This window comes from Medicago sativa, chromosome 7 (genome assembly GCF_051527215.1).
Source record: "Medicago sativa cultivar Bolivia chromosome 7, Bolivia_mono, whole genome shotgun sequence".
NCBI classification, from domain to species: domain Eukaryota; kingdom Viridiplantae; phylum Streptophyta; class Magnoliopsida; order Fabales; family Fabaceae; genus Medicago; species Medicago sativa.
The window spans coordinates 68041982-68101839 of record NC_140755.1 but is presented as its reverse complement, the minus strand read 5'-3'; the positions used below and the strand labels follow the sequence as shown (position 1 = coordinate 68101839).

The window sequence follows — 59858 nt, the reverse complement described above, 5'->3', positions numbered from 1 at the left end:
ATAAGTCTTGTCAGATAATAATGGGTGCCTTTTGACATCCTCATTACCCACATGAAAAATTTAAGAATTACCACATATTTATCATCACAAGTTGTAAATTAAAAGACCAAAAAACAAGATACCAAAGCACTATTAAAACACAATCTTTTGACTGCTAAGAATTAACTGCCAACGGTAATCTCAATGCAATGATCAAATATGGTAATAAGTCCTGTCAGATAATGGGTGCCTTTTGACATCCTCATTATCCACATGGATAAAACTTAAGAAGTCCGGTCAGATAATGGGTGTCTTTTGACATCCTCATTATCCACATGGAAAAAACTTAATAATTACCGCATATTTACCATCGCAGGTATGTAATTATCCGGCCAAGCTGTGCCTTCCTTTTGGCCGACTAAAACAGCTCGCATGAACAATTCCATACTACATCTTTTGTAATTCCAATTGAATCAAATCTACGCAACAGAGGTTACTTTTGCAACTTGTTGTTTCAACCAACTCAACCAAAATTACTAGACAATTCAATAAATGAATTTAAGTGGGAATGGTCTTAATTTTACAAGCCAAATGGGAAATGTCTTAAATTTACAAGGCACTACTGACACAATGTAGGCCGAATTAGTTCATTATGTTGTTAAGTAACCATAAGGTCACTCGACAACCCTTAAGTGTGAAGACAAATTCACGAATTTGAAAGAAGATAAAAGTCACAAATCACACCAATGTGTGTATGTTTGACAATACTTAAGTGTGAAGACAAACTTACAAATTTGAAAGAAGATGCTAGTCACAAATCACACCAATGTGTATGACAATACATTTACGTATATCGCTTAAAAACAACAACAAACATTGCATGAAATATATTCAAAATGCATGATAAGACAAAATATTATTGTAGAAAACTTAATAACAATAAACTCTTCATAATCATGCTATAAGAAAAATATTCAATTTCAAACCAAACGAAGACAAAATATTATTGCAGAAAACTTAATAACAATAAACTCTTCATAATCATGCTATAAGAAAAATATTCAATTTCAAACCAAACGAAAATTGAATCTTATATATACCAAAATATTCATGCCACAATTGATTCACATATACCAATTGATTCTTTAAATAAAATAATGAATAACTCTAGACTCAATTATTTCCTTTTTCCTAAATAAGAAAATATACTTTATGTTTATAAATAAACAAAACTAAAAGTATTATTTCTCAAACTTTAAAGAACCAAATTCTTACCTATGTACAAAAAAAAAAAATGTTCATAATATTTTGAGATTCATTATTAAAAGGCAACAAATATATCACAAATATATTTTAATCTTTATGTGCCTACTTTTCAAAATAAAATGTACAAAAACTTTGTGAATCAAACCTAATTTCAAATAGAAATTAGGCTGCAAGATATGATGTCAAAATTTATGAATTTTGTCAAACCAAACCAAAAAAAAGTTGCTTACGAACCTTTTTCAATGAAAAAAAAAATCAAATCACTATAATTTAGATTTATATCTAAATTAAATCTCTTTCACAAATCAATTTGGTCAAACTAAGCAATCACTGTATATCAATTTTCTCAAAACAAAGATGGCCGATGCTTAAGGAGCCACAAGCGTAAAACCTGCTTACTTTCCTAATATGTTTACTTTGTTTAAACAATCCACATATTGAAATAGCAAAAATTGATAAAAATAAATTAAAATCAATACGTATCAAGACCGGAAAAATTTACATATAGACAATAATCTAAGAGATTGTCATATTCATATGCAGTTATACGCATTAAATCAATATCATGGATCTTGAAAACCAAACAAATTATCACGCCGAAACAATTTTAAAGGAACAAGAAGCGAATCATACATTAAAATTGACGGATAAGCAAACCTAATGATAATCGACGAATCACACAAGTGAGTAAATATTTTGGTTTCTATATGCCTTTTTATCGGATGCACAAATCCAGGTATATAATTAATGAAATCGATGAACCATAAAAAACAAACAGGCATCGATAAAAGTTTTACATGAAAAGAATTTTGACATCGATTTTCATATATGCCTGGATAATTGCAAAATATATATATAACAAAAAACACATATAGTCATGGACAATCAATTCACATGAGACCACCGAAACATGGATTATGCAATTCACAATTAGGCATCGTTGATTAAAAAAAAATGGACGAAGCATATATTTAGTTATCGACAAACCAAATAATCTTCAATTAACAAAAAATTAGGGTTCACACGATAGAACATAAATAAAAAAAAAACCGGTGAACTCAACAAATCTTAATAAACCAAACATGTAGACCTGCTCTGATACCACTTGTTGGAAATTTAGGTCTAGATAAAAACAGATTTAATAAAACATGTTCAACAATTATGAATCAATAGCGGAAACATTGAACATGATTATGATCGGATCTACGACATGTTTGATTTATTAAGGATATCAAGAATTAGGGTATTAGGAATACCTGGATAGAGCTTTCATGACATCCCTCTCTATAACAACGATCTAAAACATGGAGAGGAGGTGATCTGAAACGAACAGCAAGGGTTAGCGGCGGCTGATTTGGTTCTTCCTCAACCGGTACCTTTATGCCTCTATTTCTCTTCAGATGGGGAGAAGAGAGAGTTCGCCATGTACGGTGTATTGGGGACCATAGCCTCTTTTATATTGGATGGCCATTAGGGTTTCCCATTATTCCGTTAATGGGCCATCCGGACATCCACTCATGTTGAATCCATATCAACTAATTAAATAATTAATTATCCAAAATAGAAATCTAATTAGCCTTATTACATAATTTGATCACTAATCAATTAAGGCTCTAAATTGATAAATAACTAATATAATTATTATTACAATATTTGCCCACATAATGATATTGGAATATTATTAAATAATAAAATATTCCAACAAATCAACCTTTATGTGTCCCACATATTACATTACATTACATAGATTAAACACGGTTGAACACAGTGAAAATTGTGAACATGGTAAAGCCAACATTGTTGACTATTGAATGTCATGGCAATTTGTCAAGTGGTAAAGCTAAAGCCACTTTTGTTGACTTTAGGCATGCAAGCAAAGTGCAAATTTGGTTTGTCTTTGAAAATTCAAAAATGGTGCCTATCATGCAAAAAATCTTGAAACAAATTGTCAAGAAAGACAATTGCAAATTGGCTTTGCAAACTTTCAAGTGCTCCAATTTTCTACACAAGTTGGTAGTTGTTGAAAATTCACATGGTGCAAGTTGTTGAAGCAATGAATTTTGCTTCTATAAATAGCCAGGCCATTAAACCATTCTATGCATCCCAAAATCAGTAACAACACAACAACAAGTAAAGCTTGTTTAGAGTAGTGAGAGAAAAAATATAGAGAGAGAAAAAAAAAATAGTTTCTTCTGTGAGGTTTCTCCTAGGTTGTGTTAGTTTGTATTCTCCTATTTATAAGAGAGAGTGGTAATTGTACTCTCCTTGTACTTAGAGAGAGGTCCTGTAATTTCTTCCACATAGTGAAAGTTCTCTATTCTTGCCCCGTGGTTTTTTTCCCCTTATTTGTTGAGGGGTTTCCACGTAAATATTGTGTGTTCAGTTCCTCTTTTCTCGTCTCTTATTTTAGCTGCGTGATTATATTTTTCTTACTATGGTACCTAACAGTGGTATCAGAGCAGCTGGTTCGTAGTTGTTATTCCGCTGTGATAAACTAGTGGTGTGGTAAGAAAAATCCTAGTATGCTCTGTGGTTGCAGTTTAAACTGATTTTCCACATCAGAAAAGAATTCTTATTATTCCGGTCTAGTTTAAAGAAAAGATATGTTCGGTGTAAAAACCATGGCAACAAAATTTGAGATAGAGAAGTTCAACGGAAAAAAATTTTCCCTGTGGAAATTGAAGATAAGGGCAATTTTAAGAAAAGATAATTGCCTAGACGCAATAGATGGCAGACCTGCAGATATCACTGACGAAAAGTGGAAAGAGATGGATGATAATGCCGTTGCCAATTTGCACCTAGCAATGGCAGACTCGGTATTGTCAAGTATTGCTGAAAAGAAGACAGCAAAGGAGATTTGGGATACTCTAATAAAATTATACGAGGTCAAATCACTCCACAACAGAATATTCTTAAAGAGAAGGCTCTACACTCTTCGAATGGGTGAATCCACATCCGTAACGGATCACATCAACACACTGAATACGCTATTTTCTCAACTCATGGCTTCTGATTTCAGAATAGCAGAAAATGAGCGTGCTGAACTTCTACTTCAGAGTTTACCAGATTCGTATGATCAACTCATCATCAACATTACAAATAATAACATAGCTGACACTCTTCACTTTGATGATGTCGCCGGTGCAATCCTTGAAGAAGAATCCAGGCGCAAGAATAAGGAAGAAAGGTCAGAGAGTTCAAAGCAAGCAGAGGCTTTGACGATGACGAGAGGCAGATCAACGGAACGTGGCCCCAGTGGGAGTCAAAATCATGGTAGGTCAAAATCTCGGAGAATGAAGAATATCAAATGCTACGGTTGTGGCATGAAAGGGCACGTAAAGAAGGAGTGTTGGAATATTAAGAAGAATGGAGAGAAGAATTCTGAAGCTTCAACATCTCAAGGATGTGTTGCAAGTACCTCAGATGACGGGGAAATTATGTATAGCGAAGCAGCAGCCAATTCTAAAGGCGGAAGACGACTCAACGATGTCTGGATAATGGATTCAGGTGCAACATGGCACATGACTCCACACCGAGATTGGTTTTACTCTTATGAGCCTATCTCGGAAGGGTCAGTGTACATGGGAAATGACCATGCCTTAGAAATTGCTGGAATCGGTACTATCAGATTAAAGATGCATGATGGTACTGTTCAAAAAATACAAGGAGTGCGTCATGTAAAGGGGTTGAAGAAGAATTTATTGTCTGTTGGGCAATTGGATGATCTCGGGTGTAAGATCCACACTGAAAGTGGAATCTTGAAAGTAATGAAGGGCAATCTTGTGGTGATGAAAGCAGAAAAAATCACAAGTAATCTATACATGCTTCTAGGAGATACATTGCAAGAGGCAGATGCATCAGTTGCAGCGGCAAGCCAAGAAGAAACAACGATGATGTGGCATAAAAGACTAGGCCATATGTCAGAACGTGGCTTGAAAGTCCTTGTGGAACGAAATCTCCTTCACGGGCTCAAGACGGTAAATTTACCATTCTGTGAGCACTGTGTGATAAGCAAGCAGCATAGATTGAAGTTTGCTAGAGTAACTACTAGAAGCAAACACATACTAGACTTGATACATTCTGATGTGTGGGAGTCACCAGAAATATCTCTGGGAGGAGCAAGATATTTCGTGTCATTCATTGATGACTATTCCAGAAGATTATGGGTGTACCCGATCAAGAAGAAGTCAGATGTGTTTCCGGTATTCAAGGCATTCAAAGCACAAATAGAGCTTGAAACTAGGAAGAAGATTAAGTGCTTGAGGACAGATAATGGAGGAGAATATGTAGATGGCGAGTTTCTAACATTTTGTAAACAAGAGGGTATTGTAAGGCAATTCACTGTTGCACATACACCTCAGCAGAATGGTGTGGCAGAGCGGATGAATAGAACTCTCCTAGAAAGAACAAGACCTATGCTGAAAACAGCGGGAATGGCCAAGTCGTTCTGGGCAGAAGCAGTGAAAACCGCCTGTTATGTAATAAATCGATCACCATCAACGGCGATTGATTTGAAGACACCGATGGAGATGTGGAAAGGAAAGCCGGTAGATTATTCTTCTCTACATGTGTTTGGTTGTCCTGTGTACGTAATGTACAACTCCCAAGAAAGAATGAAGTTGGACCCAAAGTCCAGGAAATGTATATTCTTGGGTTATGCTGACAATGTTAAGGGGTACCGCCTGTGGGATCCCACTGCCCGCAAGGTTGTTGTTAGCAGGGATGTAGTCTTTGCAGAAAATGAACTGCAAAGTGAGCAGAAAAATGACAGCACTTCTAAAGAGACTGCTATAGTGCAGTTGGAAGAAAAATCCAAAGAAAATGATTCTTCTGAAGCTGAACCGGTGCACGAAGAACAAGAACCAGATGAGGTCAATGATGGTGTTCGTCGTTCAACGCGTCAGACGCAGAAACCAGTTTGGCAATCAGACTATGTTATGACGAGCCACGATGCATATTGTCTTCTAACTGAAGAAGGTGAACCTTCTACTTTTCAAGAGGCGTTGAAGGGTTCAGATGCTTCTCAATGGATGACAGCAATGCATGAAGAAATGGAGGCCTTACATAGGAACAAGACATGGGAACTTGTTGAACTTCCAAAGGATCGGAAAGCCATTGGAAACAAATGGGTATACAAGATCAAACGTGATGGCAATGATCAAGTGGAACGGTATCGTGCAAGACTGGTGGTAAAAGGATATGCTCAGAAAGAAGGTATTGACTTCAATGAGATATTTTCTCCGGTTGTCAGACTTACTACTATCAGAGTAGTGTTGGCAATGTGTGCTGCATTGGATTTACATCTTGAACAACTGGATGTAAAGACTGCTTTTCTTCATGGAGAACTTGAAGAAGAAATTTATATGCTCCAACCGGAAGGATTTAAGGAACAAGGAAAAGAAAACTTGGTTTGCAGGTTGACCAAATCTCTGTACGGTCTAAAGCAGGCGCCCAGATGTTGGTACAAGAGATTTGATTCTTTCATAATTAGCCTCAATTACAATAGGCTGAGTTCAGACCATTGTACATACTACAAAAGGTTTGATGATAATGATTATATCATTTTGCTGTTGTATGTGGATGACATGTTGGTGGTAGGCCCCAACAAAGATCGAGTCCAGGAATTGAAGGCACAGTTGGCTAGGGAGTTCGATATGAAAGACTTGGGACCAGCAAACAAGATTTTAGGGATGCAAATTCACCGAGACAGAAAAGACAGGAAGATTTGGCTTTCTCAAAAGAATTATCTAAGGAAAGTCTTGCGCCGCTTCAACATGCAAGACTGTAAGCAAATCTCTACCCCGCTTCCTGTGAATTTTAAATTATCCTCAAGTATGAGTCCTAGCAATGAAGCGGAGAGGATGGAAATGTCTCGAGTACCGTATGCATCGGCGGTGGGAAGCCTTATGTATGCCATGATATGTACAAGACCAGACATTGCACAAGCAGTGGGAGTGGTTAGTAGGTTTATGGCGGATCCGGGTAAAGAGCATTGGAATGCTGTTAAAAGAATCATGAGGTACATTAAAGGAACCTCAGGTGTTGCAATATGTTTCGGAGGATCAGAGTTAACTGTCAGGGGTTATGTTCATTCAGATTTTGCAGGTGATCTTGATAAAAGAAAATCTACTACTGGTTATGTGTTCACGCTTGCTGGAGGAGCAGTAAGTTGGTTGTCCAAGTTACAAACAGTTGTAGCTCTGTCAACGACAGAAGCTGAGTACATGGCAGCTACCCAAGCGTGTAAGGAAGCTATTTGGATGCAAAGGTTAATGGAGGAACTCGGGAACAAGCAGGAACAAATTACTGTGTATTGTGACAGTCAGAGTGCCTTGCACATTGCAAGGAATCCAGCTTTTCATTCAAGGACGAAGCACATTGGCGTTCAATATCATTTTGTTCGAGAAGTAGTGGAGGAGGGGAGTGTGGATATGCAAAAGATTCACACCAATGATAACCTAGCTGATGTAATGACAAAGCCGATCCACGCTGACAAGTTTATATGGTGTCGATCCTCGTATGGCCTATTGGAAACGTAGCAACTGAAGTCGGCAAGGTAGAGAGTTTTTTGAGAGCTTACAAAAGTGACTTTAAGTGGGAGATTGTGAACATGGTAAAGCCAACATTGTTGACTATTGAATGTCATGGCAATTTGTCAAGTGGTAAAGCTAAAGCCACTTTTGTTGACTTTAGGCATGCAAGCAAAGTGCAAATTTGGTTTGTCTTTGAAAATTCAAAAATGGTGCCTATCATGCAAAAAATCTTGAAACAAATTGTCAAGAAAGACAATTGCAAATTGGCTTTGCAAACTTTCAAGTGCTCCAATTTTCTACACAAGTTGGTAGTTGTTGAAAATTCACATGGTGCAAGTTGTTGAAGCAATGAATTTTGCTTCTATAAATAGCCAGGCCATTAAACCATTCTATGCATCCCAAAATCAGTAACAACACAACAACAAGTAAAGCTTGTTTAGAGTAGTGAGAGAAAAAATATAGAGAGAGAAAAAAAAATAGTTTCTTCTGTGAGGTTTCTCCTAGGTTGTGTTAGTTTGTATTCTCCTATTTATAAGAGAGAGTGGTAATTGTACTCTCCTTGTACTTAGAGAGAGGTCCTGTAATTTCTTCCACATAGTGAAAGTTCTCTATTCTTGCCCCGTGGTTTTTTTCCCCTTATTTGTTGAGGGGTTTCCACGTAAATATTGTGTGTTCAGTTCCTCTTTTCTCGTCTCTTATTTTAGCTGCGTGATTATATTTTTCTTACTATGGTACCTAACAAAAATATCGTATCAATAATATGGTAAACAAAAATATCAACTTTACAAAATTATTGTACAAATCAATTACTTGAAGAAGATACTCATTCTACGCTTTTCAGTTGAAACTAAAACTAAGGGATAGATTAATTAATCAACTTGTGTGAAAAAAGAATATACAAATTAAAGTCTCCTTCAAAAAACAGAAAAAAAAAAACAGAAAATTACTAAAATTGGGTTAAAATAAAAATACCATAGAAAATACCATGAAAACTCTCCTACATCATTTGTTCTTATTCTGATAAGTTTCCATGCATGTTTACTCTTCCAATGATCAGGAGAACACCCACCCGGATCCCATTTAGTGGAATACAAAGAAGGTTTGGTTTGAAAAATACAACAGTTGCCTTTATCCGTCGCGATAATGCATTCTTTCTCTAAATGCTTCTTCATATAAGTCAAATGGCTTGCATGAGATGGAGAAAGAGGAGTGGTAGTTGATGATGCCTTTTCCTGTGAGCAAGTGTAGATGCATCGCCTAGGATTTCTTAATCCTAAGGCCCATATTTGATCAGGGTCTAGATCTTTATCTTTACTGAATGGATTATCCTTAGGAAGAGTAGCTACCCCAAAGTCCAAGTTTACTAACTTCTGATGCACTTGGAATGTTGTCTACATCAAGCCTCATAACCTTTCCAAGCAATGACTTCTTGTTTTGGGAAAAATTGTATGGATCACCTGAACCTCCTCCATCTCCCATCATGAAGTATAAATTCCCATCATTAGGTCCAAAGAGTATCTGACCACCATGTTGAGATGTAAATGGGAGTCCCATGGCATATATCATTCTCACCTCTGTTCGTTTGGTTAGTTTGTAATCATCCAATAATGCTACCAAACGTAACCCGTCATATATAAAACAAGTCTTCTTTTCATCTTCCCGTGCTAGTGTTTTGCTTATAAGATTGTCAACCATTGCTGGAATTTGGGTTATAGTTACTTTGCACGTTCTGCACGTTTCAGATTAATGTGAGCATTGCATTCAAAAGAAAATGTTGTTTTTGGATTTCCAAACTATTGTATTTGAATTTCCAAATTCTATTATGTAAGCAATTCTGTCTAGGTACCATGATCTTTGCTTTGGCACTGCTCTTAGACATACCTGCATCATTGACATTTTTAGATTTAGGTACCCATTGTTCTATGGGTCCTGGAAGGTTAGTACTTAAGGCTTTACTCTTCACTTCTTGTACCTTGTGCTGTGAGTTGGGTTGCTTCTGATTAACCATCACCTAAGGTTTTGGTATTTCAGAAGCAGTAACTGTCTTCTTCTGAAACTTAGACTTCAGAGCCCCAGATTTTGGTTTCACCAGACTCTGAGGAATAGGTTCTGATCTTTTCAGGATCCTAACCTTTGAAGTCTTGGAATCAGATTTGATCATAACCTTTGACTTAGAGTTCTTTGGCTTTGAAGTAATCTTAGCCTTAGAACTAGAAGCTTCAGGTTCTGATTGAACAACAGTTTCCAACTCAGCCCCTTCTGGTACAAAGAAGGTTTTCAGTCCTTCCTTGATGCATTCACAACAAGATTTTAGATTGGTTTTCTCAAGTTTCACTTCTGGAAAACCAATTCCTCTGCCATTGTTCTTGTAAATGCTATAAATCATAGAAGCTACTCTGCTTCTGTCAATGCCAGATATAATAAAATCTTCAAGAGCAATTTCATGGTTACTTAAAGGTTTTTCATTACACTTTTCTTGTAGCTTCTGACATAAGAACCTGAGCTGATCTTCGTATGTTTTACACATGAAGTCAAAGCCCCTAAGTCCTTGTTCAGAAGCTTTCAGATCCAATAGAGTTGATTTTTGCTGTTGTACCAAATCAGCATATTTTTCTTTTAAATCCTTCAACTCATTGGTTCTTACTTCAAAATGTGTAAGAAGTTCTTTAAGTGACTCAACAAGTTCATCTCTGGGAATTTTGGAATATACCTCGTTTTCATCTTCTGAGTCTGAATCTGATCCAGCTTCTGAAGTTGCTGTTGCTACCAACCCAACAGCTACCTTTGCATCTTCATCAGCTTCCTCTTTATCAGATCCAGATTCACTACCCAAATCATCCCAGGTTGCCATTAAACTCTGCTTAATCTGCTTCTTGAATTTGCTTGGTTTGAATGTAGACCTCTTTGACTTGTCCTTTGACTTTTCTCTTTGAAGATCAGGGCATTCAGCAATGAAGTGTCCAGGCTTCTTACAGTTGAAGCATCCCTTCTGATTTTCTTTCTTTGAGCTTCTGGAGTTACCTCTTCTGGAGAGAAACTTTATGTTCTTCTTGGCCAGATATTGAAGTCTGTTTGAGAGCATGGCCATTTCAGCAGCATCTGGTTCAGAATCTGAACTTGACTGTTCTTCCTCTTCAGATTCAACCACTTTGAGAGCTTTTGATGACTTGCCTTTGGATGGAAGAGCTATTGATTTACTCTTCTTAGTAGACTCATGTTCATTAAGACTTAACTCATGAACTTTGAGAGAACTAACAAGATCTTCGACACTTAAAGTGTTTAAATCTTTAGCTTCCTCAATGGCAGTCACTTTTGGTCTCCATCTGGCAGGTAAGCTTCTGAGTATCTTGCTTACATGATCAGAAGCAACATAGCTCTTCTTTAGAATCTGTAGCCCAGAAACTAAGGTTTGAAACCTTGAGTACATCTCCTCAATAGTTTCATCATCCTTCATCTTGAATAACTCATACTGATGTACGAGCAGGAGAGCCTTTGCTTCTTTGACCTTCTTGCTCCCTTCATAATTTGAACAGAAAGAAGCAAACATAGCTTTAGCAGTGGATTTGTCACTCATCTTCATGTATTCTGCTTTGGGTATGGCAGTGACAAGGGCTCCTCTGATAATATGATGCTTCTTGTAAAGTTTCCTCAGTTCTGGAGTATGTTTCTTTCTATCCACAGCAGCTCCTTCTTCATCAAGGACTAAATCACCAACACCATCTTCCAGAATATCCCATAATTCTTCATCTAGGCTCATGATGTAACTGTAAAAGTTGGTCTTCCACCAAGAGAACTCTTCAGCATCTCCATTGAATTTTGGAATCTTTCCAACACTGGATTTCTTACTGTCACTATAATCATGTGAGACATGTTTATAGCTAGTATCACCAGAACCAGTAGGAGGAGGAGTAGACATGTTTTTCTCAGATCTTTGACTGTTGCACGGTTAAGTGTTACACAACAGACCCAGGCTCTAGATACCAATTGAAGGTGAGAAAAACACAAGAAGGGGGGTTGAATTGTGTTTTGAAAAATTCTTCGTTTCTCCTAAAAACTGAACACACTGATCAGAAGCTAAGTGAGACAGCTTCTGAAGTGATAATCAGAATCTAAATGCAGCGGAATAAAACAGAGAGAGTGAAGAAGAACGACACAAAGCAATTATACTGGTTCCTTCCACAATCCGGAAGTAGTCCAGTCCCCCTTGCACTTCCAAGGAGATTTCACTATGAGTAATATCTGATTACAAATGCTCAAGCACACAAGCAAGAGACTTCCTTTGCTCAAGCACACAAGCTAGAGACTTCCTTTGCTCAAAAACACAATCAAGAGACTTCCTGCTCAAGCACAACTGCAAGAGACTTCCTAACTAAACAAAATTACACAGAAAATTGTTTAAGGTTGAACACTTGATATACAATCAGAGGTGCTCTCAATACAAATCAGATACAGACTCAATGGACTTAAGAATTTCTAAGATATGACTTTTAGACACAGAAATTCTAAGTGAATGCAGAACAATTTCAGCAGAGATTTGGCACTTGTAAAAATGTTATGAGTCTTTCGTTCAGCGTTCTTGCATTACCAAATTTCTAGGTCTTCACTCCTTTATATAGAGGTGTGAAAGAGACGTTGTGAAATTGCCAGCACACCAAAGAGTCGTTGTTGAAGCTTGATCTTTCACCAATGATCTTTTGCCTGATTTGGTTGTTGTCCTATGAAGAACCAATTTGAAATCCATTCCTTATCCAAAGGAACATATATGCAGGCGAGACCGTATTCTGGAGCTGTTTTCTTGTCTTGAAGCGTGGACACAAAACAGAGTAGTGGAGAACGTGGCTATACAATTCGTACAATAGTACAATGTCAACGCTTTCGTCCAAATTGCAAGCACATGCCTTCAAACACCTTTGAAATGGCCGTTGCAATGTTCCACTGATTTTCTGCTGTGTTTTCGAGACCAATAGACAGCTTTTGCAATGTAGATCCTTCAATCTTTGAATGTTTTGCAAATCCAGTTGATCTTCAGCTTCTGGTGAAATGACTTCTGATGAGGCAGCTTCTGATGATTCAGCTTCTGATGAAGCAGCTTCTTCAGCTTCTGATGATGTGGCTTCTGGACCTCTTGTCTTCAGAAGCACTATTCTTCAGGAGCAGCTTTACTTCAGGAGCGGTATTTCTTCAGGAGCAGCTTGACTTCAGGAGCGCTTTGCCTTCAGAATCATCTAAGCTTCATTTCCTTTTGCTCTTTATTTGCTCATTCAGAACCAACCAATGATGTAACTTTTTAACTGTGGTCCTGTACACTTGAACAAATATTAGCTAGTCCAATTTACAATTTTTAATACCTTGTTATCATCAAAACTCTTTAAGGTTCATTGTTAAACACATTTTGTTCCAACAATATCTTGACTGCAATAAATAAAATTGTTCAATCATATAACTTTAGAATTAATTCCAAGTTACTCAAGTTTAAAATTAAACACTTGTTCGTGATCAATTTTGATATGTCAAATATTAAAATCACACAACTAATGAAATAGAAGGAGAATTTAATTTTTAACATACCATCAAAGTGCAGTCTTTTCCCACAAGAATGCATGGTACACAAGTCTTTCTTTAAGTCTGCGTCAAATCAGTCTTATTCGATAGAAATCTGAAATTCAGATTCTTTCTAATTAACAAGAACCATTTTGATGGTTAATCTTGTTCCACGGTACATTCCAAACTATTAATTAAAGAGGCTTAGTTTAGAACATGACGTATCAGCTTTAACAATTTATTTCTTATCATGATGATGATTATATAAAACCATACATAAGCATTTCACGTTACTGATTCATAAGAAAAAACAACACGTAAGCATGTGTTATTAATTTTCAACCGAAGACTTTCGAGTTAATCAAAACAAAAGAGCAGCCTCACGTTATTTTCTTTTCCAGTCCAAACCTTTTTTCATATGTTTTTAACAAACTAAACTTGTTTGGTTCTGTAACAAATAATTTATTTTGTAATAAATTATTGTTTCATTATATGGCTTTGATTTCGAAACTATATTTCAAACAAATTCAACATATTTGAATTTTTTAGTGTTGTTATTTAAAACAACAATCACATCATCGTTTCAGTCAAAAGATGTATTTCTATAGCTTGATTTATCCTTAATATATTTAGGGACAACTTAACCTTAATAAGTAACTTCTTCGGTAGACATATCAAAACGTCTTAAAATTGTTGTTTTTGGATTTCCAAACTATTGTATTTGAATTTCCAAATTCTATTATATACCGAAGTTGTTACTAGGTTGAGTCACGACCAGGTCGCTCTCTTTAAGACGTTTCGTGGCACTACCCAAAGTTGTGCAAGGTAGACTATCAACCACGCCGCCTCCAGGATAAAACAAGCCCAGCTACAACTGTGCGGTTAACTACTGCACTGTAGAAAACCGTTTGAGAATTACACCTTCAAATATGGTACTAAGACCACTCTTTAATACTGAAACCACTTTAATATGGTATTATTACCATTCTATTATGGTGCTAAGACCACTCAAATATGGTGGTTCCACCATTCTAACCTTAATTCTCCAAAGTATCAATATGGCACTACGACCACTCAAATATGGTGTTACCACCATTTCTCCTCAAATAAAAATATTGAATAATTTTTATATACCGTTAAGATCATTCTTGATTCCGACGGGACATTGTTTATTCCAAATAGGGACTATGATCTTAAAAGTACTCTTTATTCCGAAGGGACATATATTACAGAAGGGACTATGAACTTAAGACCATTCTTAATTTCGAAGGGACATTAAACCGAAAAGGGACTATGGTCTTAAGAACACTCTTAATTCCGAAGGGACAGAAAGGAGTAGAAAAAGGAGAATGACTTGTTAAACAAGTCGAAGGAGGGAGAAGAGATGAAAGACTCGTCAACACAAGTCAAAAAAGGGAGAAGAGAGAAAGAGTTCCCGACAACTCAATGAAACTCTTTGGTGTGTGGAATGCACTGTGTGAGCTCTCTATTTATAGAAAAATTTCACAACTAATAAGTGAGAAACTTTGGGAACAAGTAATACATTACTTTGTCATTAAGTAATTCACATATTAGATCTAGTACAAAAATATCTCAATTGAGTACCAAAATATATTATATTTAGTACAAAAATATTTTAGCAAAACTTGGGGACTAAGAAAGCACTTTCTAATAATGATTAAATTAATTATTTAATTTATCATTTCCAAATAATAAAATATATATCAATATATATTTTTCTCTAGTGCTTATGTACCCCCATTAATTAGAGGTACACCCTCACTATATAAACACTACTAATGTGTGTGTTCCATCCGATGTGGGACTTCCACTTTTTTCAATTCACACAACACTAGTTCTACCCAACATGGGAATTTGTGTTTATAGTCTTTTTACTCAATTTTCACACATGTTCCAACAGAAAATTTGGTATGATTGAATGATTTTGATGCGTCAATACTCTTCTTTGTATCTGCGTCAAATAGATATGTGGTTCTGCCATTGAAATCCATTGAAGGAGGAATTCTTGTCACAATTAAATTCTTCACCTGGACATATTCATCTGTGACAGAATGTACTTTGACTAGTTCTTTAATGTATTCTTCTATTGTGGCGACAAAACTATCAGCAATATTCATGTTAGGTAAATGACCCTTAGTTACATTCATACCAAGCGACTTCCAATTACCGACACTCAAATTAACTGACTTACCGCTAGCAGTACCGACACCAGGTGGCTTATCACTAGCAATATTAACATCAGGTGGCTTATTTTTATCGACTTTAACATTAAGATATCTTTTAATATACGTTATTAAAACATAATATTTAGCAATATCTTTAACCGTTTTACACGAGTTACCTGCCATTCTGGAATCATGTCTCAAAAGGTTGGTCAAGGAGTAATTTTTGTTGTAACAAAACGGACAATGATATATCGAATCAGAGATTTTAAACTTGTAGTAATCATTTTTCAGTTTTTTGTAATATTTACGCTCATAGTATTCTAAATCAGATTCACGGGTATGTTCTGATTTTCTGTACGTATCAGTATCCTCCACCTCTGAAAAATCTGAGTCCTCAATAGTTTGATTGTTTCTACCACGTGGAACCCTAATTGGTCCACATCCCTTGTTCTATATTTTGTTGTTGTTGTTGTTGGTGGTGGTGGTGGTGGTGTTGTTGTTGATGTCGTCATAGTTGTTGTTGTTGTTGTCCTTCTGAGTTGTTAAAGCCGCGATTAAAGCCGCTATTTTCATCACCGGTTGATCTCTCATGGCTGATCATGTTAGGAAAAGAACAGGAGAAATCGGCTCTGATACCAACTGACGTAGTCGCAAGCGTAAACTAGCAATCGCTAAACCTGGATTGAAAAGAAACAAGTTTGCTAGTGACAAACTTGTGAAAATAGGGTTTTAGAATCCACCAGAAATTGAGAAAACTCTTTAAAATAATATTGAATGAATAAAAGTTGCCTCTTAGGCTACAATTGTTAAGCTTAAATAGGAAATAACAAAACCTTAATGAGCCAAAAATAACAAACTGAAACAAAAACAGAAAATTACTAAATTTAGGCTAAAAAAGATTACTAAAAAAAATATTATGAAAACCCTCCTACATATTTAATCAGGTGCTCCTTGAAGGTGCAGGTGGTTTAGATTGCCTATATAAGTTCAAGCCTTTCAACTTTCAAACTTTTGTTTCCTACTGGTTCTACTAATCTTGCTACTCTTCATGCTTTGCATAATTTTGCTACTACTACAAAGTCCATGTAATAGTCAGTAGTACCTCATCTTTGATCTTAGCCAACACACTCTTACAACTGGAAACTTTAGACTAGGTCATCCTCATCCTCAAACTGTAAAATCCATTTTGAATTTGGGTGTAAAATTCCTTTGCTAAGTGACCAAAACTTAGAAAGTTGCACATCTTGCTGTCTAGGAAAATCACATAAATTACATGCACTTTCCTCTTCTGGCAATAATTAATTATTACATTATTTTTGTGGACATGAAAAGTAATGTGAAAAACTTAAATATCACAGGATGTCGTGTAACGTTTATGTTATGTCAAAAACAATTGTGATCAACGAAACCATTATATTGAATGGAGCAAATGGACTGTTGCTCCGTTAGAGTTTTCCTTACAATATGTTTATGTGAAAGCCATCAAAGGCCAATCAATAGTTGTTTTCTTGGCTGACCACCCCGGTGTGGATACGAAAATGATAACATATGTGCCAATAAGACCTTGACGCCTCTATTTCGATGTTTTTAAATATCAAGGTTGCGAGTGTATGTCTAGACTCAAGATTTGTTTTGATTGACGTGAAAAATAGGATAGTTTAGATATGTTGTAAATATGTGTCCCTCAATAATCTACTTATGCCAAAAACATTTTAGAATCAAAACAAATTCATATAATCATGCATCATTTTTAAATGCATTCTCTGAAAAACTACATTTTTATTATTTGTATTATGTAATTCGGCTTACCTATTCATGCATACGATTGAAGTTGACGGTGAAATTCTAGACAAATTGAAAGATGAGAAAATGCAGTATGAACGGTGAAATTTTATAGCTGTATTTTTCTCTATGCTCGACTAATTCTAGGTTTTGCAGTTGAAGGTAAATCTCAGGATATAAGTCAACTTGTGTGAAAAAGAAAATGCAAAGTCCAATGCAAAGGTTGTACTACTATGATTCCAGTTCAACACAAAATATTTTAATCATATGCATTATGACTTCGTTGTGATTTTGTTTTGTTTGTGGCAATGTCATTTAATTACAATATCGTCAAGACTCAAAACTATAAGTCAATTTAGTTTGTGTAAAAAGAAAGCAAAGTCGATATGATTCTTTTTTTGATCAAGTCGATTTAATTTCATACCACAAGTATCCAAAAGTAAATTAATCTGAAACACAGAAGGGTGTATAAGTATCCACTACTTTATCATTTATTTTCTATTTACCAACTATAAGCTAGTTTATAAGTCATATGTTATAGAGTTGATGACTTATCTTATAGCTGGTAGCAGATAAGCTAGACGACTAAATTTGAAGTGTTTGATAAAATTAACAGTTGACACATTGCTTATAAATATGAAATGACATAAAAAAAGTATATTTAATTGATATTTATTTTTTAATTAAGATTTTCGAAAAAAGAAAAGGATAAAACTAGTTTTGGAAAAGTCTAAAGCAATACTTTCTACAATGTTTAATCTATGTAAAGTAATATGTGGGACACATAAAGGTTGATTCCTTAATCGAATTTTCTCCATATCTAAGAGTTACGGATCGAACTCCTGACCATTTGTGTAAGGGTTTAAATCCCTTACAACTTGAACTATCCATTATTGTTTATAAAATTCAAGATTTAATTGTATGTGAACTGGTTGTAAGATATAAATCCCTTACAACTTGAACTATCCATTATTGTTTATAAAATTCAAGATTTAATTGTATGTGAACTGGTTGTAAGATATTTATGATTATTTTTGACGTGCAAGAAGTTGACTTGCAAGAAGTAGAAATTGAATACATGTATTAATTTATTGTATACATGTGAACTGGTGGTAAGATGTTCTCCTTCTTTCCTTGGTTACAACATGGAGGTTTGATATTTATACAATGTGAATGACGCACAAGAAAAAAGTTTAAACTTTAAACTAAACCATTAAATTAATTACCTAAATCCTTATAATTTCGTATTGCTAAAAAAAAATCATGTTGATAACTGTTATTTTATCATAAACTTATATCTTATTTTTATAAGTTTATAGCATTTTTGACCATAATCACCCTTATTTGGTAGATAAAGAAAAGTGAATGACGCACAAGAAAGAAGTTTAAACTTTAAACTAAACCATTAAATTAATTACCTAAATCCTTATAATTTCGTATTACTAAAAAAAAAAATCATGTTGATAACTGTTATTTTATCATAAACTTATATCTTATTTTTATAAGTTTATAGCATTTTTGACCATAATCACCCTTATTTGGTAGATAAAGAAAAGTGAATGACGCACAAGAAAGAAGTTTAAACTTTAAACTAAACCATTAAATTAATTACCTAAATCCTTATAATTTCGTATTACTAAAAAAAAAATCATGTTGATAACTGTTATTTTATCATAAACTTATATCTTATTTTTATAAGTTTATAGCATTTTTGACCATAATCACCCTTATTTGGTAGATAAAGAAAAGTGATGACGGCTAGGGTTTGAGAAAGAGGAGAAAAGAGAAGAAAATTATGATCTTCTATTTTTGAACAACATATTTAACCACCATTTGTTCTAAATTCATTTAACTTTCTGCCATTTATTTATTTATTTATTTATATATTTATTTTTATACTAACATTGGGGCAGAGGGTGTCAAGTGTACATATATTCTTGAAGCTTTTTTCAATATTGTTCTAAGATGAGAATACTTTCGATCTTTGCCTGCTTTCCAGATTTTTCCTCATGGGTTTGTTTGAATGTCCAATTTGATCCCTCGTAGGTATATTTTTAGAATGGATAACTACCACATAAGCAAAAAATTTCTTGTTACCGGTATACCTTGAGGAAGATGACTACCACATATTCAAGTTTTTATTTAAAATATGATACAAATCCAATCATTTAATAAAATATAATTTTATTAACATTTAATTATTTTAAAATGAATTTCAATTTTAAATTATATGGTACCCAACAAACCTATTATTGGGTACGAAATAATTCTCCTTCAAATTTGCATTTATAAATGGCCATAATCATTTGGTCTTCACTAACAAGCCAGCAACTCTTTGATATACCAAAAATAGTAGAATTACACTCCATGGCCAATCAAACAAGGAAAACTGAGTGGCTAAACTCTATCAACACATTGATAGAATCTGTAGACTATGATTATGTTCAATCATGTAGTATTTCGGTGGTTCCAGAAGGACTTAAAAAATGGAATGTGGATGCATACATTCCAAGGAAGGTGTCGATCGGACCACGATTTAAGGGGTGGAGAGAAGACCTTCTGCTCATAGAAGAAGTCAAATTACGCTGCATGTTGTCTCTTATTCATAGAGGAGCAGGTGCAGCACGTGAAAACTTGAAGAAATGCAGTGAAGCAGTTTGGGAATTAGATGAAAAGGTTCGTGCAAGTTATGTGACCTCGCTAAAATTCGAACAACAGGAACTCGCTAAAATTATGTTATTGGATGGGTGTTTTCTGTTAGAGCTTCTCATATCAAAGTCAGAGGGATCAGAGGGATTAAATTCTAAACTTCATAGCCGTTTAAAGCCATCTGGTCCGGCAGCTGAAGTCCTTAAAGACGAGGATGTTTTGTCTGATCTAATGTTGTTGGAGAACCAGATCCCAATTCTGGTTCTTCATGAGTTGTTTCAAACACTTTTTCCAAATGTGCTCGAACTTGATAGGGCAAAGCAAATGCAGATTATGGAAGATGCATCTACCTCTCGTCAAGAGAAACATAAGAGGATAGAGAAGTTGAAGAAGGAAACGAGGGCAAATAAAATTAACGATCTTGCCCTCACTGTCTTAGGATATTCTGTTGTAATTATTGGATATTTCAAAAGTATTTTAATTCAAGAGTTATTGTTATCAATAATGAGTTTTTGCTCAATTTTATTGTGGCTGACCGTTTCATTATATGCTTTTATGAAAGAATATTTTATTTAACAATTCTTCAAAAGGAAATTGTATATATGTGCTTCATACTGAGTCAAACACAATTTATAACGTGTTCCTATTTATTAGCCAATTTTAAGGCATTATTTTTCTAAACCCAACAGTTACAGTTTGCCTACAAAACAATTTTGACTCACGTACTAAATGAGTTACACGTTTTTGACTTGGTTTTGTGCAGTATAAATACAAAACAATTATCTCCTTTAATAGGCTAATTAGTTAGTAGTTCAACGTTTTCTTTTTACATAGAAACAGCCCCTCTTTACTTTTTATGCTTCAAGCTTCACATGAAAAGATTTTTATAAGTCTGATACACAACTTATGTTTTCTAATCAAAAATATTGAGTTTTTGGGTTAAATCTCCTGATATCTTTGAGATAAATTTGAGCTGTTCTGTCACCTCCGCTTATGATTCATAACGGGGAAGAACTGTTGTATCCTGGGAGGATATGCGCTTATGAGGCGGATAAAATCCTCAAGGACAGTGACTATGTCACGCCTCAGGTTACGTAAGAGTGTGTTGTTTTGCAGGTTTCTTCTAATTTGATTTGTGAAGATTTTGATGGAGCTGTGTCGGCAACCAAATTCGATAAGTTCCTTTACTTTATTTCTCTTTATTAGTGGTCTTAATTATTTGTTATCATATTTCTGTTAATTTCTTCTTATACATGATAATTCCACATCTAAATATACAACATATTCTTCTCTTCAGTTACCGTGTCTCGATGCCCCTCACATTCTTGATCTTGTCCACTTCTTTGTTAACACGAGGACAGGTGAGAGAGAAACCGAAGGAGATGGAAATAATCATGTACTTATTGAAGATGGCATTGTGAATACTGAGTCTAAGAAACTAAAGTTAAAGAGTTGTGCTTTGAGTCTCCAGGCTGCAGGGGTAAGTTTCAAAGTTATTGAAGATGGCATTCTTGAAGGGATTTCTTGCTTCGATTTGATGAGGAAATATTTTCGTGGTGTACTCGTAAGGCTTTGTAATATCATATTCAATACTGAGCAAGTGGATGTTGCAGTAAGGGAAGTGAAAGGTTTGGACTTCAATTTTAGGTTCGAAATGGGGAAACTCAAAATTGCACAGTTGCATATCACAGAAACAACGAAAGCAAAGTGGCGCAATGTCATTGTTTGGGAGCATCATAAAAAGAACGGGAATAGTTCTTCCTCTTCAACCCAGAGCCTCACTAGTCCCATCGGCAAATTTACTTCGTCTGCGTTGATTTTCCATGGGTTAATTTGTTGCTCGGCTGATGTAAATTTTCTTTAGGAAAAGAAAATCATTGTGGATCATACGAAGATGAGTAACGGGGAGTTGAAAGAGTTTTTTCATAACATGTCGTTTGGAGTTGATCCTGGGATAGTTGATTCCAGTTATGTTCAACTGGTTGAAAACTTGAACAACTACTCTGATGCGTTTTTCATATTAAGGATCTTGAAATTATTGTAGCATTTTTCCATGTGTTGTCTAGAACGGCTTATCAAATTTTTGAAAGAAGATTACAACTTTGTTGCTGCTGTGCTTGCTCTACTTAGTGTTGTGCAGACTGTTTATGCACTCCTAGCCTATTATCTCAGCAAGTAGTACTGTTTTGAATTTATATTTCATGTATGTTTCTTGTCCTTCTGTTTGGATAGGAATTCATTTGGGTGTGTTTGTGTAGAGGAATTAAAATGCAAGTCAATTGATTTTTCTTGTGTCAAGCTAAATGTAAGAGTTTAATTTTGTTATTTCAATAGAAGACTTAGCCTAAGTCTATTTTATCAAACATTTCTTTGAGCACATGTTACTCTTCCTTTGTTTAATGAGTCAAATGTTTCTTATTTTAGTGGAATAAACTTCATTTATTTCCTCCTAGTCCTAGTATTATACTTTGTTGAACAACTGCTACATATGTGCTCCTATATTTATGCTCGGAGTGGATTATATAAAAGAATCAAAACAATTAACTAGAAGAGTCCGTTGAATCCCCGTAGGTTTTGGTTTTTGGTTTATGCTTCAAGTTATATACACAACTCCGGGTTTTGGGTTTTCATCTTTTTGCAACAATATTAACAGGGTTAACAGGTCTTTACCCCCTGTGTAATATAGGTCATTTCCAGGTTTCCCCTGTAAAAATTTTTTTATTTACCCCTGTAAATTTTTTTTTTTGTTTTGATTTACCCCTTAGTAGGCCAAACAAAAACCAATTTTATTTTATTTTTTTAAGAAATTTTCGTTTTTATTTGACCTATTAGGGGGTAAATCAAAACAATTTTTTTTACAGGGGGTAAATAAAAAAAATAATTTACAGCGGGGTAAAGACCTATTTAACCCATATTAACAATATATAAGTTTACTTGATATATCTCTTGATTATTCTCGTTGACATGTAGAGGATATTTTTTTTTTCTTTTCAAAATTGTCTCTCTGAATTGAAGTACTCAATTTCTTTTGAAAAATGAAGGGAATCATCATAGTCCATACGTGAGAGATCCAATTATATGGGTAAATTATGTTGCCTTAATTAAAATATATTCTTAATTACATATAAAAGATTAAATAAGTTTTTCTTTATCCTTATAAATATAGAAAATTTTGTTTTTAGTCCACATAAAAAAAATTATATGTTCTGGTCCCTATAAAAAAAAATTAAGATGCAATTTTAGTGTTTATTTATACTTAAACTTCTAAATTTTTGAATATTTTTTTACAAACATGTCAACAACATTGTAAGAAACTCCTTTTTTTTTTTTTGGTCAGGTAGCCTAGTGGCTAGAATTCACCTTATAAGGTGAATAAGTGGGGTGTCCGGGGTTCGAACCCCGGCCCCTGTAAGAAACTCTTATATTAAAAGGAAGTTTAACTTTTGTTACGACGATGTATTCAATGGGAGTTTCACTTGGGTGACATTACTTTTAGCGACATTAGTCAAATTAGTGCATTTTAGATGAGATAGAATAGTTGATGAATGATTAAAATAAATTATTTAGATAGAGAGAATGATTGATGAAAAGAAAGAGAGATATGCACAATATTACCATAAGTTAACGTCACCCAAGTGAAACCCATATTGAACCCCCTAATTTTCTAAGACTTATTTGATCAATAGTCAATGCATAATTTTTTTTCTCTATCTCTCTCTTATCACAATATCACCTATAATCACATTTATCACATTTTTTTTTTTTGGTACAAATCACATTTATCACATTATTCTTACTATTTGTTTCTTTCTCGGTGTATATAGTAGGTGTATGGTTGTCCAAATAATATCAAGAGGAGTCGCTACACCATCTTCAATCAAAGGAGTTCGACAAGATGTTGGATTTAGCATAAAAAGTCTTAAAGCTTTGAAGTTCGACAAGATACGGAGCAAGAAGCGAAGCCGTTGAAGTCAAGCAATTGCCTTTAAAGCGGGAAGATTCGAATTTCAAAAGAGAAGCGGTTTCCTCAAGGGAGAACGTGGGAGACAAGTGGTTGTCTACATGGAAGGAGTGCTGATCATGAGATTAATTTCTTTCCACTTATTTCCTATGTATAAATAACAGTTTTCCATAGGAAAAATGGATCGCAAATCGCCTATACAGAATTCTAAAACACTCGAAGTATCGGCGCAGGAGAAAAGAGTCATAAAGAATGTATGTAAAGGATTTGTCGAGCCACCTTTATTTTTAATTCACTTGCATTTGTATATTTTCTTTTCTTTAAGTTTCTGCAATTTAAACTTAATGCATTAAAACCTGTCGAAAGACGCCACACGGTCTCGTCCCGTTCTTTAAGCAACCTACGAACTCGATGAATGCACACCAACAAAATGCACAACATGTCCAAAGATCTCTGGTTTGGTCCTTCTTGTTATAATCAAAACCAGTCGATATTTGTTTACCAAAAGCATCGGTAAACAACGGTACAAAAATATATTTACTGTCCATAAATATATTTTCAGCAACAATATTCTAGAAGCATAAAATATATTTGAAACAAATCTTTTATATTTTTAGCAACAATATTCTTCATCCATCAAATTTGAGTCAATTTCAACACTGATTATAGAAGTCTCTTTCTTGTGCGATTGAGCAAAAGAAGTCTCTTACTTGTGTGTTTGAGCAAATTGTAATATTGTGTGATTATAGTGAAAATCTCATGGAAGTGCAAGGGGACAGACTACTCTCGGTTTTTGGGAGGAACTAGTATAATTTTCTTGTGTTGTCTCTGTTTCTTCTCTCTCTCTCTCTCTCTCTCTCTCTGTGTGTTTAATTTAATATCGCTGCATAACTTTGTTTAAGACTTTGATAAGAACTTTGTTTATGATCATACTTTGAACTGTTTTTAATAAACAATTAGAAACAAGGGTGAAGACGTTGGCTATTCAAAAGATGCACCTCTTTAGAGGATGCTAATTCTAGAGAAACGAAAGAAAGATCCTTGTGTTGAGTGCCTGAAGAAAGGAAAAGACTTGTATTCCTAATTTCTGCTAGAAGCTTCAAAAACAAAGGTTCTAAAGCCTAAGGTTGTGCAAAGTTCAAAACCTAAGACTCTAAAGAATTCAAGACCATACACTTTTAAATCTAAGGTCCTGAATGATTAAAAGCATCGGTTTGAAGCCTAAAGGTATGAAAAAGGAAAAGTCCTTCAGAACTAACCCCAATGTACCCATGAAAATATGGGTGCCCACATCTGAAATTTTCTATGTTTCAGATATGCTTTACAGTAAGGTCAAAGCTCCATTCATGGTACTTGGATAATGGTTTCTTATGACACATGACAAGAGAAAACCATATGTTTCAGACCCTAACACTGAAAGGGAGGAATTATGAGATTTGGAGGAAACTAGAAAGGCAAGATAGTGGGTATCGGTACTATTGGTAACTCCTCTATCTCTATTAATAATGTTTAGTTAGTAGATGGACTCAAGCATAACCTACTTAGCATAAGTCAATTTTGTGATATTGGTTATGAAGTAGTGTTTGATAAGAACGACTGCACAATCATTAGAAACTTTGACGAATCCATATTTTTCACTAGAAACAAGAAAAACAATGTTTATAAGATTAACTTTTCTGATTTGGCTGATTAACTTTTATGTCAGTGAGTGATGAATAATGGATTTGGCAATTTTTTTTAGGACATGTTAGTTGGAGATTAATCTCTAAACTTAGTAAGTTCAAACTTGTCAAAAGTATTCCATATTTAAAATATCACTCAAATGCTCTCTATGGAGCATGCCCAAAAGGAAAGATTGTTAAAATTTCTTTTAAATCAAAAACATTGTCTCTACCTCCAACCCTTGGAACTTCTTCACATTGATCTGTTTGGACTAGTGAGCATTGCATCCATCAATGAGAAGAAGTATGGATTATTTATAGTTGATGATTATAACATATGGACTTGGGGTGATCACATTCCTCAAAACTAGAGATGAGTCATATGATGTGCTCAACAACTTTTGCACTCAAGTACAAAATGATAAAGAAGTGAAAATTTTGAAAGTCAGAAGTGATCATGGTGGTGAATTTGAAAATGAGCCATTTATTTTTTATTTTTTAAACATGGAATTGTCCACGAAACCGATATGACATGCACAATGATTTATGAAACTGGTATGACAAAGTACTTCTGGGGAGAAGTTGTAAACACATCATGTTATGTTTAAAATAGAATCTATATGAGACATATCTTAAAAAAAACATATGAACTCTTCCAATGAAGAAGACTAAATATATCTTACTTTCACCCGTATGGATGTACATGTTTCATCTTGAACAACAAAGTCTATCTAATGAAATTTGATGTCAAAGCTCAGAAGTGTATCTTTTTAGGATACTTTGAATGCTCAAAGGCATACAAAATGTATATTTTTAAAACTAATAGAGTTGAAGAATAATACACATCAAATAGAACTTAAAGATTAATATTCACTGTTTGATAAGCTAAGCATTACAAAGATTAATATTTGGAGACTTCAGAACTAAAAAACCTCATAAGGTGGCATAATTGACTTAAGACTTAGGAAATCTGTACATTGTTATGCAAATTCCTTAATTGACGAGGAACATGTGCCAAAGGGAAACATGATGAGGTGTAGAAAAGGTTGTTTAATATCTGCACTATATTGCAAGAGGCAAGATCAATTTAATACCTTTTCGATTTATAAAATTAAATTTCCAACTAAAAAATTAAAGTCAACTATAACAAATTAAAGGCAAATTTTTTTATTACTCCAATCATGTCTACATAGATAGTGAAGAATCATCTCACATGATTCAGCGGAAGCAAGATACTTCCTGACAAACATTTTCGAAACCTCAAAATCAGCTAAAATACTTGATGACATTGAATTTTAGTGACATTTAGGAATTTTAGCGAGAGAGATGATCAATTAGGAGAACGATAAAGACAAAATCACCAAAGTTCAAACGTCGAGAATTGAAATAAAACAAGAGCTAGTTTAGTATGGCAATCGCAAGTTCAAACTTCTATAAATCTCAGATTCATAAGACATTCCCAATTGTGAAAGCAATTTCTCTCCAAGTTTGCGAAGAAGTTCTCCTTGAGACATCAACATAGCTGCTGTGCGTGCATGCTCTGTCTTTGAGTTTTCAGTTGGAACACTTATGAGCTTTAGATTGTACTTTCCATCCTTCACCTCAAGATTTACCCGAAGTGCCACATTTGTCTCCGACAAATCGAAGTTTAATGCCTCTGCATATAGGATATTTTCATTAAATATTTAAGGGTTATGCTAACTAGTGCTCTTAAACACTAGTTAAGAATGGTAAAAATAGAAAAATTTCATTAAAAGCAACAAATCTTTTACTTTCAAAAAGTTAAATACTTCACTTTTTCAAATTTTCAAATACAATTTTTTTATATTACTTTTCTTAATTAGTGTCCTGGAGGCACTAGTTAGCATTTCAAAGATAGATCCATTTGTAAAAAAATTGTTGAAGTTAGCATTCAAATGATATTAACTTCAAAAAAGTTTTAAAAAATAAAAATACACAACACTTTACAAGCTAGTTATATAGTTCATAATTACATATATCTATGCAAAGGTGGTCGCTTGAATGATAAATAACAAAAATTTAGGATTGATTGGAGATGAAATTATTTAGGAACATTTTTTTATTGTTATCAAATTGTCTCTTTTTAACCAAGTTGCTTGGCCTCCAGTGGCAAGGAGCTCCTTCCAAGGACGTACCCAGGGAATACCGGGTTCGATTCCCAAGGGGTACAACGCTTGGCCAGTACGCATGCCTCTACGTACGAGCCAGATTAGTCGTCCACCTTTGGTGGGTCAGAAACCGGTGCGAAAGCCAAGAAAAGATTGTCTCTTTTTGAGACAAACAATTCTAGTCGTTGAATTAAGATTTGACAATCTAATTTTCATATCTTTTAGAATAAAAATAAAAACTACAAAGCTTAAAATTTAGACAATCCGATCCTAGTCCAATAACCATAGTTGTCCTTAAGCCGATCATGAACCTAAGCATATATATATATATATAAGGGCATTTAAAAGCTCATAATTCCAACTCACTTGTTGTGGATCCAAGATTTGTAAAACAGGAGATTTTGCTTCCTCCTTCACCGTGCGGAGACTTGGGTGTGGAGGGACTTGATTCTGATTTGTGCATCTCATTGTAATTTGTTGAATCCTCCATTTCAGCGAACTTTCGTTTTTTGTTTTCATGCCCTCCTTTACCATTATTTTTCATTTTCGCAGCCCATACTCGCTTGCTTCATTCCCTTGGTTGTTCACAACTGACTAAGATTTGCTTTTTTATATATATTGGGGCCTAATTTCACGGGGTGGGTGGAGACTTAGAGTCGATTAGTATATAATATACTCCTTCCCTCCATTTGTATAATTTACCCGTATTAAGAAAAATTGATAGTGTAACTTATGTCATCGTCTTGTTTATCACTATCACTATATGACTAAGTTACCATCTATATATAATATGAGATTAATTAGAATAGACTGACAGTGTAAAACAACTTTACACTATCAACCAATTAAAATCATCCAATTAAACACATCATCTTAAGTGTTAAAAAAAGAAAAAAGAAAATAAAATCTTTCCAATAACTGCCATATCCCACATTTCTTAAGTTAGGTATTTGATTTAACCGTTTTCAATCTGCATTATGATAATGCATTTTCACCATTCCAAAACTAGTTTTCATACAAGTTGAAGGAGACGATGACAATTTGAAGAAAAAAATAAAATCTCCATTCAAAAAGAATTGTCTATAGTTATAGTTTAAAGGAGACGATGACAATTTGAAGAAAAAATAAAATCTCCATTCTAAAAGAATTGTCTATAGTTATAGTTTAAATACAAATCGCATAGTTTCATGGTTCAACTCAATATTACATTACATAAGAGCACTTTCCTTGGTTTGGTTTAGATTGTAAAGTAAAAAAGGCAAAAAAAATCAAAATGGTGTGGCATTGAGTAGAATTTTTTGAACAGAGACTCTATCACAATTCACTTCATATCACTATTATGATTATTAATTAATTATCAATTATGATGATGTATTTGATGAATATTTTGTTAATTATCAGCAAGTTATCTAATCTTGGAGCATTGGTCAATGAGTTACAAGAGTTGACATCTATGACAAACAAGTAAGATTAATAGTTTGATGCACAAATCCATTACCTTGCAATTAAATCCAAAAGGAGTTCTTGACAAAAAAAATGGAGCTCAGACATTCAAAACAAGGAGGTCGGAGAAGGTTAGGGAAAGAGAGAGAGACTTTAGGCATGTTGCAATTTTGTAATCCCTTGTTTTATATGGCAGTTATTGGAAAGATTTTATTTGATTTTTCCTTCTTTTAACACTTAAGATGATATGTGTAATTAAATGATTTTCATTGGTTGACAGTGTAAAGTTGTTTTACACTGTCAGTCTATTTTAATTAATCTCATAATATATTTATTAATTTTTTTAGGAATAATCTTTCAAAAAAAATGTATGAATAAATATATTTAATATTAATTTTCATTTAAATTATATTTTAAAAATAATAATTATATTTAGTAATTTCAAAGAGATTTAATTTATATTAGAGACTAATTTTTTTCTCTAATGGTGAATAAATTAGGGACAGAGTATTATTGCTAAGCATGGCGATTATTATATTATTAAGAGAAGACAACTTGCAACAAAAAAAGAACAACGAAGAAAGCAATAAAAAATCCCATTCACATACATACATACATACATACATACATACATACATACATACATACATACATATATATATATATATATATATATATATATATATATATATATCGTTCGTTTCTACCACGAAGAAGATTAATGGATCTGTGATTGAATTCAACTTGGTGAAAAGGGTTTCGTTTGTAGCTATTGGAAGAAGAAAAGAGATGCGCGTGAGTGAAGAAGAAGAGGCACATAATTGTTTTAATAGAGCAATTAAATCTCAGCCATTAGTTTTCAATCCAAAGGCTGAAAATCATTCCTACCATTCTCACATAAAAATACCATTCTCACTTGATATGCCCCCATATAGATATATATATATATATATATATATATATATATATATATATATATATATATATATATATATATATATCACATTCACATTAGCATCATTCAATTAAATTTTAAATTTCCCATGTCCTTGACTCAAAAAAATATTCATATGTCCTACATAACTAAAAGAAAAAAATGTCCTAGAAAATCATTTAATTTCATCTAGTCTTTATAAATACACTGTCAATGCCACCATATAGCGGTAACAATCACATTGACTTCAAAATGTATGTATATTTTTTTGCCAAGTGGATGGCAGGGGGAATGAGTCATTAAACTAATAACGTATTATTAAAATATAAGTAAGTTTGCATAAAAACAATTGATCAAGAGTGAGTCATTTTTACAAGAAAGCATTATTATATATGGGGTTTGCTAGGATACACCCACTAGTTTTTATTAAGGTGTGTTTTAGCAAAGATATAACTAAAAAGTTGTTAAATACACCTTAAGGTGAATGTTGCTAAAACACACCTTCTAAAAAATAAGTGGGTGTATGTTAGCAACTCCTTTAGGCATTTGCTAGGATACACCCACTTATTTATTAGAAGGTGTGTTTTAGCAAGTTATAACTAAAAAGTAGTTAAATACACCTTAAGGTGTAGCTTGCTAAAACACTCCCACATAAAAATTAGTGGGTGTGTTCTAGCAAATCCCATTATATATATATATATATATATATATATATATATATATATATATATATATATATATATATATATAGAGGGCATTTCAAATGTTTTAGCCTGTTCTTTTTTTTGTTTTGTTTCTTGTTTCTGTCTTCTGTTTCCTACTCACTCCCCTTGTAACGGGTGGCACTTTGGTGACATTAATGTCACGGTGACATTAAATCTGAACCACACATTGCCATTGTCATTGCATCTGGGCCACACAACACATCTAATGTCACCCAATGTGTGGCCCAGATTTAATGTCACCATGACATTAATGTCACACAAGTATTTCCCCCTTGTAACCAAAAAAAATGAGAGGGTGAGAGGATTAAATAGTGGCCAATGGATTGAAATAAACGGTGGAGATATTTTTCTCTTCTATGAGCGTGTGCGTATATTGTTCCTATTACCTGCATTGAGTTTCTCCTTTCTTGTTACCTTCACCACCTGCACAACCTTCGTTAATGGCCGACGCCGACTCAACCTGCACTACCTTCGATCTCCTCATCCTTAGATTTATCCTTGACCGATTTTAATCAAAGTCATATCCAAATTTACTTGCTGTCGGATCTAATCCAGGAAATTTTCTCATCTCTAATCCCAAACCAATATTTGCCTTCCTTCAACTCCTTCTAATACCACCAATTTTAATAAATGACGGGTCTTTTGCAATGAATAGATTACCCTTTCTCATCCAAAGTCCAGACCCACTCCCATGGATACAAGCAGTCAAGCCTGGATTGTTCATATTTGAGAAAATAAGTAATCGACGATTGTTCTTATTCACCAATTTGCAACCTTCCTTCTTCTTCAGATTAACATTACGTGAATTGAATTGAAATAGGGGTTGATTTTGTCACCACATGGGTTACATGAATTTAATACAAAATAGATTGTTATTGTGAGAAGAAGCCAGGTGAAGAATTCACGTGTGAAAAGAGAGTGCCTCACATTATTTAATTTTATGGTTTCTATATTTTGATTACATGGTTGGGCTTGATTTTTGATACGAGTATTTATGTTTATGAATCGTGTTAACAATTATAATTAAATTGACCTTTTTCATAATAATCTGTGATTATACTAACAATCAAAGAGAAACTAGTGATGAACCAATTGAACCAATTGCAGTTGCAGAGTGAAGAGGGAAACGGCGAAGAAGGAGATGAAGAAAACAGGAAATGAAAAGACGATGGAAACTGAGAAAAATTAAAGTATGTGAGAAGTTTTTTAATCTGAGCCATTGATTTTGATCTAATGGTCCAGATTAATTCCTCTCATCCTCTCATTATAACCACTCCTCTCACTTGATATGCCCTCTATATATATATATATATATATATATATATATATATATATGGGACTGCTAATTTACAACCAGTTAAAAACACAAAAGAGTAAATTATTCAAATTCTCGAACTCAATCAACTTTGGAAATATATAAGAGAAAAACCCGAATTCTCGAACTCGATCAACTTAGACTGGTCCAAAGCGGACGGGGTAATACCTATAAAAAATTTACTCCCTCCGTTTCAAAATGAGTATCGTTTTAGGTGTTTACACACATATTAAGAAATGCAATGATTAAGAGAAAGATAATGGTTATTTTACCAAATTATCCTTATTAACTATTGGTTAGTTTTAAAAGTAATACTTTGGATGTAGTGTACAGAGTATTAATTGGAGGGTACAATTGAAAAGAAAAAGTTATTATTGCATTGGAAACTGAAAGCGACACTCATTTTGAAACAATTTTTTTTGGCTAAAGCGACACTCATTTTGAAACGGAGGGAGTAATATATACATAGTCATGGTCATTCGGTATTCTCTAAACAAGCTTGCAACTCCTTTGATATACCCAAAAAAAAGAATTAAAAATTGTGAAGTACAGGCCAAATCCTGCCAAGGCCGGTCCCAAGCCCGGGTAAAATGGAGAGGGTTGTGTTAGGCCTCGACAGCCAACGTAAAACTTTGTCGAATCTCTATGACATGGACCAAATATTAGCCGACCCCACTTAGTGGGATAAGGCGTTGTTGTTGTTGTTGTTGTTGTGAAGTACAGGCCAATGGCCAATCTAACAACGAAAAGTGAGTGGTTACAATCTATAGAAACATCGCTAACATCTGTAGACTATGATTATGTTCAATCAAGCAACATTTCAGTGGTTCCAGAAGGACTTAAAAAATGGAACGAGGATGCTTACATTCCAAGGAAGGTGTCGATCGGACCAAGATTTAGGGGAAGGAGAGAAGACCTTTTGCTTATGGAAGAGGTCAAACTACGATGCATGTTGTCTCTTCTTAACCGAGCAGATAAAAGCTTGGAGCAATGCAGTGATGCCGTTTGGGAATTAGATAAAGAGGTTCGTGAATGCTACCTAGGAGACCTTAAACTCGAACGACATGAACTCGCTAAAATTATGTTAGTGGATGGATGTTTTCTGTTGGAGCTTCTCATATCAAAGGGATTAGATTCTCAACTTCCAAGCCGTTTATTTCCGCCTAGCCCCGCAGCTGAAGTGCTGAAAGACGATAATGTTCTCTCTGATCTAATGTTGTTGGAGAACCAGATCCCCTTTTTGGTTCTTCATAAGTTGTCCCAAACACTTTTTCCATATGTGTTTGAACCAGATGTCTCTCTTCCCTATTCTCCTCGAGCGGAACAGAGGAAGACGGAGGAGAGGGTGAAGAAACTAAACAATCTTGCCCTTGCTGTCTTGGGATACTCTCCTGATCTTCAGTTACCTTGTGTCGATGCCCCTCACATTCTTGATCTTGTCCACTTCTTCATTAACATCGAGACATGTGAGAGTACCCATAGAACGGAGGAACAATATGTTGCGCTGGGCAATATGGATGCTACTCAGACCCAGCAGAAACAACTTAAACTTGAGTATTGTGCTCAGAGACTCCTAAATTCAGGGGTTACCATAAAAGTGAAACTTCCTGAGAAAGAGCATGTTGTGCCGCTCACTATGCTAAATATTGGTACTTCTGTCTTGAAAATTTTAATTCGTTATATATTTCTTGAGATCTTGATCAGCACCCAACGTGTGAATTTTCATCAATTGGATTTGGACCAAGAGGTGGAATTCAAAGGTTTGGATTTTTACTTTAAGTTTGAAAACGAGACTCTTGAAATTGAACAGTTGCATATCACAAAAACAACAAAAGCAAAGTGGTGTAATCTAATTGCTTGGGAGCATCATAAAATGTACAAATATGCTTCCCGTCTTGCTCCTAGATACGAAGACGAGGATGAAAGCCAACAGAACACAAGCAAAATTGTTTCCTGCGGCAAATTTACTTGGGCTGCTTTGATTTTCAACAATCTGATCTGTTCTGCAGATGATGTCCAACTTCTCAAGGACAAGAAAATCGTTGTGGATCATCTCAAGATGAGCAACCAAGAGCTGATGGAGTTTTTCCGCACAATAGCACTTGGAGTTGACCATAATGTAGTTGATTCCAGTACTTATATTCAAATGGTTGATGACATCAACAATTACTCTCGGGCATTTAACATTAAACGAATGTCGAAATCAGTGATAACTTCAGTCATATACCATCGAGAACAGGTTATAAGATTTATGAACCACGATTACAACTTCCCTGCGACGCTGGTGTCTGTTCTCGCTATTGTGCAGACTGTTTATACAGTCCTAGCATTTTATCATCACAACTAGTTCATCTACATTGCTTGAAGAATGCCCGTTTTGATTTTCTTCCATACGTCGTTCTGCCATCTGGAAAGTTCCACCACTTCATATGAAACCCATTGTTATTCCTAAACTTGTGAGACCTACATAAATTTCATTAAGATAGCAGAAGTTAAAAAGAGCGTGTTGTTAATTAGCACCTGTTATGTGATGTAATATATGTGATTCTTTGTTACGTTATCTTTGTTAGAGTTTATACGTAAATAAAGAGCTAATTCATCGATTTTGATTTTTAGTTTGTTTTCATTTCATACGATCGATTGCAGAAGAATTGATTCTTTTTTTTTTTTTTTGGCTTTCGCACCGGCTTGTGCGTAGAGGCATACGCACTGGCCAACTAGAATTGATTCTTCTGCAATCAGTTCTTGCATCAAATCAACTAAATTCTCATGTTGACTCGTCTGAGCATAAGACTTTATTAGAACATTATATCTCAAAAAAATCTGGCAGACTTTATTTGATTGTGTTACTCGGTGTCAACTGGGTTAAAATATTGGGTCTCTTGTTAGCTCATGAGTTAGTGGGTCCTAGTTTACAAGTGGATAGGTATTTTTTTTATTTTTTTAATAAGTGGATAGGTAGTTGAAATATATCAAATACTAAAGGGTTAAATAATATTTAGTCCCTATCATTTGAACGAGTTTTGATTTTACCCTAGAAAAAAATAAAGTTTTAGATTTCACTTTCCTGTTTCAAGATTTTTTGATTTTAGGCCTCAATCTCATATGATTAGACAAATAAGATGATGTGGCGCGTTGACTGTATATAATAAATGACATGACACGATGATTAAAACTTTTTTAATTAGGTGATATTTTTAGCCCAATCTTCTTTAAAAGAATAGTTAAACATCATAAATATTTTTATAAAAAAATTCTTTATCTTCCTCTTCATCATATTCATAACCAACTTCATCATCAATTCCATTAAAACTCATTTTCCTTTCATCTTCCTCACCTTCATCTTTTTTTTCACATTCATAACTTCGTCATCAAATTCACCCAACCTAAAAGAATGACGCGTTGTTTACTTCATTATCACGAAGCTTAGAAACACCGGTAGGTTTCACTTAAACGGAAGCTTCAATGGTAGGTTTGACATCAACGGAAGCTTCAATGATGGGCCGTTTTGGCTCAATATCATCATCCACCATATTTTCAACCATCGCTATGAAGAATGAATATAAAATGAAAATGAAAAATATTATAAATAACTTATGTGTTACATAAGCCTAAGGTTAAAGAAAAAAAAAAGGGCGCCGAAATTCAAACATGAACCCCCACGGAAGTCACGCTGGACCCTCAGCGTGAGTTAACTCATGCTGGCACCTCAACGGGAGTTAACTCACGCTACGTTTAGGGTTCTCCAAAATGACTAACCATACAACAAAACCAGCAAAATGTAAAGGTGTTAGATGATGCATTACCTTATTTTTGACGTTTGATAAGCGTAGAAACTTACTTTCTGACGTTTTCCAATGATTTGAAAATTCACACTTTTGGGTTTTTTGGAGATGAAGAGGGGAAAAAAACTGTGTGTTTTTAGTGTGAGCAACTGGTGTTGGCCTAAAAAACAGGAAAGGATCGCAACGTCACGTTGGGTTGCAATGACACCTTTACATTTAGCGTTTGAAAAAACTCATATTGGGATGATAAACTCTTATAAATATGCAAGGTTAACTCAGTTGGTATGGACAATGCATAAAATATGCAAGGTTCAAGGTTCAAACCCCAACCACCCCCAAAAAAGTGAATAATACTAATAAATTTTAAGTTTTGTTTATAAATTCTAGTAAAAAAAAAAAACACTTTTTTCAAAACTTTATAAATAGCTTTAATTAGGTATTACTAGTGCTATGAACCGAAGCGTACTGAAGTTCTATAATTTCTTATGTACCGAATTCTTCTCATGTAGCATACTGCGAACCCGTGTCTTTACCGCGTACCAGGGCAAATTGCGAATTATATAACACTTGATCCAGTTAAGAATGGACTGCGATAATACCTTCTAGATTATAAATATATAATGAATGATACAAATAAAGATAATATAAATATAAAAGTTTTACCCGACTAGTGGTACAAAGATATATTTTACCCACCACCCAGGAAAACTACATTTTCTTCTTTGACATAACCAAGGAAACTACCAACTACCTTTGTTTTATTTATAAATACTTCCTTATTCTCAGTTGAAGAGCTGAGAGGAAACTTATCGAGAATGGCCTCCAATGGTAGTGATGGACGAGACCGTAAGAGGAAAGAAGCTACTAATAGTTTTTATGGTGAGTCGACATACAAAACATCAAAGCATATGTTGGAACAGAGTCCATTAGAATCAACTAAGAGCAGTAACGAGTTCGTTCCAAGATATTATGTTGAAAAAGGAAAGAAACCACCGCAGTTCCATTATTAGCAGGCGAACACACAAAATAGGTTAAGTTCGAATCTCATTTTTAAAACTATATTTTTCTATTTTAACTTTTTATTTGTTGTTATAAAGGAAGTGACAATCACTACCGAAACTTAAAAGTACAACTTTAAAGTCACGTATTCAAACCTCGTGAAAGTTTCCAACTAAAAATATCTACATTTGTCAGATGAATTAGGTTTTACGGACTCTATTTATGTTTCCTTTATCGTAGTATATTGAATTAGCTTTCTTCTGAATAAATTTTTATTATTCGTGTCCAGGTGAAGGTGGTGCTGGGGGAAAGATGTATGATTTCGGATCGTCCAGCTGACGACCGTTAAGACAAACAATGTGACGGCAGAGGAGGCACACACTGCAGCTGTGCTGTTGTCTCAAGCTGAAGCAGCTGTGCTTCGTGAATTGGGAGAAAAACTTCTTTCCCATATCAGATCAAGAATCTGATTTTTTTCTTTTAAAGTTACCAATGGAAATTAAATAAATATCACTGCATGTTGTAGCTCGAGTGCTTATTTAAAGAATACAACTTTGTTTTATAATTTCTTCAATTATTTCAATGTTTAAAAAATGTTTGGCAAGAAGAAATAAAATTGGACAATTAATGTTTAGAAAGGTTGAACTTGACGATATTTCAAGGAATCAAATTCATATAAAATAGACTTTGTACTAAATAAACTAACAATGTCATTTTTCATATAAATATTTAGATTATCGGTAAAAAAGCTCATTATCCATTTTATTTATGAGTGTTGTCTTGACCATTTTCAACGTTAACCAGACAAATCCATCTTTTTTTATGAGTTTTTTTTTTTTGTGGTGTTCAGAGTTCGAACCCCAGATCTTGCATATTTTATGCATTTGTCCCTACCAACTGAGCTAAGCTCACGAGGACCTTTTTATGAGTTTCTATAGAGACTACAAGTGCCGAATATGAAGACAAATAATAATTAAATCAATATTAATATTTTACTTGTGTTTTTACTAATTTTTAACGAATAAATTTACTTAGAGCAGTTATTAGTTTTTTTTCCATAAACTTATTTATAGTAGTTAAATATATATTATAAGATTATTTAAGAGCATAGTTATTCATTCACAATTTTCTTTTGGAGCTGCCAAATACCCTGCCCCCTACACCACTGAAATCGTTTTAAAAAAATTGTCTGAAATTTAATTTCACAGTAATGAATTGAATTTCCTTATTTAGGGCGCAATTCGTAACATTGTAAATGTTTGTTTGTCATCAATCAATTAGTTAAATTAAATTTTTTTTGTATCTTCTAAATAAAAAAGAAAATGGATATAATTTATTATAAAAGACATGCACATGAAAAATATTTGTGACTAAATAAATAGTAAAAATTAGTATTTTTTTTTATCGTTAAAAAACAATAAGAGAGAAATAATAATATATGTTAACTGTAGTTTTTTCACACTTCTGTTTTATCTACGTTGTTTTTCTAGAAATTGAGAAACAACTCACAAATGATTTTGTTAAAGCGTATAATTCATACTGTGAATAAATGTTTGTAAGTAATTAATTAGTATTTTTTTGAAAGAAAATAATTAGTTGAAGGGGATTGGTATGACAATTGGTGTGAAATTTTCAGGGGATAAAAATAATAATTTTAATGTTTTGTCGAAGAAGGGAAAGCGTGAGTTGAGGGCAGCGGTGGGGAGGGCTGTGACGAGGGAGGAGGAAGGTGTGAGCGAGGGAGGGGTTGCTGGTTGTTAGTGGTGTGTGGTCGGTTTATGTATTGGGGGTGGTGGAAGTTTCTAATGAAGATCTTATCTTACAATATGCGAAGTTTAGGTGGTCTAGAAAAAAGAAAAGAAGTGCGTTGTTTGGTGTCTGAAAAATGTCCTTTTGTGTTATGTATTCAGGAGTCCAAGATGTGTGTTGTTAATGATATTTTTGTTACGGTTGTTTGGGGAAATTCAAAGTGTGGTTATTCTTTTCAAGCTTCTTTGGGAGCTTCTGGTGGTTTACTGACTGTTTGGGATACAGACGTTGTGGAAGTGTGGTCTACCTTGCGTTTTGATCATGCGTTGCTGATTAGAGATCGAGTTATTTATACTGGCCTTGAATTTGTTATTGTAAATGTGTACGCTCCTTGTGACACGACAGCAAAACAGGTTCTTTGGGATCAGTTGTCATCTTTTGTTTTGGCAAATAGTGATGCTAATTTATGTATGTGCGGGGACTTTAACTCAGTTAGGTCGGTGGAGGAAAGGAAGGGTCGTGGGGCAGCGTTCCGTCAACATGATACGGATATCTTCAACTCTTTCATTACTGACAGCCTTCTGGTGGATCTGCGAATTTATGGGATATTGTTTACTTGGTATCGTGGAGATGGCTACTCTATGAGTCAACTTGATATACTTTTGTTGTCCTCCACTTGGTGTTTTGTTTGGCCAAACTCTATTCAGGTAGCTCATCAACGCTGCTTGTCTGATCATGTTCCTTTAGTGCTTTTTGTGGATGAAGAAAATTGGGGACCGCATGCTCTTCGGATGCTAAAATGTTGGGAAGATTTTTCTGGTTATGCGGATTTTTTTCGTAATCGATGGGGCACTTTTGTTCTGAACGGATGGGGTAGTTATCTTATGAAAGAAAAGCTCAAATTAATAAAAGGAAGCTTAAAGGAGTGGCACCGGAGTCATTCTCAAAATATGGAGGGTAAACTTCGTGCAGTTAAGGATATGATGGCTTCCTTAGATTCTAAAGGGGAGTCATCTGATCTTCTTCAAGAAGAAATGGAGGATCTTCAGGAGTTATCTGTTAATTTATATTCTTTGTCCCGAGTTCAGTCAAGTATGTGTTGGCAGAAGATGAGACTGACTTGGTTATAAGAAGGTGATGCCAATTCCAAAATTTTCCATGGTGTTATGTCTTCCAGATATCGTCGAAATGTAATTTAATTGATTCAAGTGAATGGTGTTCAAGTGCAGGGGTCCATAATATCAGACAGGTGATTTTTTCACACTTCTCCTCCCATTTTAATGTTGCGCATATTGTCAGACGGGGGTGGAGGATATGAATTTTCGTAGGCTCTCAGTCATGGGCTCTAATAATCTAATTCGGCCTTGTTCTTTGAAATAGGTGAAATAGGCTGTTTGGGATTATGATAGCTTCAAGAGCCCGGGTCCGGATGGAATTAGCTTTGTTTTTATCAAACAATTTTGGGCGGATATAAAGGACGACTTTATGCGATTTTTGACTGAATTTCTTCGTAATGGGAAACTAACAAAGGGGATAAATGCTACTTTTATCGCTCTTATTCAAAAGGTGGCTAGTCCCCAAAAATTGAATGACTTTAGACCCATTTCTTTGGTGGGATGTATGTATAAGGTTTTGGCGAAGGTCCTCGCAAATAGACTTCGTAATGTTATAGGAAGTGTTGTTTCCGAATCTCAGTCCGCCTTTGTGAAAGGGAAGCATATTTTGGATGGTGTTCTTATTGCTAATGAGGTTGTTGATGAAACACGGAGGTTGAATAAAGAATTGATTTTATTCAAAGTTTACTTTGAAAAGGCATATGATTCAGTCGACTTGCATTATCTGGACGCTGTTATGTTAAGAATGAATTTTCCTACCCTTTGGAGGAAGTGGATCTCTGAGTGTGTTGGTTCAGCCATGGCTTCGGTTTTGGTGAACGATAGTCCTCCGGAGGAGTTTCCTATTGAGAGGGCGCTTCGGCAAGGGAACCCTCTTTCGCTTACTTGCTGCAGAAGGTTTAGTGTGATGATGACGTCGGTAGTGGAGGCGGGGCTGTACCATGGTTACCGTGTTGGGAATCATGATGGTGTCTCTCTTTCTCATCTTCAATTTCACAGATGAAACTTTGATACTTGGTGATAAAAGTTTAGCTAATGTGCGTTACATGCTGGCGGTTCTGATCCTTTTTGAACAAGTGTCCGGATTGAAGGTTAATTTCCACAAAAGCATGCTGACAGGGATTAACATTTCTGCTTTGTGGTTATCAGAGGTCGCATCTGTGTTGAATTATTTTGTGGGATCGTTTCCCTTTGTGTACTTGGGGCTGCCTATTGGGGTTGATGCTCGTAGATTGGAGTTTTGGCAATCTGTGTTGAACCGTATTATTAATCGATTGTCGTCTTGGAATAACAAATTTCTTTCATTTTGAGCCTGCCTAATTCTCTTGAAATCTTTCCTGTCATCTCTTCCAGTTTACTTTATTTTCTTCTTCAAGGCACCAACAGGTATAATTTCTTCTATTGAATCTTTATTTAAGAGATTTTTTTGGGGGGGGGGGGTGGTGTGGAATTTAGGAAAATTTCTTGGGTCGATTGGGACTCGGTCTGTTTACCAAAGGAGTATGGAGGGCTGGGGGTGATGAGGTTGCGCGAATTTAATTTTGCGTTTTTAGGGAAGTGGTGTTGGAGAATATTGTTAGATAAGGATGGGTTATGGTATCGAGTCCTTAAGGCTAGGTACGGGGAGGTTGGAGGTCGCTTGAAGGAATGGGGCGTGATAGCTCCATGTGGTGGCGCATGGTCTCAAACATTAGTAATGGTGTAGAGTTGGGGGTTGGTTTGAGGATAATGTTCGTAGAGTCGTTGGTGGGGGTGGTACGACTTATTTTTGGATGGACAATTTGGTTGGAGGTGTTCCCTTACGGGTTCGTTTTCCCTGCCTTTTTGACTTGTCGAACGATAAGGGGGTGTCGGTGGAGGTTATGGCAAGTAGAGGATGGGATGTTGGAGGCGGCGCTTGGGTGTGGAGGGGGCGCCTTTTGCATGGGTGGAGGACTGTGTTAGGGAGTGTTCTACTTTGATGCATGATAGTGTTTTGTAGGAACATATTATTGACATGTGGAAGTAGTTGCTCGATCATGTTCATGGTTATACCTTCAAAGGGGCTTGTCATCTTCTTACATTGATGGATGAGCCTCCTGCTAGGGGTTTATTCAACAATGTTTGGCATAAGCATGTTCCGCTTAAGGTTTCTTTATTTGTTTGGCGACTTCTACGCAACAGTCTACCCACAAAAGACAATCTTGAAAGGTGTCGTGTCCTTCACCAAGACGCTAACCAATGTGTTGGAGGGTGCGGTTTTCAGGAGACTGCTAGACATTTATTTTTAACTTGTAGTACTTTCGGCAGTCTGTGGTTTTCTGTTTCGCAGTGGTTAGGTAAAACTTATGTTGCTCCAGAGGTGCTTCGTGATCATATTATTCAGTTTGGACATTTAGCAGGGTTACCACGATTCACATATTCCTTTCTGAAATTAATCTGGCATGCATGTGTCTGGGTTATTTGGAAGGAAAGAAACAACCGTGTTTTTAATCAGAAGACATCAGATTTAAAGCAATTGACAGACAGGTTAAAAATGATTTCTTTCCATTGGTTAAAGGCATGTCTGTTAACCTGTTCTTTAAGCTATCACGACTGGTGGAGACATCCTCTACTATGCATGGGAGTTTTACCGTAATTGTGTTGCTTTCTTCTATTTTATCATTTTGGTCTGTTTCTTCGAGGTATTAATGACTTGACTTTGTACAAACTTTAAGGGGTTCTCTTTAGCACGTCTTGTGCGAGATGAAACACTCCTTTTGATCTATTAAATTCTATTTTTGCATGTTGAAAAAAAATTAATTAGTTAAATTTAGTCATTTATTACATCTTTTAAATAAAAATATGAATAATTATAATATATTAATTTATAGTCTAATATATGCTTTAGAAAATTAGTTATCACTAAACTCATTTTTCATTTCTTTTAATTTTTTTTTTGTGGTGGCAGGGATTTGAACCTCGAATCTTGCATATATTATGCATTGTCCATACCAACTGAGCTAGACTCATGAGGACTTTTAAATTGGGACACCTAACTCATTTTTTTAGACATTTCAGATATTGTAAAACATTTTCAATTATCAACGCATTAATTCAATAAGTTAAATTCTTTCAAGAAAAAAAAAACTCAATAAGTTAAATTTTACTTAACGTGACAATGATATATATATCTATGATAAAATTATGCAATACCACAAGTATTACGAATTCAGATTTCATGCTGTAATAAAGCACACAGTTTTCACGCTGTACCAAATCCCAGCCATTAATTAAAGATCGAACGGTTCAAATCATTGCAGTTATCAAATCATTCAAAACAATATCTGCCACACATTTTAGATCGGATGGTCCTGATCTGTTACAGCGTCCTGCTGTAACAGCAGGAAATTCAAATAAGTATTACCTAGTAATCAATTAAATCATAATCGAATTGTTTAACTAAAACCCTGAATTTGTACAACCAAAACCCTTAATTAATTAAGTTAGCACCTAATCGATTAAATTAATATCACGATCAACACAAAAATAAATTCCAACCCAACTTTTTTTTTTATATCAATTAAATTTAGGGTATTTATGTGAAAAAGAAAACATAAAGTTCAACACAAAAGTTATAATTCCAATAACACAATACTAAACCAAGTCATAATGATCTAATAGGTATCTTGTTTTAACGTATATACTTTTTTTTTTCTCTTCTAAAACAATAAAGAATGACCTTAAAGAAGACCAAATGAAGTCTTTTAATAATACACCATAAATAAGACTACAAATATGGATATATTCAAGTTTTTAGAATACTCATGTTTTCGGATATGCAACGATGATGATGTCAAAGTCATTCACTGAATCTGCAAAAAATAAAAGAAGCAAGACACAAGAGGGACGCCGAAGAGTTTTTTCTCAAGTTTTGTGGAACCCAAATGAATAGAAAACTTTTTCTAAGAGTTTTAACGTTGTTTCATGCTCATGGCTAGATTTGAACTCAAATCTTTGGTTAAGCTATAAGAGATTTGTGTCATATCATCTAAGCGTTTTTGGGCTCATTTTGGTTTTAATTTAGAATTTGCGTCTTTCTGCCTAGTATTAAATGAATGAAAGAGTCTGTGAGCTTAGCTCATGTAGGCACAATGCATTAATTTATGCATGGCCGGAGTTCGATCACTAGACACCTGATTTATTTATCTTAAAAGGTGGATTTCTAGCCACTAGACGACCAAAAAATGAACGAAAAAAATTCCTATTTCATTTTTAATGGGACCAGAAGCTCTACAATTTTATAGTAAACACGGACAAATTACATTTGAAAAAAAGGTCAAAATAAGGTAATTTTAACATAGTTTTGGACTAAAGTTAATCATTAGATAAACGAAATGATAGTAGACAATATAAACTAACACACATTAGAGAAGTTGTGGTTTGAACCATATGGTTAAGACGTTCGACCTTGTAATTTCGACAATTTTACCAATTGAGCGAAGAGTTATGCACAAGACTTCCGATTTAATTTTGCATAACAGTAAAAAATGTATACATTTTAGGCAGGTTGTTCAGCAATTCAAATTATCTTAATTATGAATTTGATATATGAAACAAATTAGCAATTCAAATAACTTGGTATCGTGATATATACTAGTAGTTGGTAAATTTCACTTTCAAACTAACTTGAACATATGATTAATTAAATTTTATTTCAGCACCACCAAAGCTTTGTTGATTACGATTTAACCCCAACGAAGCTGTGATGCATTTTCTTCTTCTGTTTATAAAAGGGATAAATTTCATTTTAAGTAAGTCATAATCATTTCCTCTTCTCTAAGAAGCTACTTAGAGACATAAAAAGTCCAATTAAACCATATTGATCCTAGCTTTATACACAGTCACTCTATAATGGCCTTAAAAAAATTCACCCTCCTTCGGAAAAAGAAACCAAACAAAATTACCAAATTAAAGTTACAAGCCATGGAAATTAAAGTGACAAAAAATAAGTTAATCGAATGTATGGAGACGTTGCTAGCATCTGTGGACAATCGTAATATTCAAGCATATAGCATTTCCATGGTTCGAGAAGAACTAAAAAAATCATCAAACGACTATGCTTACATGCCAAGGGTGGTATGCATGGGTCCCCGATACAAAGGAAGAAGAGAAGATCTAATGCACATGCATGGAAGCGATAAAACTACGTTGTATGTTATCTCTCTTTCATCGAGTAGGTGTAGGCAAAGCTGATGCAAGCTTGAAGAAATGCTGCAAAGCGTTGTGTAATTTAAATGAAAAGATTCGAGCAAGTTACGTGGATGATATTGATTTAGAAAAGCAAGAACTCGCAAAAATTATGTTAGTCGATGGTTGCTTTCTGTTAGAGCTTCTCATTACAGAAGGGTTCGATTCTCAACTTCCAAGTCGTTTGAACACCCCTACCCCTACCGCACCTCAAGTACTTCGAAACGAAGATGTCTTGTGTGATCTCACCTTGTTTGAGAACCAAATACTAATTTTCATCCTCCATGAGCTCTTTGAAATACTTTTCCCCCATTTTTTTGATGGATATTTCAATCAGAGAGCGAACAAAATTAATAATCTCGCCTTGTCTATTTTAGGCTACTCTCTGCCTCAAATTCAAAGCCTTGACATTAAATCCCCTCACCTTCTTGATGTTGTTCAATCTTTTGTGAATAATAATAAAAATAATAATCATAATGACCATTATGTTGTTCTACTGGACACTGATCTGGACGATACACAAACTCAACTTGTGAATGTGATGGAGCTTAAACTAAAGAATTGTGCTTCCAGGCTGCAAGCTGCAGGGGTAAGTATCCAACTCGCTCGTCAAGATAAAGATAGCAGTAATATTTCTTGGTTTGGTTTGATTAGGAATTTTTTTGGCGGTGTGTTAATATGGCTTGGAAATATGATCGTTAAAAATAAGAAAATTGATATGCTCGCAAAAGGAGGAGTAAGAGGTTTGAACTTTGAGTTTAAGTTCGAAAACGGGAAACTTGAAATTGCATCACTGCATATCACAAAAACAACGAAAGCAAAGTGGCGCAATGTAATTGCTTGGGAGCATCATAAAATGGACTGGAAAAAAATCATCTTCCAACAACAGTAGGAACCAAATTAACATGATCAGTAGTAGTAGTAGTAGTAGTAGCACTTGCGGCAAATTCACTTCGGCTGCGTTGATTTTCAATGACTTAATATGTTGTGCAGATGATGTGAAACTTCTTAAGGACAAGAATATCATTGTGGATCATATGAAAATGAGTAATAAGGAGTTGAAGAAGTTTTTCCGCACAATGTCGTTTGGAGTTAACCATGGAGTAGTTGGTTCTGGTTATGTTAAAATGGTTGATAAATTGAACAACTACTCTAAGGCATTTCTTCTTATACGAATCTGGAAAACATTGTGCCATCTTTTCGCATACTATTTAGAATGGCTTACCAAATTTATGAAGCGAGACTACAACTTCGTTGCCGCTGTACTGGCTATTCTCACAGTTGTGCAGACTGTTTATGCTATCATAACATATCATCACTCGACTTAAGGACAAGAATTACATTGTGGATTCCTGCGTCCTTTTCTTTGTTTCCAATAAGAAACAAACTATCCTTTGTGTGTTTGCAATTGTATTTGACTTCTTCTTTAATTTATGTTGTTTGAATAAATTTGCTTTTTTAAATTATTTGTTATCTAGTAAATAAATATTAGGTTAATGATTGTAAAATGCAGGTTTTGACAATATAGTTTACTAATTATAAAAGTACTCAATTACTCGAATGTATCAACATATAATCATATAATCATTTCAGCTAATGAATTTAACCCAAATCTATTTTGCTAAACCTTGGTTAATTCATCATACAAATTCCAACCAAACCAAAGCTTTTTATTACGATTTAACCTGGACGAAATTGTGAGGGAGGCATTTTCTTCAAAATCTGGATTGGGGTCACCTGTTTATAAAATGGGTGATTTTCATTTGAATTAGGGCATAATCATTTTCTCACCTTTCAAGGCCTTAAAAAAATTACCTAATTACAACCAGGCCATGGAAAATCAAAAAACAAATGACACATTGTTAAAATCTGTAGACCATGATTACATTCAATCATGTAGCATTTCCTTAGTTCCAGTAGAATTTGTAAACTCATCAGACGAAGAAGCTTACGTACCAAGGTTGGTATAGATGGGTCTACGATTCAAAGGAACTAGAGAAGAGCTACGGCACATGGAGGAGATAAAAATTACGATGTATGCTGGCTGGCTCTCACTCATCATGTAGAGAAAGATGACCTAGAAGCTGAAAATATCTTAGTGAAATGCAACAATGCCATTTGGAATTTAAATGATCAGATTCACGCAAGTTACTTGGACGACATCAGCCTTGAAATATATGAACTCGTGAAATGGTTGTTTTCTGCTAGAGCTTCTCCTGACGAAAGGATTTAAACTCGACTCTCAACTATCAAGTTACTTGAATGTCACTTCTTCCTTCACACTTCAAGTGCTCCAAAACAATGTCTTGTCTTATCTTATCTCACCTTGTTTGAGAATCAAATACCGAATTCAATCGTCCACGAGCTTTCTGAAATGCTTTTCCCCCATATTTATGAATGACATTCGAAGAAGAGAGCGATCAGAATTAATAATCTCGCCCTGTCTATTTTAAGCTACTCTCTGCAGTGTGCCCCAAGTTCCGAACCTTGAAATTGACCCCCTCACCATGAAATGTAGTGGAAATTTAATATGCATTGTACTCAAACTCAACATGTAAAACTTAAACCGTTGTGCTACTTAGCTTGCAGGGGTTAGTATCCAATACGCTCAAGATAAAAGAATGACAGGCTTGGACTTTGAATTTAAGTTCGAAGAGAGGAAACTTCAAATTGCAGCTTTGCATGTCAGATGGAACATCATTAAATGGACTGGAAAAAGTCATGTTCAAACAAGGGTAATGGTGAGAACAAAATTAGCGCCATCAGTATAGTGGTATTTGCGGTAAATTCACTTCCGCTGCGTTGATTTTCAATGACTTAATATCATTATAGTTTTTCCAACGGCTAGTTTTTTGCTGAAAAACTATAATGATTATCATTATAGTTTTTCCAACGGTTACTTTGTTCCAGTTAGCGATTTGCAATTGGTTTTCGATAGACAAAAACCTTTTTTTGACGATGCATCTGTCACAACAAATAAGGAGAAAGATAATCGTCAAATGTGAAAATCAGAAACGTATCGACTGATAGGATAGGATTAGAAATAGAATTAATTTATCATATCATATTGGTGCACCAAACAACGGATTTAAACAGAATAGGATAATTTTAGCATGTCATGTCTTACTGTCCTCCTGCACACAAAACAGGAAAGAGTTACAAAATATTGTTGTTAAGACAAAATGAACTTAGTCCTGTTAATTCAATTTTCCTTAATTGAGTAATCAAATTTGACTAAGGCATTTTATGTGGAAAAGAAAACGTATAGTAGTCCAATACAAAAGTTATAGTTTCGATTCAGCACAAATATTTTATCACGCCAAGTTGATCACGTAGTTCTCTTGTTTTAACATATAATCAACTTTTCTCTTCCAAAACAATAAAGAATGACCTTAATTATTAAAAAGATATACTACAGAATGACCAAAAAATCACAAAGAAGACTATGACGTCTAGGGGAAACAAAATAGGTCGAGCTCTTAACCTATTATTTTAAGCAGGTTGAGTTGATATTTTGAACTCAATCTTTTCAGTTGGTTTGTTCCGTTTAACCCATTGAAAAATGGAATGGAGGGGGCGGTCCGGCCTACGATTAAATTTACAAAAAAAAAACTTTTTTTTTAATTTCTACTAAGAAAAATGTGAATTACAACATCAAATCATTAATTAAATATTGTTAATTATCTAGATGGAGAGTTATTTGGTAATAACATCAAGAAATCGTGTGAATTACTTCAAATATATATTTTATTCTAGAGTAACAGCTACAAATTATGAACTTTTATGTACGGCCGTCAAAATGGTTAGTGGACGCCAATATTCCATAAAGGACTCACTGACCCTCTACAAGGGCAATGCCTATGCCCTAGCAAAGGCGTACCCCTTATCTTTATCCTCAAAACCGCCTTTCATGTATCCTGAGGCTAAATATGCAGCCAAGATATCCGAATTGACCTAAGTATAGGCGCTTTCTCTATAAAAAGTGACTTAGGGCCTAAGTCACGAAATAAGAGACCTAAGAGGGTTATAAATAACCCCCTTGAGACCATTCTCTGGATATGACCGAATCCTATACTAAATTATAGTTATCAATATTGGCTGAATCAGCTACGTAAGACTTCACCTCTAGCAGGGAAGCAGCAAGTAAGACTTCGTCTCTAGCAGGGAAGCAGACAGTAAGATTTCCCCTATAGTGAGGAAGCAGCCAGTAAAACTTCGCCTCTAACAGGGAAGCAACCAGTAAGACTTCCCCTGTACGTAGCAGGGCCCATAAGACTTCACCTCTAGCAGGGAAGCAGCCTCCAAGGACTTTGCCTTTGATAGGGAAGCAGTATGTAAGAATCCCCAATCAAAGAAATAATCTAAAACAACTGCTAAGTTTCAATCAAGACCTTTCCAATGGAAAATAAATAATTAGTCTGGTTGAACATTCCAAAATTGCTAAAGGGACGACTCAAACAAAGACCCTCGATAGAAGGAGGTCGGCGACTAAAATCTTATGAAAACAGTTGTAAAGTATCAAAATAAAAAGTCTATAGCATCGATAGAAATCTCCAACAAATAAACATTTGAATCCTCAGCCAGAAAAACATAAACAAAGAAAAAAGAACACAGGCTATGAAACTCATCAAGTTAACATTAAGCATAGAACGCAAAGTTCCAGCAGCAAGATATAACAGGATGTTACATCTGAACACAGTTGTAGCAAAAATCTGATGATCAAAAAAGTGCCAAGAAATTATTTCAAAAAAGACCTTGCATAACATACTAGTAATTGAAAAGACCCATTAATTCAAGAAATCATTCTAGGTATTAAAAGTAAGAAAGTTATGTAAAAATTATATATGGAAAAGGATGATTTATGGAAAAAAGTAAAAGGAAGACCAAAACCTGAGATATATGAAAGGAAGACCATACACACACACACACACACATTTTTCCTCTTTCACTTTAATCCCTCTCACCATATCATGATGAACCTATCAAACTATTAATATTATCATTTGATTATAACCAAAATGAACTACTTCGATGCACAGCAATATGAACAAGTGCCACACTAAAAATCTATACCAATACTATTTTTATTTTCATTGTATTTACACATTTGTCACATGTGGTAGTTTTAGTATAATGGAAGATATAATTTTGGAGTTTGGAACAATTAAACCAATTTATTTGTAGAAAAAAATTAGATCAAAACTATGTGTATCAAATTCACACTTTTTTATGTATGTTAAAACACCTTACTCTGCTTAGTTCTTACCTCATCAAAAACTAGAATGATACAGATAGGCCTTGTGTATCTCAAAGGAAGCATAAACCATTGCAATTCAAAGGTAGACCAAATTCTTAGAAGTCAGAATCATAAAAATATAGTTACATTGTTTCAGAAAGCTTTCAAAGTAGGATTGTCCATGGTTTGGCATATGAAAAAAACTGAACCGAACCGAACCATGTATACAAAACCTATAAATGATGTAGGAAGAAAACTGAAATTCAAAGCATTGTTTTTGCCAAAAGTCTTAAAACAACTGTATATAAAAAGTAAAATCAAGAGTGTAAAAAGAAAGTCAAACATGCAACAATACTTCCTATATATAACCCTTTCCTCATAAACGTTAAGGAACCTAACTTTAAGATAACATTAAACTCTCTTAAACATGGAGTAGTCGATTCCAGTAGTTATATTCAAATGGTTGATGTCATCAACAATTACATTGACACATTTTTCATTAAACGAATCTGGAAAATAGTGTCGAGTTCATTCACATACCGGCATCATTGGTGGCTGTTAAGATTTTTGAACCGCAATTACAACTTTCTTGCAACGGTTCTCTTCATTCCTACTGTTTTGCAGACAGTTTATGCAATCCTAACCTATAATTTTCCCAAATAATTCCTCTCCATTGCTTGAAGGACCACTTTAATTTTTTGCTGTTTGCATTTCTATGTGATTCCACTTCCCATAGGACACATTCACATTCCCAAATATTTGCATTATCTGACGATTTTAATTTTCTTCTATCCGTTTCACATAAATGAAATTAAATAAAAGAGTGTGTTGTTAGCACTTGTCATGTGATTTATTATGTGATTCTTCGTTACATTATCTCTTTAGTTTATGGATCTATAACTGTCCGACTCTTTTTGATCTTGACCTAGTTATAAACGCTAATCTTGTGTGTACTGATTCCTGTTTCTTTGCTTAATTTTGTTGTATGTTGTATCCAGATTCATCGATTTTGATTTTTCGTTTGTTGACATTTCATGCGATCAAGTTTTGATTCTTCTGCAATCAGTTCTTGCATCAAATCAACTAATTTATCATGTTGACATGTCTTAGAACATTATGCCTCAAATCTAAGTCTACTGGTAAACTTTGTTTGGTTGTGATATTAAACTATGAGCAGTCATCGGTCCTTGGATCGGATACCGAGTTTTCAAAAAAAAGAAAAAAACTATGAGCAGTCATTGACTAGGTCGAAATACCAGGTAATCGGATCACTAATCGAACAAGTGAAATACTAATTGAACTATATCGACTTACGGTGATGAAACTTTTTTTTAAACATAGTTAAACATTTTGAAGTAAATATTTTGAGAGAATCTTCTAATAATGTTCTAATGAGTAATGGAGCCTTGCCTGTTGACTCTGATATACGTGTTGGAAGGTCACCTTATGAGATAAGTAAATTAATTTTTTTTTTTTTTAGGGGTCCAGGAGTAAATTATTTGTGCATACCTTTTTTTTTTTTTTTTTTTTGAAGGAATTTGTACATACATTTTCTCTGTAGCTTTAATATTCAATCTGTTTATATGAAGCTCTGTTAGAAAAAATTGTCTGCATGAAGTGTGGCTCTTTCGGCATCTTCCTAACAATACTATAACATAAATTTAATTACATCACAAAAGTAAGATGGAATTCAAATATTCTACCAAAAATTTTATTATTTTTCATCACAAATTCCGTTCTAGTTTTTTTTTTTTTGATGGCAAACATTATCTGATTTTAAATAGACAAAAACCCTAAATACAATTGCAATTGTCTTTTTGAATTTTATCGACAATATCCGACAACAACAGCAAAAACTTGATGGATAATTTAGCAATGTCTTTACTCGTAACTCTCTTTATTGATCTCAACCCCCTAATATCTTATGTGAGTATATGATCATTAAAGGTTTGAGTGTATGTTAAAACTGTTATCCCAAAGGCAGTAATAGAATATGCCTAAAGTTTTTACAGTTTAAATCTCTACAATCTAGTTCGGATTTCATAATACAAACGACGGATATTTTCAGAAAAAAGTAGAGCGCACGAAAAATAGATAAGGCAAAAAAAAGTAATAGTCTAAAATTAATAGTCCATGTGATGCACGATTCACATCTTCTTAGACGATTAAGAGTAAGACCTATGATTTGTACCAAAGAAAAGTCATACATTAATGTTTCTACCAAATTTGCTGTTTCTTTCTACATGAATAATTAAAAGTTAGACCTATAATTTGTACCACAGAAAAGCCCTATGTTAATGTTTCTACCTAATTTCCTCTTGTTTCTTTCTACATGAATAAAACAGCAGGTACAACCAAAATATTAATGTGGTGTGGTGTCAATGAGCATCAAGTGATGGTCCATACATGTCATAATCAGTGACGTGGTCTTTAATTGGGTAATATTTTTAGTGCATGTGATGCACGCTTCACGTCTTCGTATACCATTAATTAAAATACAAAATATATACTCCTTCCGTTTCAAAATGAATATCGTTTAAGGTTTTTACATATATATTAAGAAATGCATTAATTAAAAGAAAAAGAGATGTTATTTTACCAATTTATCCTAATCAACTATTGGTTTGTTTTTAATTAAAGAAAAACGTAATACTTTAAAACTAGTGTATATAGTATTAATTGAATGGTCCAATTGAAAATAAAAAATTACTATTGCATTGGAAACTGAAAGTGACATTCATTTTGAAACAATTTTTTTTTTTGTTGAAACGACACTCATTTTAAAATGGAGGGAGTATTTTTTATTACATAAATAAACAATTCATTCAATCAAATTGATACAGTATATAGATAGAATACAAATTTAAAATCTCTAAAAATAAAAAAAAATATTAATTTGCAAACAAACTCATAACATCTATATTAATAACATAAAACGGTATAATATTTATGCCTACAATTATAAATATATTCAAGTCTCCGAACCACGTATATGTTGGAGCGATGTGCACTATTTTGAATATCGATATGAATAGAGGGCATCGATGAAAACTATCATTGCCTTTCTTTTAAATAGCATATATACCTTTGTTAACAAACAAAAAATCTCAACCTTATATATGTCCAATTAAAATAAGTAAATATTTTTAAATAGAAAGAAAAACGAATAAAAAAATGAAATTAATTGTATCTATACCTTGTATAAATATGTTGTTGGACAATTAAATAGTTGTTAAATAACATTTCTCATTTTCTTATAAAAGAGATAAGAGGACGTACTAATTTGTCATTCATTATGATATATTTAGTGGCCAAAAAGATTGATATACTCTTGCTATATGATGTTTTGCATGCTCGTAATAGTATTGACTTCTTTTCCCATTTTTTTAAGAAGTCAAAATGAAATATATTTGAGTCAACTAGGAGTCATATCCAACACATGGAGTAAAGGATAGGATCCCAAACTAATGTACCTAATTTAGGGAGTGTGTTTAGGTGTATTTAGAAGAGATTTCTCAAGATAATGGTGAGTTTGAAACGTCAATTAGATAAAGAAGTAAAAGGTGATGCCCAGAGAGATATAAATGGATAGTACATAAAGAACTGACAAAGACGAGAGTAATTTCTTAGGGTAATTAAAGAGTTTACTGTTGTAAATTAATAAAGAGGGTATAAAAAAGAATAAACTAAGAAAACAGTAATAATAGTTTACGATGATTGATGGAATTAAAGGTGATTGAAAGTATGAAGATAGAGCCTTAAAATATAAAGAAGTCTTAGTTATAGAAACGGAGGATATTATATGTAATGATAATTGTGATGTAAAAACCTTAAGCTAGGAACAAAAAATAAGGAATGCCGTTTGAATAAAGGATGTAAATAAGAATAGGGAGATGCGAGTTAAAGCAATAAGTAAGGTTAGAGAGGGTAATACCGGTGAGGGAAAATATCAAGATACTTAAGGATAATGAGATGAAACTTTAATAGAGTAAATAGTACGTGGTCACATAACATGGGTTAGCTAAAGGAGTATAAGATGATTATAAGAGGAATTATAGAGTGGTGGGTTGAAGTAATTGACGATATCCAATGTAATTTCCTTAAGGTAATAAAGAGCGTAAGATATTTGTTAGATAGGAATGTAAAAGGTTTAAAATGAATAAACAATAAAGTGTGGCTGATTAAGACGATTGATGATGTTAAGAGGAACAATAAGACGAAATGTGATTGAAAATATGAAGGATGTGTGTTAGGTAGCAGATAATGTTAGGGATAATAATAGTTGTGATGGAAATATCGGTTGATGTTACCTTCTTCGAGTATGTTCCATTTTTTGAGTTGAACCAGATGGCTCTGGAACCCCTTCAAGGATTTCATCTTGAACCTCTTTCGGAAACTATTACTAGTTCACCTAAATTTGTTCCCTTTGAACCGATCATCGGATTCGGTCTTGCATCCTGAGTCTGATCTTCCCATTGTTGTGTGTAAAGGTGTCGATCCAACGCGTAATCCATCTCCTCATTATATTGATTTTTGTTATCGTCGTTTTTATCCTTTACATTACAATTGTTTGTCATCTTTGTTCTCTGTTTCTATTCCTAAATCTCTAGGTGAAGCATTACCTAACCTTGGGTGGAGGCAAGCAATGATTGATGAGATGTGTGCTATCCAAAGTAGTGGTACTTGGAAACTTGTTCCTCTCCCTCCTAGAAAATTGTTGGTAGGTTGTTGATGGATCTATATGGTGAAGGTTGGTCCGGATGGTAATTTCAAAGCTCGGTTAGTTTCTAAGAGATACACTCATATTTTTGGGTTGGATTATAGTGACACTTCCTCACTTGTTGCTAAGATGGTGACATTTAGACTCCTTCTCTGCATTGCAGCCATTCGACATTGGCCTCCCCATCAACATGATATAAAAAATGCACTTTTACATGGTAATCTTGAAAAGAAGACTATATGGAGCAACCACCTGGGTTTTTTGCTCATGGGGATTCATTTAATATGGTTTGTCGACTACACAAATCCCTTTATGGTCTTAAGTAGTCTATTAGGGTTTGGTTTGGCATATTCAACATAGTAGTACAACATTTTGGTATAGTTCATAGCGAAGCTGGCCATTTTGTTTTCTATTGTCACTCAGCCCAATGATGAATTTATCTTATTGTTTATGTAGATGGTGTTGTCATAACTGTTAGTAATGAGCAGGAATACACCAGTTGAAATAACATCTCTTTCCTCAGTTTCAGACAAAAGACCTTGGTAAACTCGATTATTTTTTAAGTATTATTGAGGTAGCCCAATCATGTAGAAGTGACTCAAAATTGGAGTTTGGAGTGCAAAATCATGTTTGCTGGAAGACCCAAAATCGGCGCCCGATTTCTAGAGTTCGGGGCCCGATTTTGGCTGCCTTTGGGAGGCTTATTGTTCTGGAAAAATCAGCGCCCGATTTGGTAAATTTGGGGCCCGATTTTACGTAACAGTTATTTTCAGAAACATATTTTTGGGCCATATTTGTTATAATTTTATGGGGGTTACTTTTACTATAAATATAGACATTGTATCAGTTTAAACCTTGAGATAGAGGGGGCTGAAACAAGGGTTTAGAAAGGCAACAACAAAACTAGGGTTTGTATAGAGTTTGCCTCTTTGGAACAAACACTAGGGTTTGAGGGTTGATTCACCTTGGAAACACTATTAGGATTGAGCCTCTTGGTTACGGGAAGAGATTGGGGCTTTGGGTAGAATTAGGTGGGATACTTATTCTTGTAACTCATTGATATCTCTTTTGTAAGGTTACTCCTCATTATAGTGGAACAGAGGGCTGCTCTCTCCCCCAGACTGGGTCAAAGTTGAACTGAACTGGGTCAACAAATTCTTTTGTGTTCTCTCTTCTTTTCTCTCTCGCTGTTTTCTACTTTTGGCTTGTGTTTATAATTGTTCCATACACTTTGATTTTGGTTGCTTAATTATTCCTTGCTCCACACATGTTATTGGTGTGTTTTCTTATCGAATTCACAACAATTAGCGCCCACCGTGGGGCAAGGGTCAAAGGATGATCAAGTATCATGGGTTCAAAGTGGGATATTGAGAAGTTTACCGGCGATAACGATTTTGGGTTATGGAAGGTAAAGATGAAAGCGGTGTTAATACAACAAAAGTGTGAGAAAGCTTTGAAGGGTGAAGGTTGGTTACTGGTCACCATGTCACGAGTGGAGAAGACCGAGATGGTGGACAAGGCCAGGAGTGTCATTGTCTTGTGCCTCGAGAATAAAGTTTTGAGAGAAGTAGAAAAGGATACAACCGCGGCATCGATGTGGTCAAAGTTTGAATATTTGTATATGACAAAGTCTGTAACATCCCAGACTGCTTTTTAGGATTGCCGACTAACCCCACAAACCAACACGAGTCTTTTCAGCGTGTTTTGTCCTCACTCGCACGCTTACCGGGAAACTTCCCGGTAGGTCACCCATCCTAGTACTACTCCAAGCCAAGCACGCTTAGCTGTGGAGTTCTTATGGAATGGGCTACCGAAAAGAAGATGCATCTTGTTGATATGGGTAGTACCTAACAATTCTTATAAGCCTTCCTTCAACCATGTAGTCCCATACCTACACGGCCTCCAGATCCCTCTCATTTCGATGTGATTCGGTTCCTCTTATTAACGTGGGGTCATCCTTACGGATAGTGCCCGTTCCAACTGGCGGAACCTTTCGTATCCAACTGGCGGGATATCGAAAGCCACGTTGTGGGTGTTACATGCCCACCAGCTTCCGCCTGGTTCGTCCCCGAACCACACCGTACTGGGAGAGGTCTGCTCTGATACCATTTGTAACATCCCAGACTGCTTTTTAGTATTGCCGACTAACCCCACAAACCAACACGAGTCTTTTCAGCGTGTTTTGTCCTCACTCGCACGCTTATCAGGAAACTTCCCGGTAGGTCACCCATCCTAGTACTACTCCAAGCCAAGCACGCTTAACTGTGGAGTTCTTATGGAATGGGCTATCGAAAAGAAGATGCATCTTGTTGATATGGGTAGTACCTAACAATTCTTATAAGCCTTCCTTCAACCATGTAGTCCCATACCTACACGGCCTCCGGATCCCTCTCATTTCGATGTGATTCAGTTCCTCTTATTAACGTGGGGTCATCCTTACGGATAGTGCCCGTTTCAACTGGCGGGAACCTTTCGTATCCAACTGGTGGGATATCGAAAGCCACGTTGTGGGTGTTACAAAGTCTTTGGCTCATCGGCAATTCCTAAAACAACAACTTTACTCATTCAAGACGGTGGAGTCAAAGGCCATCATGGAGCAACTTACGGAGTTTAACAAAATCCTTGATGATTTGGAGAACATTAAGGTGCGTCTTGAGGATATGGGTGCTCTGATGGTGTGGTGTTGTTTGGAGGATGAAGAAGGTGATGTGTCTCTGTTGGAACAAAATGTGTTTAACAATGAACCTTAAAGAGTTTTGATGATAACAAGGTATTAAAAATTGTAAATTGGACTAGCTAATATTTGTTCAAGTGTACATGACCATAGTTAAACATTTGCATCATGTAAAGATTCTGAAGAACAAAAAGAGAGCTAAGGAATCAAGAAAAGGAAGCTTGAAAGCATCTGAAGAAAAGTGCATCTGAACACAAAAGTGCATCTGAAGACAAAAGTGCTACTGAAGAATGATGACGTCATCAGAAGCTGAAAGTCATCAGAAGCTGAAAGTTATCAGAAGCTGAAAGTCATCAAAAGCTGATAGTTATCAGAAGCGGATAGTTCAGAAGCGACTTCATCAGAAGCTAAAGCTCATCAGAAGCTGATTATCACCACAAGCTAAAGATTCAAGGATCAACACTTCAAAAGCTGTCTATTGGATTCGAAAACACTGCAGAAGACTAGTGGAAATTTGCAACGGTCATTTTGGTGAAGATTTGAAGGATTTGAAAGCTTATCTTCAAAAAGCGTTGACATTGTACTTTGTACGAACTGTACAACCACCTTCTCCACTACTCTGTTTTGTGTCCACACTACAAGACAAGAAAACAGCTCCAGAATAACAGCTATGCCTGCAAAGATGTTCCTTCACAATGGGAATGGATTTCAAATTGGTTCTTCATAGGACAACAACCAAATCAGGCAAAAGATTATTGGTGAAAGATCAAGCTTCAACAATGACTCTTTTGATGCGCTGGCAATTTCACAACGTCTCTCTCACACCTCTATATAAAGGAGTGAAGACTTAGAGTTTTGGTAATGCTGAACGGAAGACTCTCAACATTTTTACAAGTGCCAAACCTCTGCTGAAATTGTTCTGCATTCACTTAGAATTTATGTGTCTCAAATTCATATCTTAAAAATTCTTAAGTCTTAGAGTCTGTATCTTATTTGTATTGTGAGCACCTCTGATTGTATATCAAGTGTTCAACCTTAAACAATTTTCTGTGTAATTTTGTTTAGTTAGAAGTCTCTTGCAGTTGTGCTTAAGCAGGGAAGTCTCTTGATTGTGTTCTTGAGCATAGGAAGACTCTTGCAAAGTGTGCTTGAGCAAAGGAAGTCTCTTGCAGGTGTGCTTGAGCAATTGTAATCAGATATTACATTCTAGTGAAATCTCCTTGGAAGTGCAAGGGGGACTGGACTACTTCCGGATTGTGGAAGGAACCAGTATAATTGCTTTGTGTTTTTCTTCTTCTCTCTCTCTGTTTTATTCCGCTGCGTTCAGATTCTGATTATCACTTCAGAAGCTGTTTCACTTAGCTTCTGATCAGTGTGTTCAGATTTTAGAGAAATGAAGAATTTTTCAAAACACAATTCAACCTCCCTTCTTGTGTTTTTCTCACCTTCAGTCTCACCTTGAGAATGATGCCTAGTGGAGCGGTGTTCGTTTGGAGAGACGTTAAACACTCAACATTAACCTGGAGAGGCGGTGGTAAGAATACTAATGATCAGTCTGGAGAAGCGGAGGCAACAATACTTATGATCTACCTGTTGAGGTGGAGTTTCAAGGTTGAAGACATAGTGGGATGTACGCATTTGCTAGTTGAGGTAGAGTACGCTCAGCTTGAGGTGGATTTGAACACACCGGTAATGGTACGACTATGGAGGACCTTGGGAGCTATGCTCTAAGGTAAATGCTTGTGGAACTACCTAAAATTCCTAGTGTTGTTGGACTGCAAGGACCTTCGAGAAGGCTAAAGACATTCCGATGGCTGAAGGGGTTAGGGTGTAAATTTGTGGAGCTACTTGTTGTAGTGGGAAGCAAGGGAAAGAGCAGCAAGGTGTTGATGTTATATTGACATCATCACTAATTTGGTGTCAAGATGGAGATTGTTGTAGAAGTGACTCAAAATTGGAGTTTGGAGTGCAAAATCATGTTTGCTGGAAGACCCAAAATCGGCGCCCGATTTTGCGTAACAGCTTTTTTCATAAACATATTTTTGGGCCATATTTGTTACAATTTTATGGGAGTTACTGTAACGCCCTATTTTATTATTTAGTTACTTATTTGAGTTTGGAGTCTGTTCTTCTAGAATTTAATTAACTTATTTGATAAGTGGTATTTTTGTTATGTGTTGATATATATATATATATATATATATATATATATATATATATATATATATATATATATATATATATTAGTAGCCTATATTTTATTGAGTG

General features: G+C 34.7%; 3 protein-coding genes across 3 annotated transcripts; all 3 read left to right on the top strand.

Annotated features, from left to right (window-relative positions):
- The first annotated feature begins 19654 nt into the window (after window positions 1-19654).
- On the top strand, window positions 19655-21800 carry LOC146907967 (uncharacterized). Its single transcript, XM_085729200.1, has 2 exons — window positions 19655-20386; window positions 21234-21800. The coding sequence occupies exons 1-2, from the start codon at window positions 19655-19657 to the stop codon at window positions 21798-21800; spliced, it is 1299 nt and encodes a 432-aa protein (XP_085585326.1).
- Window positions 21801-32820: 11020 nt separating this feature from the next.
- On the top strand, window positions 32821-34705 carry LOC146907966 (UPF0481 protein At3g47200-like). Its single transcript, XM_085727602.1, has one exon. It carries the CDS (start codon window positions 32832-32834, stop codon window positions 34449-34451), a length of 1620 nt encoding a protein of 539 aa, XP_085583728.1. The 5' UTR covers window positions 32821-32831; the 3' UTR covers window positions 34452-34705.
- Window positions 34706-38807: 4102 nt separating this feature from the next.
- Window positions 38808-40755, top strand: LOC146907965 (uncharacterized). The gene is made up of 3 exons (XM_085729199.1): window positions 38808-39729; window positions 39867-39886; window positions 40027-40755. The coding sequence occupies exons 1-3, from the start codon at window positions 38808-38810 to the stop codon at window positions 40753-40755; spliced, it is 1671 nt and encodes a 556-aa protein (XP_085585325.1).
- The last annotated feature ends 19103 nt before the right edge of the window (window positions 40756-59858 follow it).

Bases quoted from the DNA above. Each gene is read 5' to 3' on its own strand.
- LOC146907967 (XM_085729200.1), top strand. From the start codon at position 19,655: ATGGCCAATCAAACAAGGAAAACTGAGTGGCTAAACTCTATCAACACA. The intron at 20,387-21,233 runs GTAATTATTGGA...TCTTCTCTTCAG, and splicing joins CTGTCTTAGGATATTCTGTT to TTACCGTGTCTCGATGCCCC.
- LOC146907966 (XM_085727602.1), top strand. From the start codon at position 32,832: ATGGCCAATCTAACAACGAAAAGTGAGTGGTTACAATCTATAGAAACA.
- LOC146907965 (XM_085729199.1), top strand. From the start codon at position 38,808: ATGTGTGTTGTTAATGATATTTTTGTTACGGTTGTTTGGGGAAATTCA. The intron at 39,730-39,866 runs GTATGTGTTGGC...GTTCAAGTGCAG, and splicing joins TTTGTCCCGAGTTCAGTCAA to GGGTCCATAATATCAGACAG. The intron at 39,887-40,026 runs GTGATTTTTTCA...TAGGTGAAATAG, and splicing joins GGGTCCATAATATCAGACAG to GCTGTTTGGGATTATGATAG.